This window comes from Diadema antillarum, unplaced genomic scaffold (genome assembly GCF_040938485.1).
Source record: "Diadema antillarum isolate AM-2024a unplaced genomic scaffold, OU_Dant_1.0 scf00000126, whole genome shotgun sequence".
Taxonomy (NCBI): domain Eukaryota; kingdom Metazoa; phylum Echinodermata; class Echinoidea; order Diadematoida; family Diadematidae; genus Diadema; species Diadema antillarum.
The window spans coordinates 1,081,122-1,153,210 of record NW_027271015.1 but is presented as its reverse complement, the minus strand read 5'-3'; the positions used below and the strand labels follow the sequence as shown (position 1 = coordinate 1,153,210).

Below are 72,089 nucleotides of genomic sequence, written 5' to 3'. Positions count from 1 at the left end.
ACTAGACCAAATTGGTTAAAAGTACTGATATCATGATTAAGCTACTCATTTGGATATGCTATCATAGCTTGATAAGCATATATGCCCAACAAACAAAATGACACCACAAAGGATTTGCCACCTCAGGTGGTACCAATATCTGGCCTGGCCCATGGACTACTAGAAGTGTGCTACTGACCTTCTACTTGCGTGTGTTCGGCGTGACCTGCGTGAGAGCTTTGAAACCGATCCGTTTTCTGTTACGAGCGACTTACGGGTACTCCGAAGCACCTGCGTTGGAGTTGTCTGCGAGGTGCTGCCGGTAAGGGTCTCCTACTTGTGTTCTGCGTGTACCTCTGCAGGCAAACCACATAGAGTCACTCGGAATAAGTTTTGAGCATGCCCAAGGCCTTGTCATACCGCATCTGGGGAAGTTTTGCGGGTTGACTCGAGGGGAAACAAATTTGCTACCTAGAGCTCTCCGCAGTTGGTCCGAACCTGATACGCAGTAGTACCTAGCGCGTATCTCGCCCACATAGTCCATGGGCCAGGCCAGATATTGGTACCACCTGAGATGGCAAAACCTTTTTGGTGTCATTTTGTTTGTCGGGCATAGATATGCTTATCAAGCTGTGATAGCATTTCCAAATGAGTAGCTTAGTCATAATAAATGAATTTTTAACCAATTTGGTCTCGTTGTTATATCCCTGTACTTCTGAATAGAGACTAACCGCTATACAAAGAGGGCACTGTCTTCTGTGTGTCCACACTGGTAGACGCGGTGCGCTTATACCGTCTTTATTCAAGACAGCGAAGGGAATATCCAAAGGTTATGACGTCCACAGCGCTTAGTCTTTATTCAAGACGGCGAAGGGAATATCCAAAGCTTATGAAACAGTGTATATCCCTTTATCTAAAAACAACAACAACAACAACAAAGGAATTCCTCGTAAATTTTACCGTATTTTTATATTATTCATTATTTTCCGGTGAAAACGCTAATACCACTCCAATGTCGCTTTATTTCCATCCAACAATGACAGATAATGCAAAAACAATGTACCGGTACACTACAATACATTATGATAAATAATATTGTAAATGAAAAGAATGATTTTTGTTTAAAACTGATGTATTTGTTGAGAGGGTAGCATAAAAACAGCATAGATAATCTCTTTTATTGGGAACTTCAGATATGACAACGGTACATTGTTCTAGATAAAGACTAAGCGCGTGACAGCTGTGGACATCATAACCCTTTGGATATTCCCTTCGCTGCCTTGCATAAAGACTAATCGCACCGCTTTTACAACAGAACACCTGTGAACATAAAGAAAACAGTACTCTTCTTTGTATAGCGGTTAGTTTCGATTCAGAAGTATAGGGATATAGAAACGAGACCAAATTGGTTAAAAATTCATTTATTATGACTAAGCTACTCATTTGGAAGTGCTATCATAGCTTGATAAGCATATCTATGCCCGACAAACAAAATGACACCAAAAAGGTTTTGCCACCTCAGGTGGTACCAATAACCCATTTTTCGGGTCTCGGCCCATGGACTAACAGTTGCCCAGAGGTGCGCACGCAAGTTCGATTTACCCGCAGCCAAGTTTTGAGCATGACCAAAACTTTTTCCGGCTGAGTCGCGGGGATTGTGACAGAGGTCCACGCAGAACGCCAATAGGAGGCCCTTAGTAGCAGCACCTCGCAGGCAGTTCCCACGCAGGTACTTGGTATGGTATGGTAATTTATTTCCGTAAATATAAAAATCAACATTACAAATCATGTGATACAAAAACTCATAAATAATACGGCTGGATAGCCTCACTCAGCGAAGAGGACCATTATGGTCCCGCTGTTCTACAGGAGGGTCCAAGTATGCGGCCAATATAATGACATTCTGTGGGATTTCTGCCATTCCATTAGAGGAATTTCTTCAAAAGTGATATTCAAAAGTAATACAAAATTCCATCTTAATCACCTTGACCAAAGTCATCAACATCTGTTTATAATTGCACCAATGCAGACGTGAAAATACATTTCATCAAAGCCTGCAGTAAAATAAAACCTCATAAACCATAATTCAATAAGCGAACGAAACTCATCCATTTAAAACAACAACAAAATATTCCTAATAAACCTATACCTTTTCACCTCCACCCACTCACCAAACTTATTACCCCACCCAAAAAGAAACAAACAAGACGAAACATAAAAACGAAAGGAACAAAAAGAAAACGTGACAAAATATATAGTGTTAGTATGTTGCTGACGACCGATTGGCCCGGGCGGGATTTAACACGTTTTCATTATTAAACAATTACAGTGCTGTCTCGTTGCAATTATGTTTCAAACCTTTGCGTTCTTTGTCTAACCCACAGTGTGAAATTCACTTAAAGGCGTTAAGTATGTATGATGAATGTAATTCTGTGTTTACAAAATGGAGTCAGTTACAAAGCACTGGACGCTTTCTCTCATGATGTGTGAACAGGTTGCGAAAACTAGAAATTTTTACAAAGAAAGAAAGCAGTCCTCATTTCATAGTAAGAGAAAAAAAACATAAAAAAACGCAAGGCGGAGATCAACCCAATTGTCGCTAGTATTGGTTTTAACAAGACGTACTAAAAACACGTATCATGATGAATTGCACCATGACATTTGATATGTGAACATGAATAAGAAATTGCTTAATTCATTCATTTATATTTCCATCCTCAACAAAACATATGTATATAAATACATATGATATCAAAATCGGTATTATCAAAATATAATAGGTGAACTTTATGGATATACCATTCATAATGTAAAAATAAAACTCCGCAAGAACACTCTGAAATTTTGAACATGCTGGTGATGGGGAGGAATGCAAACTCCTTTCCATCCCGTCAATGAGACTAAACCGATATGGCATTCGAGGGTTTCATGTAAAATGTTATTGAAGTTATTAAATCTAAATAGTAAATTATCGAAAGAGAAATCTCGAATCTCAATATTGCGAATTGACCAAAGCCTAAATCCTGGGCCCCTCAGAGTTTATCGTTGCTATCAATCTGAAGCATGTGACATCCCACCCCTAACAACCCCATAAATTATTATAACGAAGACTTCTTTGAATCTTGACTAATCACACTGATTTACCATTGCCAACGGTTGCCAGCTCCGTAGTTATAGTTAGTTATTCTCGGGTTTCATCATGACTTAAAGATCCCTAAACGTTTATAATTCATTTGAAAAACGAGACCTCCAAATTACCACCTTGCCCTCAGTAGAATGTCTTTTAAAATGTTCAAAAACACGTTTTTGTCATATTTTTTCTACAACCTTAAACAGTTAAATGTGGTACATGTATAATCTAGTTGAACATATTGGAAATAAACACGTAATTTAGATGGACTTCACGCTGCATTGTTTCAAATACTGTACGAGTGTGCAGTCTTCTCAACGGTTTTTCAGACGCTGCAACTTTAATAAGCCTTAATAGGATACATCATTAAAAAGATAAAAACAACACATGTAAACAGCGGATGATATGATACAGACTTTTACCGAGAACGTTGAATTGTCCCATAATTTGGTGTGTGGTTTGAACTTATTTCTTTGTATTTTGATAAAACGATATGATAGGTTTCGTAAGCGATAAGTGAAGTCATGAGCCTAAACATTAATACAAGTGGTTGCAACAAAAAATCAGTAAGTTTTGACACCCTAGGCTCGAAGAAACCAACCTCATATCTTTCGTCCCAGCTGTCTTTAAGCCACTGCGCAGCACTAACAAATCCGAGGTACACTAATGTCGCCAAAGTCCACTTGACTTCATTAATATTAGAAAAGTATTGGCGCCGGACACGGTGTAGAAACGAAGAAATCAACCACGCTACATATATTAAAAAACACTCATACATAAGGCCTATTATACCTCGAACACTCTTATTCATGATTGTCAGTGCAATATACGGTAGGATGTCGAACATCCGATGTAAGAAAGTTCCAAAGAGAGAGACGAGATAGACGACATCATCGACTCCAAGACCTCTGCCAACATGGCCAGCGCAAGAAGATTGGCAACACTGTTGAAAACGTCTTGATGCTCTCGTCAGACGCTGTTGATGTAGACACATGATTATCACTGGTAAATAGAATAGGGTGTGCAGAAGAGTACCCGTGTAGAACTTGGCGTTTGAAGAAAGTATGGTGCCAGGGTAGGCAGCCACGGTGAAGCGAGCGCTAGAGTAGAGTAACGCCACAACAAGGGACACCGCAAGGACTCGGCGCGTAAATGATTTAAGCTGTCTGCCCGTATCACAATTCACGTGATGCAGCGGGGCATGTCTATCACGTGAACCAGACGGTTCATCCTCAACATGTCGTATGGCACCCTGGCTGGTGTTCGTCCCTGAACTGGTAATGCCTCTTCGTGATCGGGGACGATCGAATGACTGGATTTCTGAATTGGATTCGCCAAGGTATGTATCAAGGGTGTGTCGTCTAATCATAGATGACCAGATGGTCCATAGGAATACAGTACCGATTAAAGCGCACTGTGCATACATGGACATCAAAGACGCACCTGTGATAAATGAAACATTATGTAAGATCGCATCTAGTGTCAAAATGTCGATAGATGTTTCTTTTGATGCAACACAATTTGCTATAGAGAAGGAAAGAATAAAACGGGAAACATTCAAAATATTGTGAGTATAAATTATGCTTGTACGATTGTGTACATATATTGAAAATTGTATTTATTTATATGTGTACATGTACATGAATGTACGTATGTATGTATGTATATGTATGTATGTATGCAGATATCAAAATGTGTACACGCATATGCCAATAAGAAGAATTTCCTATATAGACAATAAAATGAATCTGAATCTGAATCTGAATCTGATTCAACATACTTCAATACTCAGCAAGACTTATAGTTCTTTTTTTCTACTTTTTTATAAAGATTCGACAAAGACAACGAAACTTTCCAGCATCAACATTTTACACACTTTAGCAAAAACAGGGATGTTCGCCATTATATATAAAAAAAGAGATTTTAAATGAAACAGTAATTTTCTTCCTGTGAAATATCTCTGACTGGATAGCTAAGCATTTTACTTTAGGAATATCTAGCAAATGTAGACCACAGAATATCCCCTTTAATAAAAAGTAATGTTACTATTCAAATTTCAGCCACGGTAGAATCATTTGATGAGAATGACATGGTTTATTTTGTACGATATTACTTCAGATATGACATACATGTATTTTATGATGGTAGTAAGCGAACCAGTGGGAGAGATGCAAGGACTGGCATTATTAGCTTATGCTATTATTGCTTAAAATGCCTCCTACCTAAACTTGGAAGAATGACACTGTCTCCCGTGCCATTTTGCCAATATGGAAAGGATGCGTTGCCAAAGAGTCCACTAATGGGGAAAAAGAGCTTAAAAGTGGCCAACCACATGAAGCCACCACAAAGAAAGGCAAAACCAGCCGAGAAGAGAGGTGTGTCCACAAAAACGGCATCATGATACCTGGCGATGCTCAACATTGTGGCCGGGAGGACAACCAGGATTAAAACCATCGCAAAAGTGTCCCGACAGACGTTCACGAGAGTTGCGTGCTGATCAAGAATAAAATTGACAATTTTCAGAGGTGCTCCAATGATGCCGATTACACCAAGGATGATCATAGCCTGTGCTAGCGATTTCCGGCGTAAGTACCACAGCTCTCCTGCACAGCTGGTATTATTGTTGTACTGGGATTCAGTTCTCTCAAGTCCTTCCCTTGAAAACCCTTGCTGTGACGTGGAGTTAGAAGACAGCTTGACGGAAGATGGGTGATTAAGCATGTTAAGGGATGGGGTCTGCACCCTTGAAGGTTCGCTGCATTTATCCCATTGTGTCAGCATACCAAGGACCTGAGCACAATGTCGACATTGCTTTGGCCAGAAAATGGTCTGTTTCCTGTGGTATCTCGGCCTTGTGAAAGAAAACCAGAAGAGGACAAGCCCAATGATCAAAGCCACTATGATTTGCGCTATGATGTAAGAAACTTTGTACAGTTCAGTCCAATGTTTTTGCCCCGGCGTCGAAGGGACGACAGACAAAAACACGAGAAAACTGAGAAATAGGCTGAGGCAGATCATGCTGACATAGCTATGGGTGCTCACTCTCACTTCTCTTTCTTCAGCCATTCCTGTTGTATTGTGATGGTGTGATGTTTGCGTGAGTCTATAGTCTTCCCGTCAACCTCGACCGACACGAATACATGTGAGAATCCCCTGGGTACAGCTCACTTATGTACATGAAGTGGTGGTATGTATGATACATGGGCGCAGACTGTGGGGTGGGGGGGGGGGGGAAGGGGGATAGGGAATAGGGAGTGACTTCTTCCCAGTACAGAGAGTTCTTGTTATCATCCTGACAACCTGATATGATCTGTAATCATATTCTTCACAGGATTCGCTATGTGTGCCTTCATGGCACGTGACACGCTATCAGTTGAAACATTACAGTCAAAATACCATTATGATCGTTACGAATGCCTAGTTTAGACGTAGAAGTGGTTCTGTATCTTGACATTTCTTTCTCAAGAATACTGGCTGAAGTGCAAAAGAAAACTTTGAAATTACCCGACGCTTCGCTTCATCTTAATTTTTAACATTTTATTCAATCCAGTTTGCAATTTCTTAAATAGTCCTGAATCCCCCCCCCCCCATCGATCAGCCAATGATCATCGTATGCCACTTGTGTCACCTTCTCTCGATGCATATTACTTTTCTTCTTCTTTTTTAAAGAAGATTGATAACTATATCATGGGCACTTGATACCATCATAAAGATGGGCTGTTAAGTACGCTAGAGAATACATCAATGGAAACCGAAAGGAGTACAGGGAATTATATGTTACATTGTCTGAAGACAGTGTTATGAAAATTCTCTCCCTAGCATTGCAACATCAGTGAAGGAAGGAGTGGATAAACATAAATGGTTATTGTTTCCTGCGTGAGAGACTTGTGCTGTTTTAATCACTTTTCAGTGCAATCGATGAAACTCAATCAGCACGTTTATTGATACTAAGACATGTAGGCGTGATGAGTGCTCTTTTTGGTTGAAATAAACTCCATCAAAGTTGCTATAAACCTTCAAGCGTTTGAATATTCAATTTTGCTTTTACATAGCTCAGCATTGCCACGACTGCTGAAATGTTAATGATAGATGCACTTATAATGTTTATTAATATTTACATCAATATAGACTGCAAAATATAGTCCACAATCCGTTTCAAGTTAACTTTGTAAGGAGTTTTGAGGACGAGGAAAACTAAAGGAATACAGGTCTATTAGCGCAAGCTACATGTATATCGAAAGCGAAGAAAAATAATTTTTGCGGTGGACACTGCTGTGTAGGCCCTACTTTATAATCTGCATCAGGTAGGACCCAATCATTTAATAGCGTGTATACATGTGTACATTAATATGTGTTATTTTCACATCCTGCATTTCCTGCTTTCATCTCTTTATTCGTTTCGAGAGTTCGTAAAGCCATTATCATACTCTTAATTACCTCTGCATAGTAATCGATTATCATAATTAAGTCTTAGCCTCAAGCGACCATAAAAACACGGTATTAGTTGCTCTGCTTTTGTCTTTGTCGTTTCGTCTTTCCCTTGCTCAAAAGTATACAAGATCGTAACAACAACAAATGAGAGATAGTTGTTGGTATGGACATAGTACTATACATATGTGTGTGTTTGTGTGTGTGAGTGTCTGTTTGTTTGTGTATGTGTGTTTGTGTGTGTGTGTGTGTGTGTGTGTCTGTGTGTGTGTTATTAAATGTGTGCTTGTGCTCGGCTCTTGCTGTAGAACGTCACTACAATTTTTGTTCATTTTTGATGCACTTTTTGCCTTTAATGATCATCTCTCTATATTGCTCTCTGAAATTTAGTCTTGCTGTTGTGCCCATAGCTTTCCTGGACTTCTTTGTAGAGCAGTAATGTGTTGAAGGCACAGCTGAGCAGGACAATCCAGCCGTATTTCGATTATCATTTTGTATTCTTGTTCTTGTATTCCTGTTCTACACCGCTCAAAAGTATAAAAGATCGTAACAGGCAACACATAAAACATAGCTAGTGATGGTATGGACATACATGTAATACTTTTACATAATATGTGTGTGTGTGTGTGTATGTATGTGCGTGTGTGTCTGCCTCTGTAAGGCCCTTGCTGTATAGAACGCTCGCCACACACGTTTTTAGATTCACTTTTGGATGTACTTTCTGCTTTTGATGATCATAGCTGTGTGCGGTTTTCTGAAATCTAGTCTTTTTTGTACAATGCTGCTGTGTATATGGTTTTCCTGGACCCCTCGGTAGAACATTTTCTTGAAGGCAGAGCTGAGCAGGGTAACGCAGCGGTATTTCAGTTAATACTGTTTCATTTGGCTTATCGTTTGTGTACTCTTGTTAAGTTGATTTTATGCGAAAAAACCCAAATACAATGCAATACAGTACATCACATTTACATCAAGACCATCTCCGAACTGCGATAGCATCTCTTTTGCAAGCATATGACAGAAAGGACAAGCTACAATGTACCTCCTACTCTTGGAGCTGTGAGACAGCATGTCCTGAGAGTCCACATTCAAGCCAGAATATAGGGATAGGCCAAAAGTGCTCTGCAGGATCCTCAGTTGGATCCCCCGCGGTACGGCTACAGCAAGGAGTCCGATGGCCAGCTGAAACGAACCATAACAGACGCCTTTCCAGCTCTAAATACTACATTAAGATGGTTAGTTTTCAACGAAACACAGACTTTTTCTTCTGCCAGATGTTCTTGCAGAATAAAGAACTTATTCTGCACTGATCTTTGCCGGTGCAGCAGTGAGTGTCAGTATGATGAGGACACTCAAAGCAAGGCTAAAACTGTTGATGACGATGAAGGAGATGTACAAGGACAGGAAGGGTGGTTCCTGAAAGATTAAACCCATTTATGCCATGACGCACATTTTGGTTCTTTACGGACACAGTCTTAGTGGGATATTCATGTTTGATCACTCATAAAACAGTCATCATGTCAGTGAAACAGAAAATGTCATTCAAGTGAGTTGATTGTTGAATTTAGCTGATTCTTTTTTAACCGTTGTATTTCTTTGCTGGTGCGGCAGCGAGTGTCAGAATGATGAGGACATTTAGAGCAAGTATGAAACTGATGATGACGACAATGTATATTATATGTAAAGAAAGTTGCCACAAAAAAAAATGAACCCATTTTTGTCATGATGGGCGTGTTGATTCTTAAGGACACTAAGTGGAACATTTGAGTCTGATTGCTTGAAAACCAGTCCATGAAATAGAAAATTTCACTGAAGCGAGATTATAGTTGAAGATACCTTACGGATTTTTTTTTTTCTTAACCATTTATATCTATCTGCCGGTGCAGCAGTGAGTGTCAAAATAATGAGCGCACTCAGAGCAAGTATGACATGCATGAAACTGATGGTGATAATGATCAAGATGAGATGTAAAGCAAGTTGGCTGCCTCAGAGATTACACCCATTTCTGCCATTATAAGCATGTTGGTTCTTTGGTACACATTCTTTATGGAACGTTCATGTCGGATCACTTGTAAAACAATCGATAAAACAGAAAATATCAGTCGACCGAGTTTATGGGTGAAACTGACAAATCTTCTTTTCAAAAATAGATTTCTTTGCTATTGAAATTCTTCTTCTGCAAGGAATGTTATTTGGCTACTAGTAAAAGATTAAGTCCATGTCTGTTATGAGGAGCATGTTGGTTCATTGTACATGGACACTAACTTATTCGAATGTTAATGTCTGATCGCTCATATAATAATCAAGTGGAAAATGTCTCTCAAGTTGGGTTATTGGTGAATCTAGCTTAACTTTTATTTCTACTATGAGATTCCTTCGCCCTCAAAAATGGTGATTTAGCTGTTAAAATAAGATTTCTAGGTTAGTTAGAAGCCGAGATATTCTAATAATTAAAAGAAAACTTGCTTTACGGCATAAATTTTGCAAAAATCCACGAGGCCGGCCATTTAGGTATACAGGGAAAATGGAAAAAATATTTTTATGATTACTTATAGAATAACGTTTCCAAAAATGTAGTTTTGATACCATCCAAAAAATCCGGCGAAATTACACAATCGTATGCTTCTTGTACAAGTGAAAATTTCCCCTTGCTTCCAAAGGAGAATCCATTTTCTAAGTTTTTACCTTTCATGCTTTGAAAACTTGCTACAATATAATATTACTATTATTTGCCTAGCAGCAAACTGTCCTGTTTATTACTATAGAGAAAGTGAATAATGATATAATAATTTTAAAAAAGACCAATAAGCAGGCAACTCCTGGAGGGATGTTAATGTAGTGGTCGAGATGAGGATTGAGCTTTCAACGAGATACTAAGAAACCACCTACGAATAATGTTACTGCGCATACAATTCTAAAAGAGATTCAGTTTATTCTAAGAAAACTGATTTTCAAATTGATATGTATAAAAAATAACAAAGTAAAACAAAGCGAACCAGATAAAAGGTGGTCCAACCGTTTATTATGATTGATTTCTTTTACTTGGTTTTTGATATCTCAGCCATTTCAAAACAGATTTTCATCAAATAAACTTTGAATCCCTCTTAGAATCACTTACTCTTTCATATTTCATAGGAGGTTTCTCGTTATATGACAAAGAGATGAAAACCTGAATCCCCATCTCAACCAAAACTACACCATCCCTTTAAGTCCCTTGACCAACTTTTGATTTTCGATAGCCACCATTCTGCCAGACCGATGTTATTATAAGACATTATAAAGACAAAAAAAAATCTACTTAAAAATAACAACAAGAAAGATAAAAAGGAACAGAGAATTGGAACTACATTCTCATGACGATCGGAACATATGAATTCGGTAATGCTCGTTTCGATCATGATGCTATTTGTGGGAAAAAAAGATTAAGGTGATGTAGATCACGGTGCATAGTAAATAATGCAAAAGCTGAACAATACGATGTGCTATTATTCTGCTGTTTTTACTCTCTTGTTCGGGGGGGGGGGGGGGGGTGGGAGAGGGAGTAATCAATGTACCTGTGAATATCGCCAAACGATTTTAAATGGCACAACACTTTGTATCGATCGCAAATTGATGGCAGAGAAGTGAAACCTCATCTTTCCATATTCTTGTGGTTATCAGTTCAAAATGACCATTTGTCATATGATCACGAATCATTTCCTATGTCGAGGAGGACTCAGATGTTCTGCACTAATTCCAGTGAGACTTGAAGAACATAGCTCCTCAAAGTTTTAGAGCGTGTATAGCTGCATGCCAAAGTCAGACACTGTAGTGACACAGCTTGTTCACGTTTCAATACGCGTTTTTACACTGGAATGTGTTAAAGCAGGACTTATTTAGAGGGTCTGCACGAAGTCAAAATGACGCCTCTTCAGGAGTCTGTGCGCATCAAGAAATCGCCGTTCAGCAGTTCGTTGTTACTCTGTCTTGGGGTGAGTATCGGATTTAGCTGTGCGATTCTACCTGGTCTCCCGACAAGATCCGATCTGCGTTATAGTGCCACCAGTGGTGATATAACGTACTCCTTCAGCCGATTCTTCCTAGCTTTTTTAATCATCACCATGGAGGTGACAATCGTGTATTTGGTACGCATACGTGAGCGACTCCATGTTGAGCAGAAAGTCTTTTGGCCAACCAAATGTGAACATTGTGCTAGTGTGGTAGGATTAGGGTCACAGTCAACTCTAATAGCAAATTCAGGACGGCTTCTGGCATCTCGAACGAATTTCTCATCCGTCCACTATGGCACTTCTGAATCAGCGCTTCAACTAGCAATTGAAAACAGAAGGGATGCAAATCAGCAAATGAATCATATTCCAAAGATTGACTCACAGAACGGCAATGACCAGCTAGAGGATGAAAAAGCACTGAGTAGTAGGTCTACTTCATCACAAGAACTATCCTTCGAATCTCGACAAACCACGACAGTTGATGGAGTAAAGTTCCCGCCTGATGATCGTGACAACAGTCTTGATACTTGCGGAAATACATCTTTCTCATACTCACATGAACAAGAGTGTCAGTCCATCCAAGCGCATCCGCGGCCAATTAACGTGGTGGTTCATCAGGAAATTCCTCTCTACTCAAAACCACACAAGTCACTTTTGTACGTCCTGTACGTTTTCGTTATTCTGTGCCTGATGAACATTCCCTTGCAGCTTATCGGCGTGGCTTTGTGTATGTCACAAAATACCAACTCTTCGTTCACCGCTTCCCTTGTAGCTCAGTTTTTGGAAGATCTAGGATTTACCACCGTAGTAGTTGTGGCAATGTGGCTGTTTAACGTCTATTACGAAGCTGCGTTTGTAGATGACTGTCTGTTTCCTAACTTTCTTGCCATTTTCTTTTCTGGTACGTGCTGGATAGTGGTTCAAAGAACCTTATTACCACTGTCTGCGTTCATTCAGTCCCCTTATATCGCGGTAAGCTACCCATGCCATCTTAACGGAACTTTTGGTCACTTTCTTGATGTTGATGACGAGGTATTAAATCCGTTTTACGCAGAATGCGGCATCATTGCAGCTGGAATAATATGGAAAATGTGGTCATCCATTCTACCAAAATCGGCTCTTCGAATCGCTGATGATCGGGCTCCTATTGGAAGCCTTCATGGAGTTCAGCCTACACCACTCTTTAGTTCATTAAAAAAGTCCCTATGCAACAGGAGTTTCCAGCCACGTGCTACTTGTAGAGAAAATCTCCCCTTACTTCCACAGGATAATCCACTTTCCAGTGTTTCACCTTTCCTCAAACGCAATCTCGTGATATTTATTGCATTCTCTGTCACGTATATAACATTAAGCGTCATGATTCTCACCGACTGTTTTCTGCAATTGTCTAAAACTGTTGCGGTCTGCATTCAGTGGTGCTGCAGGATGGCATGCTTTGTACCCCTGATAGGCATGTGCCGCTACCACGCTCATATTACAAACAGTGGTGGTGACAGTTTTACAGTGAAGAGCACTGTATCCATACTCCACGGGCTCATTGAAAGTCATGATCGCGTCCTGCTTCTCAGCTGTGGAGGTATCTTTGTGCAAAACATCATTCGCGTGACAGCGGGGTTTGGTCTTATCATCAACGTTCAATCATTAGAAAGAGATGAGGTCTATCTCGCATTTGTCATGCTGGTCTTCGCAAGCTTCGAAGTGTACTCGTTGTGGACGATGACTTCGTTCCTGATGGTCGTTCAGCGGCAACAGAGATCGACTGTGGAGCGGGCCAAGTGGACCCTGTCGTGTCTAATGTACATGTCCGTGATTAACGCTTCTCAGTGGTTAATAGATACAATCCTTATTGAGTCAGGCGAGGAGTTGCAGGCGTACTACGGATACCCAACGGGAAAACTAATAGGGGCGCTTCTGGAACCTGTGGTCTCCCTATACGGCCTCCATGCAGCAATGGTCGCGTACGAGGCATACACATTAGTACGCGCACAGTTTATGTAGATTATGGGTGCCTTCTGCATAGCACTTTTAGGGAAAGGTCGTAGTGTGTTTTGAAGAATTGAAAACTGAAAGTTAAAGAAGCAGTCGTTTTCCCAGCAGATTCATGTCCGCATAATACATTACGGTTAATATGTTTTACAAAATGCGCGCTAAAATCTAAATGTGTGTTTAAGTGTAAATGCATGTAATTGTTGTCTGTATAAAAATGAGAGATGATTTTTATATCTGTCCATATATGTACTGACTACTTCTCTGCATGGAAATTACTGCACCAGCTCAAAATCGTCATAGCTCCTTTTCATGAACAGGACTCGTATTTTTTTTTTTTTTGTTTTACTGTGGGGGCGCTGTGGCATAGTGGACAAGACTCCCGACTCCCGACTCCCGTTCGGAGGGCCCGAGTTCGAATCCCGCCCAGTGCTTACGTCCTTGGACAAGATGTTTTTACCCACAGACTATGTCCCTCTCGACCCAGGTGTGTAAATGGGTACCTGGCAACGCTAGGGTAATAATAATAGCAGGGCCCTCTGGTAGACCAGTGGCAACACTGAAGAGGCTACCCTGGGTAAATAAGTTCTTATCATATTACATTATTATTATTGTCGCATGGAGCTTTTTTATGATTGTACAAATTGTAATTCGTAGGAACGGAAGCGCTGAAATACAACTTGACACATGACTCAGAGACAGTGTGCCCTTTCAATCAGTGTCGCCGCAACTAAACAAAAATAGTTTCGGGTTTTTTTGTTTGTTTGGTTTTTTTTTTTTTTTTTTTTTTTTTTTGCTTTCTGCCTTCCTTGCTAGACAGAAATCTAACATGTTTAAGGACAGGAAGGGGAAATGCATGGACAGATAGATGTTATTTTCTAAGTGTTTAGAATACTAGTATAAAGTCATCACCAAATAAAGGGAAACATAATCTTTTCAATCATACCTCAATCTTACACAAGATTGAAATAATTTTGAAGATGACATTCAACATATCACATATCATATAATTATTTTGCTTTGTTTTTCAACAATGCAATGTAAAATACCTCATATTGTTTGAAATGGATACATTTGGTTTTGTAGTTTGTTTGTTCACATGTTTCCTGAAATTGATATATTGGCTAATCGAACTGTTTTCATTTATTTTCACTTTCAAGTACCTGTAGAGATCACTCCAAATATTTGGAGGCGGAAGCCACTTGAAGCTCCCCCGAGGGGGCTCCAATACAAAGCTGTAAATGTATATCAGAACTGTCGTTATCACTTCATAGTTCATTGTGTAAGAGATATTATTTGAACTCTAAAAAGAGAGAACAATATACTTCCATTAAGAAACTTTAACACAGTGCATCGTATTATACGTACGAGCAATGGTGTGTCATATTACTGAAAAGGATAGAAACTTCACTCTTGACTATACGACATTGTGAAATTCCCGGTCATAGCCCATCCCCTCTTTGTGATGTAGCTGAGAAATTAGGAAATGAGATGCTTAACAGGGAAGAGAAAACACACATGATCCAAATGTCCTTCAAGAGATAATTCTCATAACTATATGGGTAAAGCTGTCTGTGAGAGCGATTTCCCAAAGCATAGGAGGCTTTTGTGAACTAATCGTATACCAGCGAGAAACTGTTTATTTAGAGTAAATTGAAATCATATTACGGAGTCAACATGTCTGGCGAAGGGTCTTGTGGCGTCTCGTCTCCACGCCATTATAATGCTGCGATGTTTGTTTGCTTACTCGCAAGCATCGGTATCAGTCTCTCTTTCCTCCCAGCTTTTACCCTGAATCGGCAGCAGGACAGCTCATCGGATATGAGGTTGTACGTCAGAAAAATATGCACGGTTATCCTTGCACTCACCGTCTCTGCATCATTTGTTTTCCTCTTATGGCATCGGAAGAAATTGCACCGAGAAGGACGTATTCTATGGCCGATGCGCTGCCGGCAATGTGCCCAACTTATTGGTCTGCGACTGGAGAGCAAAACGCCAGTGACACCCCTATACAGGAGTAGATTTACAACGCAACGGAGACCTCGACCATCTCCATCGTCGTCTGCTTTACCAACGTCTCCACAAGGACCTGACCGGATAGACTCAGCCGTTTGTAGTCAATTCGGCAATATCCTGGTGCCTGACACTTCATACGGGTCAACAGGTGAAGAATATTTTACAGATGACAGCTCGCAGGTGAGTGAGAGGTATTTTACTCCGCGTCATTCTTGTTGGCGACATGCTACAATCAACACCGAAAATTCTCCTGCCGCACTAACCGTCTCTAACGCTCATCGTTCTTTGGTCAATTTATTCAACGTGTTTGGCGTTTTGGACATCGTTAGTAGTGTATGCTTTATCATAGCGAGATTTGCATGTGGGGATTCAAGTGTGATTATCATAAGTGATAATCTGATAACTGTCGCTAATGGACTGACGATTTTCCTCGCAATATTGTTCTTTGCTCGCTATCATGATGCCGTATTTGTCGCAACAACAACAAATTGTTTCGTGGTCGCAGTACTTCTGTCCTGGGGACTGTGGATGTCGGGCGTAGCGGAGGTCTCGCCACTGCTTAAAGTCATGAATTCTTCGCACCATCTAGTGTGTCATTTGAATTACACTGTTGACGGATTCCAAGAGTTCGCAAAATCAATGCAGTCAATGTACAAAGAATGCAGCATCACTAGTGCTGCAATTTACTTGCATCTATGGAACGCTCTGATTCCACAGACTGCGTTAAAATTGAGTGACACCGATTTTCAACACGAGGAAATGCTGGGCCAGAGTCTTTCGTTGAAGCTGCGAGCTGTAGGACAAACCTGTAGATCCTATTTTCATCACATGGCATTGTGCTTGCCAAGCCAAATGTTCACTAGGGATGAATCGCTTCAGATACTGGTGGGGCCGTCTTCAGAAATTCTGAAGCATGTATACAAGAGCTGGACGATTCTCTTTTGCACCGGACTCGTCTACTTCATAACAAATATCACTTTTGAAGAAATGCCCATCAAGCATTCTTCAAAGGAATTCAAGACTACAATTCTTTATATCATAGGAATTGCCTATCTTGTCCCTCTCTTCATTCTGCTGGTAAATAAGTCGTACAACTTTCCTAAGACAGTGTTTCGAGGAAGATTTTCCAAAAGAAAATTTAGCGGTCACGAGATCCTTCTTCTGCTCTGCGCCTGCGGAATATTTAGTCAGAACTTTTTTCGTCTTTCTGCAGCTATTGGTGTCCTTACAAGAAAGGATTCGCTATCGAGCGAATATATACTGCTGTCTGTCGCCGCAATCGTTTACTCTCTTGTCGTCACGATTATCATCTGGCTTACAACGGCTTTCCTATTGAACATCCAACGATACTCCCGGGCGAATCTTCGGAGAACCAAGTGGAATCTCTCCTGCCTCATTTACATCATTGTCATGAATGCAACGGAGTGGGTAATCCAAAGTTTTATAATAGACAACTGGGTGATTCACACTTCGTTCTTCGGTAAAACTACAGCGTATGTGATTGGTGCTCTTTTGGAGCCCTTTTCAAGTTTGTACCAGTTGCATACTGCGATGCTAGCCTACGAAATGTACAAAAATATTATGCAGGAAAATAAATGAAATCCTGTTGACATTACTGGTCCTGCAGTTGCAGATACCAGTAAGCTGAACAATGATTTGTATATATATATATATACATATATATATATATATATATATATATATATATAAGCAATATAGTTTTAAGTTATTACACAGAATTTTACCATTTAAAGAAAATTTAGTGAAATGGAGAATTATGTCTGATATGATTTGTAAGAAATCCAACGAAGTTGAATCGATTTGGCATGTCTTGTTACATTGCCCAGATACGAAGTTATATTGGGAAAAAATATCAAATTTTATATGCGCTTATTTTCATATTGATATCACTGTAAATGAACGAATGATATTAACAGGAATAGATGTAAGAGATAAATCTTTGATGTTGTTAAATTTGATATTAGTTTTTGCCCAATACACGATTTTTGGTTTGTATATACTTAGCAATTATACCGCAAAAGCAACGAATGTATACGCATTATTGATTAACTTTAGAACAGAGCTCAATATGAATTTAAAATTTCTAGTAAAAAAAAAAACTTACTTGATTTCACGAAAAGGCAACTTCATGAATTAGAGCAGAAGTTGAATCACATAAATGATATTTGATTAACTGTGGATGAGGAAATTAATATGTTGAGGTAATGTCACACTTATGAAGTATTTTGGATATATTTGAAGTATGAAATTTCCAGAGGAATCGAAATTCATGTGATGATTATGATTTTGACAATTTATTGTTCTATGTTCGTATATTTTGTTCTCTGTATATCTTCTGTGAAGCTTTTTAGATATTTGAAATGGAATAAAGTCCCTCGAAGGAGGATAAAGAAAAGAATATATATATATAGTGTGAAAAGAAGAGCCAGGTGGACGCCATTAATAAGCCATCCGCCATTAATAAGCCCTGATGAAGGTCCGTTTGGGACCGAAAGCTCGGCGGCAATAAACAGACACGTTGACCTAGCTACGTCCACCTGGCTCTTCTTTTCACACTGAATATAAATAATGAAGGCCATACACTGGTACTGTAAATGGTCGATACCCCTTCTCACGCTCTATATATATATATATATATATATATATATATATATATATATATACTAGGTGTTTCAAAAAACATTTTCCACTTTTGATTCTTGATAATTCAAAAACTATATATCAGATAACACTGTCATTGATATGATTGATAGCTGAATAGTGTACAATTTGGTTTAAGGTGGTTTAAATATGAAAGCATAAATAAGTTTCATGAAATCCATGATTAATTTCACAGTTAGGTTCCAGACTTTGCTCTATTTTCAACCCTCTATACAAAATTTCACTTTGCACAGGGGTCAATGGGTGTGTACGGGAGTGTGTGGTTAACACCCTGACAATGGTCCTGAACAATGGCCAGGGTTTGAATGCTTCATTATTCATTCATGAGAAATTCCACTATCACAGCTAGTCTTTATTCAGCATCTGGCAGTATCTGTGTAAAGTCAAACGCCTGTCGATACTGTCGTCGAGTCGCGTCAGTGCTCTCCCTATTTCTGAAAAACAAAATTACAATGAATACTTTCTGTTCTATCGTAAACGTGGTGACAGGAAGTAAAGAAAATCAATTAGAGTAGGGACACTTGTGTATATGGAGCCTTAAATAAATCTACTCTGAAACAAATCGCCCCAATGATAAATGCTGCTGAACTCTTTACCAAAAATGATCTCTTTTTATGGAAAAAGCGAAAAGTTTGTCAGACTATTAATTAGTAGACAGTTGTATTAAAATGAGGAACTTTAGATCAATTTTATGCTTATTTATATCCCAAATTTAGTGATATGTGAAGCAAAATTTGAAAATGATTGACAGCTGGAATGAAATGTGGTGTTTGCAAGCACTTTAAGCGTGCATGAATTCAGACTAGCAGTGCCCAGGGCAATCCACATGAATTATTGATTAAGCATTCGTGTAACAGGAAGCGCCAGACTGACGCCTAGTCAACAGGTGGTTCAGGCATGTCCATTGTTCACGGCCATTGTCAGCACACACTCACATACACATCATTGGTTCCTGTGCGAAGTTCAATTTTTGTGCAGAGGGTTAAAATTTGACCAAAATCTGAAACCTAACTTCAAAATCAATCTTAGATTTAATGAAACTGATTTATGCTTTCACGTGCAAATCACCTTCAACCAAATTGTACACTATCCAACTGTTACTCATATCAATGACTGTTTTATCGAATGAATAGTTTTTGAAATATTTATGATCAAAAGTGGAAAATGTTTTTTGAAACACCTAGTATATATATATATATATATATATATATATCGAACATTTTTGGTAGAACAGTGTCATTAGGTGTGTCTTTAGAATCCCTTTTTCATTTCTGAAAAACCTTGTTCAAACTCTTCACTTTCAACTCTAATAAATTTTGAAAAGATAGTGCTACTGCTTTGAAAGTTGGCATTAATTATGGACAGAATATGTTAATGAGGCATGCTTAATTTCAGTTTAATCTAATAATCCCTTCATTGTTGTTACTCTGGTGGTTTACTTCCTGTTTTTTGTCCCATTCATCGCACAGCCAGCACGGTTTGGTAAAGATTAAGCGCTTGAATAGACATTGTACTTCAGAGCCTCTTTTCTCAGTTCGCACTTTTCCTAAGTTTGTGCTTTCTTTCCAATATTAAGATAGGTTAGGAGAGTCCATCTGATTTGTGTTATACATCATTTTAAAGCTTAAAGTCTGCTCTTTCAGAATATGGTCTTAACTAAAAATTCATGTCTGGCGACTTTGTGTTTGTTTTGAGGTGCACTGTCACATATATACACCTATATAGGTTCATACATAACCGAGTCTTATTCATTATATTATCAGAACAAAGCATATCAACACGATATTTTTATTTTAAGTTAACTACAGGCGGAGATGTGACTTATCTTGTTTGATCTTAGCAAAATATGAATAGAAATTTATCACACGTCAGCTTGTTACTGTCACAAGACAGTGGTTGAACCAGATTATGAGTAATGTCACTCTTGTTCAGAAAACTCTTCCTTTCGTGATTAATGAAAATAAAAACCTGTATCCTTCACGTGACAAAAAAGTCTAAGAGTAGCAAGCGAGGCTCAGGAGGAGGAGGTTTTAGATATATGATGCACAGGTATTTGTATAGCACAACATATGTTTAACCAATGTAAGATTAATTGTAAGGTGATCTCATCATTATGTCATCCAGACCGAATATTGTGTTTCGGAAAAGAAATTATACTTTCTTCTTTTCGGTTTAACCCGTTTGATGCCTAAACCATTCTTTATCTATGTCATTGACAGAAGTACACTGTATTTTAGAAACAAAGGGTAAACGTGAAATTCCTGAACTTAACTCGTGATGTTTGAGATATGTGTTTGGAGCGCATAGCATTGCACTTTCGATTTTAAATAAGTTTCTACAGTGAACTTGAACATCGACTGGTTATTCACAGTAAGAAAATTATGTATTACCACACATTATAGTTACAAACGTTTCTTGATAAATCTCTCCTTGTGTGGATTTGAATTTACCGCATCTACTTTTACTCTCAGTCTTGTCAGTAGTTACTACGCCTGTAGCACAAGCCACTAAAGTAATATGTCGTCTCATTTACGAAGTTGAAATTATATTTGGGTTGTACTGAGTGAAGGAAGCACCAGTTATTATTTGGTATTTTTTTTTCACAGCGCTCAAGGTGAAAATTATTTGGCACAATGGCAGTCGGTGTGTATGAAAACTCTTACTTCAAAAAGTATCATAACTGTTATTGAACAGATGAATCTTTGCCAAGAGTAGTCAGTCTCAGTTGTATCAGTGCACGGTAGTGGTTAATGTTGTCACTGTGTTTTTTTTTTTCTTCTTTGGTTCAGTATTTTAACAATTTGTTTAAGAGTCCTCTTTTTTCTGTAGTCGGATGCACTGTATTAGATATTAAATATTTGTGACCGTGCAACTCAAAACGAACATAAAGTCGCACACAATGATTTTGCGTGAGGACTGAAAATAAGTGAAATGGATCAACCTAGCCGAACTTGACTTTTTCATACTTTCTGAAAGAGCGGGTCTTCTCTTACATTATGCTAAAATTTGGTATCATAAAATGGGCAGGAAAGTGTGTTTTTTTAGCAGTTTATATCAAACATTTTTGGTAGAATAGTGTGATTAGGTGTGTCTTTAGAATCCCTTTTTCATTTCTGAAAAACCTTGTCCACACTCTTCACTTTCAACTCTAATAACTCTTGCAAGGATAGTGCTACTGCTTTGAAAGTTGACATAGAGTATACCCCCACCCACACATAGTGTGTAGGGGGGGGGGGGGGGTATATAGGAATCACCCTGACGTCGGGTGGCCGGTCGGTCGGTCGGTCGGTCGGTCGGTCGGTCGGTCCGTTGCTAAATCTTGTGGGTCGAACTCCTCTCTCATTTTTTGAGCAATTGACCCCAAATTTGGCATGTGTGACCGCTATCAAAGGTAGATGTGCAAGACATCTTTTTCGTTAGTATCGCGTAATGCGTTGCCATGGCAACGGCATATTCTCGTAAAAACTTGTGGATCAAATTACTCTCTCATTTTTTGAGCAATTATCCCCAAATTCAGCATGTGTGACTGCTATGAAAGGGAGAAGTGCAAGACACCTATTTCGTTAGTATTGCATAATGAGTTGCCATGGCAACGGAAGATTTTCATAAAAACTTGCGGATCGAACAACTTTCTTATTTTTTAGCTATTAACGTAAAATTTGGCATGTGTGACCGCTATCACAGGCAGATGTGCAAGAGACCTTTTTCATGAGTATTTCATAATGCGTTGCCATGGCAACGGAAGATTTTCATAAAAATCTTACAAAATGTTGTGGATTGCTCTACTCTCTTAGTTTTGTAGCAATTCAGTTTGAGTTTGGGATATGTGATCAATGTAATGTATATTTGTGCAAAACACAATTGATGTGTTTGGTAATGAATCTGTTGCCATGGCAACATTATTTTTTTTACCAATTATACAAAAATGTGTGGATTAGCCTAACTCCGTCAGTTTTCAAGTATTTGGCTGAAAAAACTGGCACATGTGACCACTATTGTATGTAGATGTGCATACTTACTCTTTCGTCATTGTTGATCAATGTGTTGCCATGGCAACAGCATAGTTTAAATGAAAATCATACAAAAATATTGTGGATTCAGTTAACTCCCTCAGTCTTAGAGCATTTGACTTGAAATTTGGCACACATGACCACTATAGTGTATAGATGTGCAAACTTAATTTTTCGTGAGTCGTTAGCAATGCGTTGCCATGGTAACAGCTTTTGTTTACCAAGAAAACATGCAAAAATATTGTGCATTCAGCTAACTTCCTTTAGTATTCGAGCATTTAGATAGAAATTTGGCACACATGACCACTGTGGTACGTAGATGTGCAAAGGTAATCTTTCGTCAGCGGTGATCAATGCGTTGCCATGGTAACGGCATATTTTGAATGAAAATCATACAAAAATATTGTGGATTCAGTTAACTCCCTCACTCTTTGAGCATTTGGCTTGAAATTTGGCACATGCAACCACTATAGCATATAGATGTGCAAACTTAATCTTTCGTCAGTGGTCAACAATGGGTTGCCATGGTAACAGCAGCTTTTCACTAAAATGCATACAAAAATATTGTGGATTCAGGTAACTACCTCAGTCTTTGAGCATTTAGCTTGAAATTTGGCACATGTGATCACTATAGTACGTAGATGAGCATTCATAGTCTTTGGTCATTGTTGATCAATGTGTTGCCATGGTAACAGTATATTTTGAATGAAAATCATGCAAAAATATTGTGGATTCAGTTATCTCCCTCAGTCTTTGAGCATTTGGCTTGAAATTTGGCACATGTGACCACTATAGCATATAGATGTTCAAACTTAATCTGTCATTATTGTTGAACAATGCGTTGCCGTGGTAACAACATTTTTTCACCAAAAAACGTTTGGATCCGCCAACTCCCTTAGTCTTTGAGCATTTAGCTTGAAATTTGGCACACCTAACCACTATGGTACGTAGATGTGCTAACTTATCCTTTCGTCATTGTTAATCATTGTGTTGCCATGGTAACAGCATAGTTTGAATGAAAATCATATAAAAATATTTTGGATTCAGGTAACTCCCTCAGTCTTTGAGCATTTGGCTTGTTTTTGGCACATGCAACCATTATTGTAGTACAGAGATATGCAAACTTTGTATTTCATCATTGTTGAACAATGTGTTGCCATGGTAACAGTGCATTTTGAATGAAAATCATATAAACATTTCGATTAGATCCTAACTCTTTCTGTTTAGAGCATTTTGGCTTCATATTTGGCACATATTACCTCTACATTACCTAGATGTGCAAAACCTCTTTTGTCAGTGTGGAAAATGTGTTGCCATGGTAACAGTATATTTTGAATGAAAATGATACGCTAATATTGTGAATTCAACTAAGCCCCTCATCCTGTTAGCATTTGGCTTGAAATTTGGCACATGTGACGGCAATGATATATAGTTGTGCAAACTTCATTTTTTCTTAATATCCAACATTGTGTTGCCATGGTTACACAATTTTTAATAAAAACCATAGAAATCGTCAGTTTATTTATCTTGCTCACTCAGTTTTTGAGCACTTGACTTGGGATGTGGGACATTTGACTAACAGTGAGCAATACATTTATTTACTGTTGGACAGTGCATTGCCATGGTATTTTTTTCATTAAAAAGTAAAAAAAAAATCCTGTTTGAGCTAATTTCCTCAGTTGTGGGTGGGGGTATATTAATCACAATGAGTGATAGTTCTAGTTATGGACAGAATGTGTTAATGAGGCACGCTTAATTTCAGTTTAATCTGATAATCCCTTCATTGTTGTTACTTTGGTGGTTTACTTCCTGTTTTTCGTCCCATTCATCGCACAGCCAGCACGGTTTAGTAAAGATTAAACGCTTGAATAGACACTGTACTTTAGAGCCTCTTTTCTCAGTTCACACTTTTCCTGAGTTTGTGATTTCTTTCCAATATTTAGATAGGTTAGGAGAGTCAATTTGATTTGAATTATACATCAATTTAAAGCTTAAAGTCTGCTCTTTCAGAATATGGTCTTAACTAAAAATTCATGTCTGTTGACTTTTTGTTTGTTTTGAGGTGCAGGGTCACATTTTTATATGCTGATGTGAATGTCTGTTGTACATTCTAGTTGTTAATTAAAGTGATGCACTATCGAAAGTCGAATGTCTGAGCAGAACTGCAACTTTTGATGAAGTTTGTAAATTCACTTCGAGAAACAAAGGCCTATGGACACCATCGGTTTTCAGAACCCATAGTGTATCTCATTACCTATGAATCATCCAATATCTCCATTTAACACATTGTAATCATATGTCATGTACATTCTAGAAATCCTGCCACGTAGTAGCATTTCCTTCATTATTTTTTCTTAGAAAGGGATATTTGTTCTTGAGCAATGCACCATCATTTAGAGGTTCTATTTTTTAACAATCAACTATTGTGTTTACTTTTGGTAAAGGAGGGATATTTGCCAATATTTTCTTTTTCAGTTGTAATCTCACTATGAGCGTTTTTAAAATGACTTTGTTTGTATAAACGATCATTTTTACATTGAAAAATATGGTTTGTGAATATTGTTCCTGTGTGTGTGTGTTTTATTCTAAAACGTTGGTGCCCAACTTTCTGCGTACGTTCCATTATCCTAATCATCCTTCACCTTATCCTTCCCCTGATTAATAGATGCTGAGGGGGAAATAAAAGTTGTGATACAGTTTAATCACTGCTCCAATAAGCGGAAAACATTTAGGGGACGATTTCCGAATCGCATTATCTAGCTGCATAAACTGAAAAAAGACATTTGTTAAACTGAACATAATTTGTAGAGTTTGTTCGCAAAAACCGATAAGTCCATTTTTGAAGATTTTGAAGTATGGTCTCCGTCATAAAGTACAAAATAATACCTTTAAAATGATACATTGGTCACTACATATAAAGGTACATTTTTGAAGTTATGGTCAAACGAAACAAAATTTTTCTTATTATTCTCTTTATTTTTCTCTTGACCTTTAATCGCAAATATGTCCATTTGTCAAATATGGACTTATCGATTTTTGCAAACAAACTCTTCATTTGTATCCAATCATCGCAGGAAATAAAATCTGAGTGGCTAATCTACTCTACCACCGCCACATGACAATCTGTGCTCTAAAGCTTTACTTTAAAAAAAAAAGAGGGAGGATACATGCCTTCTTGACGCCTCATTGCTATCTTTAATAGCTGGATATTTCTGGAAATGTTCGCATGTCAAGTATTATACACATTTAGTCAAGAAGATGGACACCAGTTTGAAAGGCAAACAAGAAAAAATTTACAAGACGTTTGTAGAGATTATTATTTTATCACTTTAATTTCAAAAAAGTGCGATCGGATGCACTAAGCAAGAAGTATACAACTATAAGCTATAAAGTACAAAATATATGTGCGAAAATATGTACAATATACAAGAAAAACATTGCTTCGTTTTAATACAGGAATGACATGGAGAAGTAAATAAAGCGATGGAAAAGAGTGATGCACTAAAAAGAAGAGCTTGCAGACGTAGATCACTCGGTTAACAATATGCAAGTAACATTATATGCAAAATTGGTCGACACTTATAATGTGGAATAAAAATATAATTCAGGTGTTGTGATAAAAGGATACAGAAGAAGTACAAATGTAAGATAAAATGTCAGCATTTCGGCACAGACAATGTACATTGAGCCGTGTGCACCAGCAAAATATGATGACAAGAAACTATACACATGCACACATAGTGGGCCACGCAAAGAAGAACTAAGAAGAGAAACAAAGTGCATATATGTAAACAAAAGATGGAATGTCACTGACAAGAACCAGGAATACAATGACATGGTAACACAACGAGAACAAGAAGGAGGAGGAAGCTGAGAAGCTGTAGCTCAGAAGCTACACAAAATGTACATCTTGTATTCCAATTGTGTTTTTTTCTTTGTTTCTAAGTAGAGAAAAAAGAAATGTTCTGTTGTAAGTTCTAGCTCAATCTAATTCACAATTCATCAATTTCATAACATCCCATTCAACATGTTTACGGTAAGGTGTGAGTTTAAAGGAGGACACCAAGTGACTAAGTAACAAGGCATTACTATATCAGACTAGACAAAACAAAAACTGAACTAAAGCAATGAAAAGACCAAAAAAAAAAACAGTACTATTACACATTTTCTTCATTATTTCGTCCACTTCAGCAACCAAGAATGAGGTACATCACGAGCACCACAATGTTCTCATATCTTGTAATAGGTAATGGACTAGTGAGATAAACGCTTCGCTCAAGTCACATGAAGCAAGTATAAGTGTGTGTGTGTGTGTGTGTGTGTGTGTGTGTGTGTGTGTGTGTTTGTGTGTGTGTTTTTTTTTTCCTGCAGGATACGAGTTATCCATAGCATTGACACAGTAAAAGGGACATCGGATATATCGTTGAAGCAATAATCCAGATATTCACGAACAAAAAATAATGACCGATTTGAAATCGCCTCGACCCTGCCTATATAGGACTGCGCTATAGCCCCACTATTACATACTTGCTTCATGTTGGAACTTTATAGAGACAAGATAAAAACAGAGTGTTTTCTTTTTTTTTGGGGGGGGGACGGAGGGGGCAATTCTATGATATTTTTAATTGTATGAAGACAAAAAATGATGCACTGAAATATACGTGTTTGTCATGATACACCCATACAATTTTGTGCATCCCTCGAACTTGGCTTGGCGCGCATAAAAGATTATGCACTGCATATTTACATTTTCCATAAAATATAGCTTATATACATATTTTTATTCGCAAATTGTAGACTGCATTTAATGAAAGTAGGTAATACAAATTAAGATAAACTGTAATGATTATCATTCACAGACTTAGTTAAGAAAAACCTATAGTTTGATCTTTTCCTTAAAGAAATTACCGTGCCCTAACTTAATCTGCTGTCAATAAACCCATAAAGGGCAATTCCAAACCAGCTAGAAATAAAGTTTAAAAACAAGAATAAAGAGTGAAAATTATCTTTTAGTAGTTCTTGCAAAACAGTTTTTACACAATTCATATGCATGTGCAAATAAGAGAGCTGGTGTAAAAAAAAAATTGCTCTAAAAGTTTGATACAATGTTATTCTTGGCTTAATAACTTTAAAGTAATGATCAGTCAGATACGTTGTATATCAGGCAGCTATCAGGATTTGAGATTGGGGAGTAATTGAGCTTTAACAATACCCTTCTCCTATACGAAAACAAAGAAACAAAGAAACCAAACAAAAGAATTTAGGATTTGTTTACAAACTATAAAGAAACTGGAAGGTTAGTAAAATTGGTCATATACCGTAATGATAGTTTTAAGAAAAAAAAAACGAAACCTATTTTCATCAAAATCATATCTCATATCGTGTACAATACCTTGTTTGATTGTTAGTTGGCAAATCGTAACATACCTATCATAAGAGAACATGTAATGCTTAATTTTGAGAAACGTACGTTTCACAAATAATTCATTTGATTTTCAAACGGTTTACAAAAGATATCTGTAATATAGATTTGAATCTCGTATCAGAATAGTAACAAAAGATCAAAACAAGGAGATGGTGAGTAGAAAGCTGAATGTAACAGATTGCTGCACCATTAATGGTGAAAATACCAAGAGAAGAGGGGGACGGGGGTCTGGAGAAAGAAGGTGAAATGATAAAAATAAAACATGTGAATACCAGAGAAGGGAAGGACATGGTACGCCAGGAGTAGAATATAATACAGGCGTATAACAAGTTTTGCAGAAATAGTATAAGGAGAGCGGTATTGATCGCACAAAATACATATTGAGCGCGTCGGTGGTTCATATTTCGCAAAGGTATCTGCCGTATTCAACCCTGACATATCTCTTTCTAACCGTTAATGTCAATAAATTTCACACACATGCACTTACTTATGACATTTTGTACCAATGACATTTTTTTTTTTTGGGGGGGGGGGGGTGGGAGTTGACCTGTTATATTTTCTCAGTCTGACACTGAAAGAGCAAACACTACATATTTCTAATGGGAACGTTGAATGGTCCCGTACGTCTTAGCGGGAATTAAAGCGTTTTCTTTATACCTGGATAACAAGATGTGATATCTTTCATATGCAAGCAGAGCGGTCATGAGTTCAAACATTAATTCTAGTGGAATCAGTAGAATATGAACAAACGCTACCACCTCCCGTTTGAAGAAGTTAACTTCCAGTGGCTCATAGCTATCACCCCAGCTATTCTTGAGCCACCGGGCAGCACTGAAGAACCCAAGGTACACCAAGGTCGCTAGAGTCCACTTGACCTCAGCAATCTTGGAGGAGTCCTGGCGCTGTACCCGATATACGAATGAAGATACCAGCCATGCAATCCATACTGCAAGGACTTTATGCACAAGATAGAGTAAACATCGAACGCTCCCATCTAAGAATAGTAGCGCTATGGCTGCCATGATGCTGAAAAGTTTAGAGATAAAAGTTCCGAAGAGAGAGATGAGGTATAAGAGATTATCACCCCCAAAAGCTGTTCCAGCGCAAGGTCCACAAACCTGCCGCAAACCTCTTGAAGCTCTCGTTAAATGATGCTGATATATAATAAAGATGATGACCGGTGAGTAAAACGTGACATTCATCACAGTTGCGAAGAAGAATTTGGCGTCTCCAGATATCATTTCGTTGGGAAAGATGGCAATAGCGAAGCGAGCACCAGAGTAGATTGTAGCAGCACCTACGGATACTCTCAGGACACGGTGCAAAAATGGCTTGAGCAGTCTGTCTTGTCTGCTGCCTTCGTGCTGCAGCAACTGTCCCCCTTCCTCGCTGTCCCCTGCATGAGACGTTGCGTCTTCGTCATATCGTATGACATTCATCCTATAGCTTGTCCCGGAGTCCCTGGTGACTTGTTGTGACCGGGGAGGATCAAATGGCTGGATCTGTGGGTTGGATTCGCGTAGGTGAAGGGTGTGTTGCCTTATCATAGATGACCAAATGGTCCAAAGGAATACAGTACCGATTATAGCGCATTGTGCATACATCGACATCGCTGATGCTCCTGTAATGGTGATATGATGAGAACGATCATTAATACAATAGTTTAAGTTGCATGATACATTCAACATTGTACCTAGCTACTTCATACATGTTACAGAGATTAAACCTCATCTAAAGACTTTTCAATTTGAGTGTTACAAGTGTCTTATCAGATGAATTAAAAGTTGAATATTATACACACAAGTGACAACAGTCCTATATTACTTGATTTGATTTGATAGATCTCGTTTTGATTTACATATTTCCTGTATAGCATTACTCTACATGATCAATTTTCAGCAATGTCATCACACATAAACAATATGTTCATGTGTAATACTACACAACATTTTTATTTTGTACAATTTCAACAATTTTCAATACTCTACATCTGCAAAATATTTTCATGTGTCTAAATTTCCATACGACACGGTTGTAGTGGTCAACAATAAGCAAAAAGCTTGACTCTTTGGTAACCGAGTATCTAGTGCAATAAAACAAAGGGATGCAGCATGATGTTCGCAGGAAGGAAGGATAAGGAAAAAGATGGGGAGCAGGGGTGGGGGAGGGGTGATGGAAACCTCCCGATACCGGGTCTTATGCTTAAGCATGGGTCAGAATGCGCCTTTATGGACCCCCTTTTTATGGAGGAACAAAGTGTATTTTGATCAAGCTACAGTTTTCCATACAACTTAACAGTACTTAATGTGGGTAAGAAGGAAAGGACTTTACGATCGAATGCGATGATGGGGCTTCGGAAATATTGGTGGACACAGTGGAATTTATGTCTTAATTATGTCGCCATTTCACCTAAGATTAGAATCCATCTTTTACACTAAACATTTAGTAAGAAATCTCTTCAGAATGAAGCTAAATTGGTAAATTACCAATGGCTATCATACAACTTAATGAGAAATACTTGTAGATTGAATAAAATTAGTTTTGATCGTATTATGGAACAATTCAGAACATTCAAAACTGGATAAAACTGGAATTAGCTCGCTGTTTAGACTGTTGTCACTAATCAAAGTGATAAATTTTTATTAGAATAAAGTATGTTTGTATCATCAGCAGAATCTAATTGATTTAGTTCTGTCAAAGATGAAGAAAAGAGTAAGTCGTTTATGAAAAGAAGGAAAAACAAATGAAGGGTCCAAGATTTGATCTTTGAGGGGCGCCAGAAGCTCTGCTAGATGTTTTTCTTTTTTAGGTTTTAATAAATAAACAAACCAAATTAGGACGATACTGTTCCTCTCAAGCCAGAACCATGTAGTTTTAGATACAACAATGTGTCAATGTTTTATAATCAAGGGTATCACCAGCTTGCTTTTGACACTGTCTGAGGGGGCCATAAACACGCTGATGATGGATTATTCCTTGAAAGGAAAATCCGTTTTTCTTTCACCCAGACTTTCACCAAGACGAAGTGATCTTTTTAGAGAGCCATGTATTCATAAGGAAGAATCATCTTCCTTTTTTTTCGTGAAGGAATAAAGGATAGTCACAGGTTTTATGGAATTTCGGCAGTGACCACTTTGTGAACGGTAAGTATTGGATATGTGTGTTACTTATCCGGAAGAATAATCTTCCTACGTATACTTCTATATTACAGAACACCTAACATATTCCGAAGACTTAGTGCTGCACGAAGCAATTAGTAGTTTGCAGATTTGATTAACAATGACTTCATTTGTCTTTGGCAACATTCCTCCACTGATCGGCAACATCGCTAATATACCAATCAGTGTCCAAAGCAGGCCCTACAACCCTTGAACGTATTCTTTTTTCTTATAGCAGATGTAAAAAAGGTGTAACGGATACAATCTCTCCTGCCTTTTATACTGAAGGAGGATATCTTATGAATATTCATGAGCCCGCTTCTCTGACAGGGAGATTTATTTTTGATAACTTTTGAATTGCAATTGCTTATTTACCCTTCTTACCTAAACTCGTCTGAATAAAGTCCCACCGGTCAGTAGTGTATATTTGAGAATATGGACAGGAGCCATTACCAAAAAGGTCACCAATAGGGACACCTATCTTAAAAGTGGCCAACCACATGAAGCCACCACAAAGAAAGGCACATCCAGCCGAGAAGAGAGGTGTGTCGACAAAAACGGCATCGTGATACCTAGCAATGCCCAAAATTGAGACCGGTAGCACACCAAACATTAGTATAATCATAAAAGTGTCCCCGAATATATGCAATAGCGTTACATCCCGATGAAGAATGTACTTGAAAACTTTGAGGGGTCCTAAAACAAAGCTGAGCAAGCCCATTATTATCATAGCCTGGGCTAGAGACTTTCGGCGAAGGTACCACTTTCCAGAACAGCTGGCATTGCACTGGGATTCAGAGGACTCGAGTCTTTTATCATTTTCTTGTTGATTCTCTTGACTTCCATCCCCTTCAATTGCGTCAGTATCCAGTGGTGAAAGAAGATTTTCCCTCGAGGACTCTTGTCGTGACGCGGTATCAGAAGACGACTGGACAGAATGTGAGTGAAGGGATCGGGTCTGCACCTGTGAGGGTTCGCTGCCTCTACATTGTGTCAGAATACCAATTACCTGGGCACAATGTCGACATTGCTTCGGCCAGAAGATGGTCTGTTTCCTGTGGTATCTTGGCCTTGTGAAAGAAAACCAGAAGAGGACAATCGCCATGATCAGAGCCACTATGATCTGCGCCAAGACATGGATAACTTTGCACATTTCCGACCAATCCTTCGCTGCAACTGGAGTCGAAGGGCCAACAGACAAATACGCGAGAAAACTGAGAAATAGGCTGAGGCAGATCATGCTGACATAGCTATGGGTGCTCACTCTCACTTCTCTTTCTTCCGCCATTCCTGTGCTGTTGTGTTCTGATGACATGTCGCTGGGGTAAGACTGTCTTCTCTTCAACCTTTAGACCGATGTGCGACCGATGTGTGTATGTGTATGTGCGGTAACGTTCAGATATCGTGCTATGTGCACCAATGATGCACGGGGGTAGATAGCTGGTGACAGTAGTTAGAAATGCCAAATATGCATCCACACGCGTAGAATGGTGTTCAATTCAAAGTGTTCACGTTGTGGGATTTGCCATAAATTGCCACTCAGATCTTGTGTATAATATTCAACCGAAGTAATGATACAAGATATTGCTGTCGAGCCATTATATAAAAACACAGATAGCATCATGATCGAAACGAGCATAGCGTTACCGATCGCTATGCGGAAATGGTGGCAATTGCCTTTTTCTTTTCATCTCTATTTTATTTCCTTTTTGAGGTAGAAAAACGTTGTCTTTATCATGCGATTAATATCCCGGACACAGTATCGATCTGGCAGAATTATGGCTATTGAAAATCGAAAGTTGATCACGGGACTTAATGCTAATCTCTCTTTATATCCCACTAACATTCCCTCCAGTAGTTGTCTACTCATTATTTTTAGAAATTTATGTCATGTCATTCTCTTTCTCCTTGATGATAAACAGTATAGGAAGGACATTTGCTTCTGAGAAAATAATACCGATTTTATATAGCAAGTTTTCATTGCATCGTGTCTCTGGGAAATCTCAATTGATTATCATCATTAATTATTATTATCGTCACCTCGCAAGTCTCTCATTAGGCAACCTAACCGCATGCATTTATCATATTTTAATACGAACCGTGAAAAAATCCCTGCCTCTCATCAAATATGGCATCTCCAGTCGTCATACACAACATGACTAATCTGCATATCAACTCCCCCACCAAACAACAACAAAAAGTCTGAGGGTAGCATTACCAATAATTTCTGCGGCTTTCTTTGCAGTGGCTCGGGAGGAACAGTTTCTGTCACCGTTAAATTTTGCACATGCTTGGTTCATGTCACGTGCATTGGTTCATAAAGTGGCAACTTTTTGATCGGACACCATTTTGGGTATGTCAGTTGGGGTCAAGGGTTATAAATGTTTCATTCCGTATCTCAGTGAATACATGTCCTATCTCTTCCATATGTTTTACATTGATATAGCTGATTCTGGGTGCATGCACTGGTCGGGGAGGAAGGTCTCGAGCCTCGGTGATTAAGTTTGCCTTTTCCTCCCCTGGCAACCAGCAGCATGCACCTGGAACCACCACAATTTTTATATCATGTATTTACGATTTTCTGTTTGTATTTTATATCAGCTTGTATTGTACATTGTATATTGAATTGCCGAATAAATAATAATAATAATAATAATAGCATGAGTCTAGATAATATCATATTTATCGTACACCAAAGTATACAAACTATCAAAAATATCCACCACGAGCATGACGAAGTGCCACCTACATGGTGCACAAAGGGTGTCCATCAAAATATATTCTAACACCTTAAACTATTAAAGTGGAAACACAGCGGATAGCATTGCTAGAAGCTTTAAGGATCCAAATTCAAGTATGATCAAGGTATTACGAGTTTTGACGAAAAAATACAGGAATATGAAGAATAGTTGGCCTAATAATACATGGTAGAAAACAAAAAAGGAATGTCTAAACGGTGGCAGCCCCAAACGAGTTTGAACATCGAAGGGGCATCTCCAAAACTAAGACAGGTCAACTTTTGTTGATGAATCACTGTCCTCTGTACAAAACGTGAACGAAATCTATTAAGAGAAATGTGGTCATTGAGTGCAGACAAGAGACCCTAAAACGTTAGGCAATGTTAGATATTTTGTGTGTGAACACTGAACAAGCGAGGGCGCTACTACCAAAGGTACCGGCAGATTATACATTTCCATTTCGGATTTGAAGTAAAATCCCTCAAGAAATGCAGCTTCTTGGGCAACGCATATAGGACACTGTTCAAACTATGACCACTAACCCTATGAAAAGTGGACCAATGTGACCAGCATCACTTCCATATCATGAGTTTTGAAGAAAATCGATCTATTAAAAGCAGGAGCCCATAGATGACGCATACTCTGACAGATTAAAGGCATAATTTACCATTTGCATATGAAACAGAAACCCAGCATTAGTGCTTTAAAATAGTTCTTAAATGTGAGATAGGGATGAAAACAACTACTGTAAAGATTTGAATCCGTAAAATCGATGTTACGTATTGTTAGATATAAAAAATGTGAACAATAGTTTCAATAAAAATGTTTCCAGACTAAACCATCTACAGCTACGGTTAATTGAGAAATATACAGATATCTCCTTATATTTTGGGCTTTATCTCGAAAATTTTATACTATTATTTTATATAATATATAGTTTATATGATTTTTATGTAATTTCATAAGACAGACCTACACATATGCATTAAATGTCATATCTTGAAATTTCTTTAAATCACTGTTTCCAAAGGTAAACAGGGCCTTTAACAGTTTGATGTATAATGACTGAACAAGCGAGGGCGCAACCTACCATTACAGGTTACTGTACATTATATGCATGTATGCATAACAGCTGTATATATATATATATATATATATATATATATATATATACATATATGGGTCAGAATGTTGAACCATGTACAATTGAGCCAAAACAAGGCAAAATTTAAAAAGTAGGAAATTCTCCAAATCATTCATCTTATCTGATAGAGTATAACCCAAGCTTTAATATGAACCCAATTATACTAGGATTTTCCCAGAGGAACAAGTTTTTATTCACCGCTGAAGTTTACCATGTCCAGAGCAGCGAACGTCCGTGAGGAATAGTACTGCACATACATTTGAATACCATTTAACATAGTTTCCAAAGATCTGATTCACTTCAAAATCCTAACGAAATATCTTAAGGGACATGTGTACGTGATTGCAGAATATTAAGCTTGTACTCGTAACCTGTACGTAATGGTAGACAACTGATGATTTAACTAAATTCGTCATTTCTGTGAAAATGTTGCTCTTCCGCTAAACACTTTCTCCACTTTACGCGCATTTTACAGAAACTCAATATTTTCACCTCTTATTTCACTATCCTATACTTTAATCCTCACTCCCAAATAATAATATACCTTTTTAAGATGTATCTCATCTGGGCAGTCTCTATAACCCATTATGTATGCAGTCTCTATAACCCATTATGTAACCTACCATTATGTAACATGTATTCCTTGTTTCGCTTATTTTTTTCGTGTGTTTGTCTAGTATTGTATTGTGAGTTCAAAATGTCGATGCGCCGCTCTCTTGCATTCCGTATATCACTTACATTTCTGCCCCTGCTTCTTCTGCACTTCTCTCTGGGTCTTTGCCTCGTACACTTGAATGTACCTTTGTTCTTACCACCAGCGTATGTTGTAATTCCATTTATTTATGATGGATAGTACGTCACAGGTTGTGAATTTTCCTTTTCACTCTCTAAACAATGAAGATTTTTTTGATATGTTTAATCATGGCTCGGTATCTCATGCAATGAATGAATCCGACAGTAAATATGTTTCCACGCAAATTATGATTTTAATTCTCATATTAGAAGTGTAGCTTTTGGTGGAGATAATAATGAACAATATCTTAGTTCTGAATATTTTACAATTAATCAATTCAAAGCTCTAACTGAATTATCTCAAAGTTTTTCCTTGATGCAACTCAATATAAGGAGTTTGAATCGTAATTTCGATAATATTTGCTGTTTTATGAATGACATTCATAAATCATCTTTCTCTGTAATTGGACTGAGTGAAACATGGATCAGTCCGACTTCTATCCCTACGTTCTCTCTTCCCGGTTATGACTTCATAGAAAACAGTCGTCAGCACAAGAAAGGCGGAGGAGTTGCCCTATACGTAAAGAAAGACCTTGATTACATTATTCACAGTGGATTGAACTGCATGAGTGAAGCTGTAGAATCACTCTTTATTGAAGTTAACGTGCCTTGTTCTAGGAATATACTTGTAGTAGTCATTTATCGACCCCCTAATTCTGAGATGCAAGGTTTTTTTTAGTTATTTGCAATCATTACTGCAAAGTCCACTTTTCAACAATAAAGATTGTTATATCATGGGAGATTTTAACATAGATTTATCTAAGTTTCAGACATTAAACTCAGCTCAGAATTTATTAGATATTATGATGTCCTCATCCTTTTTACCCCTTATAACAAAGCCAACTCGAGTAACTGATCACTCAGCAACTCTAATTGACAACATATTTTGCAATATTAACACCTTACCCTTTTCTGGCATTGTTTTATCAGATTTGTCCGACCATTACCCCATATTTACCCATATTCCTTATAATCGCAAACGTAATCTGAATTCCTCTGCAATGTATTTTCGAAAGATTACCCCCGATAATGTAGCTAGGTTGCAAAATGGCCTTAATGAAGTAGATTGGTCTGAGGTATATGATGCTGAGGACCCAAATAATGCTTATAATTTATTCATGAGAAAATTGAATTCACTTTTAGATGAGCATGTTCCTTTAGTTAAGAAAAATAATAGTAATTATAAAAGATCCCCGAGACTTCCGTGGATATCGAAGTCTTTGCTGCGGTCTATTAACCGAAAAAATAATTTGTATTATGCCGATAAAATTAAACACACTGAGGAATCTCGTCATAAATATATTTCATATAAGAATGTTCTCACTCAAATTTTGCGTTGTGCAAAGCGAAAATATTTCAGTGACCAGATATATTATTTTAAACATGATATCCAAAATACTTGGAAAGTTATTGATTCTGCCATTAATAGAAACAAACCAACATCCCGTATTACTACAATCAAACATAATGATCTTATTATTGTTGACCCCAGGTCTATAGCTGATGTTTTCAATCAATATTTTTCACAAATAGGAAATAGTTTTGCTAGAAAGATTCCCAAGTCCCAAAAGTTATTTGTCGATTTTTTACATACGCCCAATTCTAGCTCCTGTTTTTTTGCTCCCACTCACCGGAATGAACTAATTGATATAGTTCAGAATTTAAAGAGTAAAAAAAGTGTTGGTTATGATAATATTGATAATGTTCTTTTAAAACACATTATAAACTGCATTGTGGATCCTTTGGTTCATGTGTTTAATTTGTCTTTAAGTAATGGTGTTGTCCCCGAGGAAATGAAAGTATCTAAGGTTATTCCAATTTTTAAGAAAGGGGATAGGGAAGACATCAGTAATTATAGACCAATATCTTTGTTATCCATTATCTCTAAATTATTAGAAAAGGTTGTACATTTTAGACTCTTGGATTTTCTCAATAAGCACAAGATTATTTCAAATAATCAATTTGGTTTCCGGCAACAACACAACACATCCCATGTAGTTCTCACTTTCCTAGACAAAGTCTCCAAAGCCATTGATAATTATCATCATACTATAGGTGTGTTCCTGGACTTCTCCAAGGCCTTCGATACCATTGACCACAAAATACTCCTTTACAAATTATCTCATTATGGTATTCGTGGCATGGCCTTGGAGTGGTTCAGGAGTTACCTTACCAATCGCAAACAATTTGTTTATATTAATGGTCACAAATCTGCTATGCATGATATCACTTGTGGTGTACCGCAAGGAAGTTTACTTGGACCACTTTTATTTGTGGTTTACATCAATGATATCATAAATTCATCAAGTATTCTTTCCTTTTTATTATTTGCTGATGATACAAATGTGTTCCTTTCTAGCTCTGATCCAGTGTATTTGATCGATACTATGAACATCGAGATAAAAAAGTTACTTTATTGGACTAGAGCTAACAAATTGTCAATTAATCTTCAAAAAACTAAATGTATGCTTTTCAGTAATTCTTTAGAAAAGTTATCTCAGAATATTTATTTAGACAATATAGCCATTGAAGAAGTTTCCTCAATTAAATTTTTAGGTTTGACTCTTGATAATAAGCTCACCTGGAATTTGCATATCGATTCAATTTGCCGCACAATTTCTAGAAATGTGGGTGTTATCAATAAAGTTAAATTCTATTTTCCGACAAATGTTTTGTTAATGTTATATTCATCTTTGATCTTACCCTATCTGAACTATGGCATTCTCGCCTGGGGCAACACTTACTCCTCATATTTAGAAAGAATATTATTATTGCAGAAAAAAGCTCTTCGTATCATTTGTAGAGAATCGTGGAGATGTCATACTAATGATTTGTTTCATCAAAATAATATTTTAAAAATTAAGGATTTATATTGTTTGAATTTAGGTCAGTTTATGTACAAATTAATAAATCACTCCCTTCCTTTGGTGTTTGACTCTATGTTTATCCAAAATAAAACTGTACATTCATACCCCACTAGACAAACCAATGAATTCCATTTACCACTGTCTAGGACAATTTTTGCAAAGTCTATATTCTCCTTCGCTGGACCTAAACTCTGGAATTCCCTTGACAGCAGTATAAAAGAATCTCTAAGTTTCAACACTTTTACTTTAAAATTAAAGAAAATGCTTATTAATTCTTATATTACTGGGGATTTGCATTCTGAAAGCTCCTAACTGATTTCTCTTGCTCCTAACGCCTTTATTTTGTTTACTTTATTTCATAACCATTATGTTATATCATTCATATGAAAACAACTTCCTGTGTCCTGCATCGACCCCCAATACTCTTCTCCTTTGCCCTTCCCTCTGTCTTCCTGTCCCTTTCTATCTCCTTTTTATCCTTTCCACGTGTATGTAAGAGAGCTGCTTTGTTACTGTGTTATATGTGTGTGCGTTTGAGTGCGTACTCGTTTTGTGTTCTGGTTCCCGTGGATTATGTTAAAATGTCTCGTGTATTACTATTATAAAGCGACTCCGAGGGGACTGCATTCTACAAGCTTGGCTTTTTAGCAGTCCCCTCCATTTCCGACCTTTTCTTTGTTATGATTCAGTCACATTTTGTCCTTGTACTTCTTCTACCAAAATATGTTTTTTGTTTCATGTGAACAAATGACATGTATTTAAATTTCATGTGGACATGTAAAAGTTACTTTGTACTGACTTTGTGTATATGCAATGTCATATTATATGGTTTGGCCGGAAATGAAATAAAAAATGAAATGAAATGAAATGAACCCAACAAACATAGCATAGTTTTCATCACGGAGGTTCGCATGTAGCTCACGGACGTTCGGAACAAACAAGATATTGAACAATGCAGCTCTCTTGAGTTGGAAACGCATTCTACTCACAACAAACAGTAATTTCATGTCGAGAACAAACTCCTCAGCAAAATCCTGAATAGATATTACCAATTCTCAATTATATAAGCTTGTTTATGTTCTCATACTGAGGAATCAAAGAAAACAATTTTTCCATCTATCGTAAATGAACGTACAAACGTACGTGTAATCTCAGTGACGTATAGTCCATCCTTGAGAACGAATATATTTATCAAAATTTCGCTATCATGAAGTAAATATTCAGGTCCTAAACTTCAATAAAGTCTACAATGCAAAATTTGCTTTTTATATAACGAACATGGTCACAGCTAAAATTATGACAAAGAATTAATATAGAAAAACAACAGAAATGTGCTCCGTTATAGAAATACGAAGTTTAGCTGGGGAGGGCAAACGAATACATTAGGAACAAATCCCTCTGTGTTTGCTCCTTGTGTTACACACTGTTACCGAGAAAAATTTGTATTATTATATTAGTCAGAAATGATAATAGGTTCGACACTGCGAAGTTTCGTCATAACAAGATACAATAAGTCCATATATCTTGGATGGATGTTTGTGACTTCGATATTATACAATATGGTTTGTTATAACAAACCTTTTGTAGCGCGTCATTTCGGAGGCACGTTATTCATACAGTTTGTCAATACGAAAATTGATAGAGTTCGTATAATTATGAAGCTTTTTTATTCGGTAAATGATAGGAATCTCCGGAGGTTAACCGAAAGGCTTATTAATTGGAACATGAAAACTTATATTCGCTTATCCAAATGTGGAGAAACAAGTTAACAGCTAAAATCCTCCAATTTCAAAACCTCATAATAACTGTTTTCACCTAAACGAATATGAGGCCCATTCTACTTTTAGAAGAACGGACCTAAAAATAATGATCCTTAATATCTATTTTTCGAAGAACATTTCTAATAACAAACCTCCTGAATTAACTACATTTTTTTTTTCATTTTGGAATTACAAACCTTTGGACGTCGGAGTAACGAATCTTTGGAAGAGCGAACGTATCAAAGTGCAACCTTAAACCTATTCTTAATCATTACTTTTTTAACATGTGTTTTCAAAGTAAGCACAAAAGCACAAACAAACTGACGATCTCTCTGTCTCTTAAATGTAAAATGAAAAAAAAATCTTGGAAAAAATTACAAATGAATATTGCTTTTCATTGATGAGTATAAAACAACACCATGTGATGATAAGCGATGGATTTGTGTGTTTTCATCAGACAATAATTGTATACTGCATGATTTTTGTTCGCTGGTGACGGCTTTTCGATGAATAAAAAACATAAACAAACAAACAAAAACTTCTCCAGAGGAATTTGGTATAACAGGAGTGCACTGGCAATTCTTTTCTCTGTGTGTTGGAGCTCGATCCCTTCTCTGTTTCTCAGTTATTTTCATTCAACTGCTTCCACGTCCTTTTGAAACTTTTCCGTTTCTTATTCAACACATGCTCATTACAGACTTCTTCCGTCATTATCCTGAATGTGATTGCGTAGCACTTTTCGGATTTGTTTTGGTTTGTTTTCTTTTGTTTTTGTTTTCTGTTTGGTCGCAGCATGTTCAGGCTATTGAGGGAATGAGAGAAAAATCGTCATGAAGAGAAAAATAAGAATGAATTAAGGCATTTAATGTCATGACAATTACAGCGAACGTCCGTTATGGAGACCAAAACTGGATGTGTTCTGTTTGAGACGGCAGCTACCATACTCAAAAGATAAACACTTAGAGCACCTGTCACTAAAAAGTGGCACTGATCCTCTTTCTCCTACTACGTAATCCATTGACTTATTCAACCAACGAACATCCGTGAAAAAAACGTTTTCCGTTTGTTATTACAGGTAAATTGAGTGCTGAACGCTATTCACTTTCGGGTATGAGCGGCTCGGTGATTTGGTAATATTTTCAACTAACATTAATCTTATGTGCAGTGATATATTTGCAATTGTCAGAAATTTCCTTTCTCGGACAGAACGTCCGTGAGCGAAACTTTCAGAACCTGTAACAGTACAAACTGTCTCCAGAACCTCATTAGAAAGAAATTTAAACGCACAGAAATTATACATTACGCAAAGTTCCATTTTCCCATAACTTTGTTTTAAGTGTTTAGCTGTTTTTGTATAATTAGAGGGAAATCAAGCGTAAAATTGTGAGTAAATTTTCAATTGTTTGTTCATCATGATCACATAACGCCTTAAAAATTCTGAAACTACTGCTCTAAACTCATTGTTTACTTTGTAAAACTTTATTTGTCGCTATTCGAGCCAAAAGTTTTAAAGAATACAGGACACTTTCGGGACAAGTTATCCCTATCGGAGGGATTGCATACGTCACGGACGTTCTCTGGAATTATCACGGACGTTCGTTCTACTACTAGGGTCATGTTCCAGGACGGATAACTAATCGGCAGAGAGTACCTAGCCTTCCTAACTCTTTCAAAAATTTGAAAAGGTATTGTCAATGCAAATTATAAGAAATTTGACATCCTTACAACATATGTATTGCTCAGAGGGGGATCAGGAGGTGAATTTTCAGAGAAAATATCAATTATTTGCTTGGTTTTTGGTGAATTGCATGGTCCAAAAACTGCGGACGAAGCTCAGTCCGCTCCAAAAATGGCATGCAGCTCCTCGGCAAGAGAGCCAAAGGTAAAATGCACCTTCGCCATCAAAGCAAGATGGTGTCCCACTCGAAAACGTTTTAATCATCACGGACGTTCTTTTTTTCTTGGAGGTTCGTCTAAAAATACAAATTCGGTTCCTATTTGACAAAGGATGGACAGAAACTCAAAACAAACATATTATCGTGTTGCTAGATCTTAGTTGATTACGACTCAGAACAATATCGCCAACAACGTTTCATGGGCTACGATCTTTATTAGAAAATAGCGGAAGCACGTCCGTGACGAAAACTGAGTATAATTTTGCATAAAAGAATATTACGTCCCATGTACAGCCAGCAGACGTACACTTTTTGCAGGATATGTTCATTAGGTGGAACACCAAATTTTCGTATGCGTTACAGTTGAGACAACAAAGTAGAATTTGCAGCAGCGATAGAAATAAAAGCATCACGGACGTTCGTCTGTTTAGGACTTTGATATTTTAATTGTTCTCTGCAATTTTGTACGTGCTCATAAAGTTCTTATAATTTTGTGGTACATACTCATGATATGTCAGATCCAGAACATGGTCAGATATTAGATGCCACGTACCATTAAAAATGCACATCATTAGTTTGAAAAACAAAAATTATTGTGAAATTAGCGTTTTTACCGTATTTTTACGCTTTAAGTCCTTGTGAAATGAAAAATATTAGACAAAAGTCAACTAAACCATATATTTCCTGAAAGGAAATTTACCAATCTTTGAGATGACATGAAAAAATCTGGTTTCTTATATCATCCTGGCGTGTTCTAAGGGAAAGAATGTCATAAGGTACGAAAATTGGCAATTGTACATCGTTCAAAATTCTCACCCATATATATATATATACATATATATATATATATACATATATATATGTATATATATATATATATATATATATATATATACATTGAAACAAGAAAGGGAGAACTGACCAGAAACAAACAATAGATAGTGAAAACTTTGAGCAAAGAAAATGGGTTTTCATCGGGGTTCGAACCCGAGACCTCCGGATTACTAAACCGGTGCTCTACCGACTGAGCTATTGAAAGCCCTAGATCGGTGTTCGTCCCAAACCCTTAACTCTCTTTGCTCGTGTGGTCAGAAGCTATAGCGTGTGTATGTGTGCCACACACACACACATTAACCTGACATAAACCCAAAGGATGTAAATCAACTTGGGAATAAATACGAGGGATCGCCGAAGCGATGCAGCTTTTTATTTTTTGTAATATATATTGAAACAAGAAAGGGAAAACTGACCAGAAACAAATAATAGATAGTGAAAACTTTGAGCAAAGAAAATGGGTTTTCATCGGGATTCGAACCCGAGACCTCCGGATTACTAGACCGGTGCTCTACCGACTGAGCTATTGAAAGCCCTAGATCGGTGTTCGTCCCAAACCCTTAATTCTCTTTGCTCGTGTGGTCAGAAGCTATAGCGTGTGTATGTGTGCCACACACACACACACATTAACCTGACATAAACCCAAAGGATGTAAATCAACTTGGGAATGAATACGAGGGATCGCCGAAGCGATGCAGCTTTTTATTTTTTGTAATATATATTGAAACAAGAAAGGGAAAACTGACCAGAAACAAATAATAGATAGTGAAAACTTTGAGCAAAGAAAATGGGTTTTCATCGGGATTCGAACCCGAGACCTCCGGATTACTAGACCGGTGCTCTACCGACTGAGCTATTGGCGCTGGGATTCCCGTGTTCCCAGCATTCAATTTCAGGCTTTTTCGTGTTCAGAGTGTTCCACCATTGAAGAGCTAAGAAGAGCTGACATCTGGAGTTTGGAGTTCATGAAAAAGTTATTGTTTTCCACTGGGAGCACTAATTAAAAAAATGATGCATATGTGGAGCTCAGTTGTATCACAGAACATGCTACCATATTAAATATTTGCAATAAAGCTTACAATATAAGGAGATATCACTATTTTTCTCAAAAAACCCCCACAACACCATAACTGTTCAGTATAGAAAAATTTTTATTATAACCATTGTTCACATTTTGCACATTTAACATTATTCTAACATTGATTATACTGATTAACATTTTTCATTGGTTGTTTCTATCCGAAACTATTTTGAAGTACTAACCCTGGGTTTTTGTTTCATCTGCAAATGGCAAATAATGTCTTCAAAGGTAAGAAGCCTTTGTATCTGAGAGCTAAAAGGATTAAGTAGATTAGATCTAGTAAGGGGCCTAGACCTACTGAAAATACATACAGTTCGAGGGGTCTATCATATATTCTAACAATTAGTGCATGTTCGATTAATATACCAGTACTGTACTACAGAACTCAAAATACTAAATTATCTCTTGTGCAGTTCTATTCCACCGAGGCCGCAATATAAGTAAGTATTTGGCGTTCTATCCAGTGCAGTGATGATAGCATGTTCTGTAGTTGTGCAATACGGGTACAATCAAATATGTTGTGCAGTTGAGACACTATACAAGCACAACTGTTACGTACACGTTTTTAAAACTTATATATATTTTTATCTTAATTCAATATCAGCATCTTGTTCACAATGAAACGAATGTAAACAAACGAAGCAGCTCTATTCTTCTAACTTGTATGCCTCTGTCTCTCTCTCTCTCTCTTTCTCTCTCTCTCTCTCTCTCTATATATATATATAATATATATATATATATATATATAATCATATTTACATTCTTAAATCATAGAATGATGTACTTATGCCATGTCATACAACCTTTTCAAAAGTGATACAAAAATATACACATATCTCATAATAAAGAATTCCATCTTGATCAACTTGACCAAACTCACCAACATCTGTCTAATTGCAACATATGAAAATATGAAAATACTTTTCACCAAAGCCTGCACTAAACACGGTAAACTAATATCTCCTAAACCATAATCTAATTAAGCGTAGGAAACTCATCATATACCTAAAACGTATCACCCTACCCATAATACCTGATTTTGTTACACAAAACAAAATAATCACGTGTCTGTTATTCTTGCTGCATTTACAACAACAACAACAACAACAACAACAACAACAACAACAAAATATCCCTACTTAACCATCCTTACTAACAAACTATTACCCACCCCTAACTTGCCTAAACCTGTCCCTCTTCACCTCCAGTCGCTCACCAACTTATTGCCCCTCTCAAAAAGAAAAAAAAAATGAAAACGAAACAAAGAACAGAAAACCCCGACTAAATATACAGTGTACTAGTAAGTGTGCTGTGACGAACAATTTGACCTGAGCGGGATTTAACACGTTTCCATTATCTACACCATCACAGTGTTGTCTCGTTGCTGTTAAGTTTCAAACCTTTGGGCTTTTTGTTTAACCCACATTATGAAAGGCACTTCAAGGCGTCATTATGTACGTAAAAACTATGATGAATGTAATTCTGTGTTTACAAAATGAAGTTAGTTTAAACGCACTGGATGCTTTCTATCATGATGTGTGAACACATCTGTTTCTTTTTTTACTACAATGTATAATTACTATAAGGTCCTCAATCAATGTACAGTCTTTTCATTGCAAACTGTTCTGTTTACCTTATTCTCTGTTGTCAAAAGAAGTGTAACATACATGTTTTGTCGAAAAATGAGATAAACTTTGAATTGAATTGAATTGAACACGTTGAGAAAAATAGGAATTTTTACAAAGAAAGAAAGCATCTTACCAAATCCGTCCTCATTTTATTGAAAGAGCGTTTGAGTGCCTACTGCCTATTGAAAAACAGGAAGAAAACGCAAATCACCTTCGATTGTAGAGAAAAAAACAAAAACAAAGAAAAAAAACACAAGGCGGAGATCAACTCAATTGTCGCAAGTATTGGTTTTTACAAGACGTGCTAAAAGCACTTATCATGATGAATTGCATCATGACATTTGATATGTGAAAATTAATATCACTGAAGAAATTAATTAAATCAATTCATTAATATTTCTATTCCCAACAAAACACGTAAGTGCTCTTCTTTTTTAACAGAAGACACGAGTGCATATACATTGTTTATATAATATCAAAATCGGTATTACAAAATATAAGTGAAATTAATGGATATACCATTCATAAGGTCAAAAGAAACACCACAACACTCTGAAATCTAGGGAATGCTGGAGATGGGGAGGAAAGTAAAAAAAAAAAAAATGCTTGTAGTAAGGTGCATTCCTCGACAAGCAAAATGTAACATTCTTCTGACTTACTGAAAGTACAATAATTGATTCATGTGAATGACTATTTGTGCTTTCCTAAAATGATTTGAATGTGAATCACAAAATTTGACTTGATTTTATAAATACATTTTATCTGGATCGTAAGCGGATAAAGGCCTACTCAAAAAGCCGAGATCAACATGGACCATCCATCCACCTTTACTTTAATGCCATTTGTGATGGAATATGGGAAATAAGGAAACAAAGGAGTAATTACATAATGTGATTTACATCAATCACCGATGAGTCAGAAAGATGCAGTCTAAATCCAAAAACATTCCGAATACTTTAACCTAAAGCGCAGGCTCATCTCTGAAACACACATACTGGTTAAGTTTGTTCATTTTATTCCAGGGTTGCCAGGTTCGTCCTTGCCATCTCGTCAATGAGACTAAACCGATATGGCATTCGAGGGTTTCATGTAAAATGTTATTGAAGTTATTGAACCTGAATAGTAAATTATCGAAAGAGAAATCTCGAATCTCAAAATTGTGAATTGACCGAAGCCTAAATCCTGGGCCCCTCATAGTTCATTGTTGGTATCAATCTGTAAAGCACGTGACATCCCACCCCTAACAACCCATAATTATGATAATGAAGACTGCTTTGAATCTTGACTCGTCACAGTGATATATCAATGCTAACGGTTGCAGGTTCCGTTGTTATAGTGAATTATTTCAAGGTTTCATCATGACGTAAATACCATTGAAAAATGAGACCTCCAAACCATCACTTTGCACTCAATCGAATGTCATATTAATTGTCAAAAAACACGCTTTAGTCATAATTTCTCTACAACCTCAAATGTGGCATAAACAAGTTAAGCATTTTGGAAATAAACACGTATTTTAAATGGACTTCACACGCATTGTTTCAAATACTCTACCAGTGTGCAATTTCTCCACGGTTTTCAGACGCTTCAACTTTGATAAGCTTTAATAGGATACATCATTATAAATGAAAATAACACATGTAAACAGATGACGACATAATACAGGCTTTTACCGAGAACGTTGAATTGTCCCATAATTTGGTGTGTGGTTTGAACTGATTTCTTTATATTTTGATAAAACGATATGATAGGTTTCGTAAGCACTAATTGAAGTCATGAGCCTAAACATTAATACAAGTGGTTGCAACAAGAAATCAATAACTTTCGGTACCCCAGACTCGAAGAAACCAGCCTCCCAGCTGTCTTTCAACCACTGCGCAGCACTAACAAATCCGAGGTACACCAATGTCGCCAGAGTCCACTTGACCTCATTAATATTCGAAAAGTATTGGCGCCGGACACGGTGTAGAAATGAAGAAATCAACCACGCTACATATATTACAAAACACTCATACATAAGGCCTATCATACTTCGAACACTCTTATTCAGGAATGTCAGTGCAATATACGGTAGGATGTCGAAAATCCGATGTAAGAAAGTTCCAAAGAGAGAGACGAGATAGACGACATCATCGACTCCAAGAGATCTGCCAACATGACCAGCGCAAGAAGATTGGCAACATTATTGAAAACGTCTTGATGCTCTCGTTAGACGCTGTTGATGTAGACACATGATTATCACTGGTAAATAAAATAGGGTATGCAGACGAGTACTCGAGTAGAACTTGGCTTTTGAAGAGAGTATGGTGCCAGGGTAGGCAGCCACGGTGAAGCGAGCGCTAGAGTAGAGTAACGCCACAATGAGGGACACTGCAAGGACTCGGCGCGTATATGATTTAAGCTGTCTGCCCGTATCACAATTCACGTGATGCAGCAGGGCGTGTCTTTCACGTGAACCAGACGGTTCATCCTCATCATGTCGCATGGCACTCTGGCTGGTGTTAGCCCCTGAAATGGTAATGCCTCGTCGTAATCGGGAACGATCAAATGACTGGATTTCTGAATTGGATTCGCCTAGATATGTATGAAGGGTGTGTCGTCTAATCATTGATGACCAGATGGTCCATAGGAATACAGTACCGATTAAAGCGCACTGTGCATACATGGACATCAAAGACGCACCTGTGATAAACGAAACATTGTGTAAGATCGCACCTAGTGTCAAAATGTCGATAGATGTTCCTTTTGATGCAACACAATTTGCTATAGAGAGGGAAAGAATAAAACAGGAAACATTCAACATACTTCAATACTAAGCAACACTATAGCTCGTTTTTTTCTGCTTTTTTATAAAGATTCGACAAAGACAACGAAACTTTTCAGCATCAACATTTGACACACCTTACCAAAAACAGACATGTTCGCCATTATAATAGTAATGAAAAAAAAAAAGAGATTTTAAATGAGACGGTAATTTCCTTCCTGTGAAAAATCTCTGACTGGATAGCTAAGTATTTTACTCTAGCAATATTTAGCAACTATATACCACAGAACATTCCCTTAAAAGTAATGTTACTAAATCACAGCAATGGTAGAATCATTTGATGAGATGGACATGGTTTATTTTGTACGATATTACTTCAGATATGACATACTTTCTAAAGGTTCGTAGGCGAACCAGTGGGAGAGACGCAAAAACTGAAATTATTACCTCATGTTATGACTATTGCTGAACTAAAACTGCCTACCTAAACTTGGAAGAATGACACTGTTTCCAGTGCCATTTTGCCAATATGGAAAGGACGCGTTGCCAAAGAGTCCACTAATGGGGAAAAAGAGCTTAAAAGTGGCCAACCACATGAAGCCACCACAAAGGAAGGCAAAACCAGCCGAGAAGAGAGGTGTGTCGACAAAAACGGCATCGTGATACCTGGCGATGCTAAACATTGTGGCCGGGAGGACAACCAGGATTAAAACCATTGCAAAAGTGACCCGACATACGTTCACGAGAGTTGCGTGCTGATCTAGAATAAAACTGACAAATTTCAGAGGTGCTCCAACGATGCCGATTACACCAAGGATAATCATAGCCTGTGCTAGCGATTTCCGGCGTAAGTACCACAGCTCTCCTGCACAGCTGGTATTATTGTTGTACTGGGATTCAGTTCCCTCGAGTCCTTCCCTTGAAGACCCTTGCTGTGACGTGGATTCAGAAAACAGCTTGACGGAAGATGGGTGATTAAGGGGTGGGGTCTGCACCTTTGAAGATTCACTGCATTTATTCCATTGTGTCAGCATACCAAGGACCTGGGCACAATGTCGACATTGTTTCGGCCAGAAGATGGTTTGTTTCCTGTGGTATCTCGTCCTTGGGAAAGACAACCAGAAGAGGACAAGCCCAATGATCAGAGCCACTATGATCTGCGCTATAATGTAAGAAAATTTGTATAGTTCAGTCCAATGTTTTTGCCCCGGCGTCGAAGGGACGACAGACAAAAACACGAGAAAACTGAGAAATAGGCTGAGGCAGATCATGCTGACATAGCTATGGGTGCTCACTCTCACTTCTCTTTCTTCAGCCATTCCTGTTGTATTGTGATGGTGTGATGTTTGCGTGAGTCTATAGTCTTCCCTTCAACCTCGACCGATACGAGTACATGTAAGCTTCCCCTGGGTACAGCTCACCTATGTACATGAAGTGGTGGTGTGTATGATACATGGGCGCGGATAGCGGGGGGGGGGGGGGGGTGGGGATAGGGAATGGGGAGTGAGTTCTTCCCAGTACAGAGAGTTCTTGTTATTATCCTGACAACTTGATATGATTTGTAATCAAATTCTACATAGGATTCGCTGTCATGTGTGCCTTCATGGCACGTGACACGCTCTCAGTTGAAACATTACAGCCATAATACCATAATGATCGTTACGGATGCTTAGTTTACGAGTAGAAGGGGGTCTGTATCTTGACATTTTTCTCCAGAATACTGGCTGATGTGTTTAAGAAAACTTTGAAATTACCCGACGCTTCGCTTCATCTCGATTGTTAACATTTTATACAATCCAGTTTGCAATTTCTTAAATAGTCCTGAACCCTGCCCCCACCGTCGATCAGCCAGTGATCATCGTATGCCACAAGTGTCACCTTCTCTCGATGCATATTCCTTTCCTTTTTTTTAAAGAAGATTGATGGCTATATCATGTGCACTTGATATCATCATGAAGATGCGCTGTTAAGTACGCTAGAGAATACAACAATGGAAACCGAAAGGAATACAGGGAATTATATGTTACATTGGCAGAAGACTATGTTATGAAAATTCTCTCTCCAGCATTACAACATCAATAAAGGAAGCCGTGGATGAAAATAAGCATGAACATATTCTTTCACGTAGAAAGAAACGACGTTAATGATTCAATTTTTGGTTTTTGTTTTCTCCGTCAGACACTTGTGCTGTTTAATTAATTTTCGGAGCAATCAATCAATCTTGATCAGGAGGGTTTGTTGATATTAAGTCCTGCAAATTCAAGATGATTTTTTTTTTGGTTGAAATAAATTCTATCAACGTTGCAACAAACTTTTCAGCGTCTGATTACTTCATTTTGCTTTTAAATAGTAGAACAATGCCATAACATCTGAAATGTTAATAATAAATGCACTCATAATGACTCGGGAAATTTACATTTATATAGAATGCAAAATAAACTCCACAATCCGTTTCATGTCAGCTTTGTAAGGATTGCTAAGGACGAGGCAAACTAAAAAAAAAAAAAAACAGGTCTATTAGAGTAAGCTACATGTATATCGAAAGCGAAGAAAAATAATTTTTGCCACAACGACTGCGGTGGACACTGCTGTGTAGGCCCTACTTTATGATATGCATCAGGTAATCGTTTGATAGCGTGTATACATGTATATAGGCCTATTAATATGTGTTATTTTCACATCCTGCATTTCCTGCTTTCATCTCTTTATTCGTTTCGAGAGTTCGTAAAGCCATTATCACATTCTTAATCACCTCTGCATAGTAATCGATTATTGTAATTAAATCTTGGCCCACCATAAAAGCACGATATTACTTGCTCTGCTTTTGTCTTTGTCGTTTCGTCTTTCCCTTGGTCAAAAGTATACAAGATCGTAACAGCAACAGATAAGAGATAGTTAGTGTTGCTATGAGCAAAGTTCTTTTACTAAATAATAATAATGTGTGTGTGTGTGTGTGTGAGCGCGTGTGTGTTATTACGTGTCTGCCTGTGCTCGGCCCTTGCTGTAGAACGTCACTACAATTTTTTGTTCATTTTTGATGTACTTTTTGCTTTTAATGCTAATCGCTCTATATTGCTTTCTCAAATTTAGTCTTTTATGTATAATGTTGTTGTGCATTACAGATTTCCTGTACTTCTCGGTAGAGCGGTAATGTCTTGAAGGCACAGCTGAGCAGCTTAGGCACTCCGGCCGTATTTTGACTGATTATCATTTATGAATTGTTATTCCTGTATTATTGTTCTCCGCTGAAAAGTATACAAGATCGTAACAGTCAACACATAAAAGATATTTAGTGATGGTATGGACATGATATCATAACATATGTGTGTGTATGTGTGTGTGTGTGTGTGTGTGCGTGTGTGTCTGCCTCTGTAAGGTCCTTGCTGTATAGAACGGTTGCCACACATTTTTTGCTCACCTTTGGTTGTATTTCTGGTTTTAATGATCATAGCTGCGTACTGTTTTCTGAAATCTAGTCTTTTTTGTACAATGCTGCTGTGTATATGGTTTTCCTGGACCCCTCGGTAGAACATTGTCTTGAAGGCAGAGCTGAGCAGGGTAATGCAGCCGTATTTCAGTTAATACTGTTTTATTTGGCTTATCGTTTGTGTATTCGTGTTAAGTTGATTTTATGCGAAAAACCCAAATACGATGCAATATAATACATGACATTGACATCAAGACCATCTCCGAACTGCGATAGCATCTCTTCTGCAAGCATATGGCAGAAAGGACAAGCTGCAATGTACCTCCTACTCTTGGAGCTGTGAGACAGCATGTCCTGAGAGTCCACATTCAAGCCAGAGTACAGGGATAGACCAGAAGTGCTCTGCAGGATCCTCAGTGGGATCCCCTGCAGTACGGCTACCGCAAGGAGTCCGATGGCCAGCTGAAACGAGCCATGACAGACACACTTCCAGCTCTACTGACTACCATTGAGATGGTTGGTTTTCAACGCAAAACAGACTTTTTCTTCTACCAGATGTTCTTGCCGAAAGAAGAACTTAATCTGCACTGATCTTTGGCGGTGCAGCAGTGAGTGTCAGTATGATGAGGACACTCAAAGCAAGGCTAAAACTGTTGATGACGATGAAGGAGATGTACAAGGACAGGAAGGGTGGTTCCTGAAAGATTAAACCCATTTATGCCATGACGTGCATTTTGTTTCTTTTCGGACACAGTCTTAGTGGGATATTCATGTTTGATCACTCATAAAACAATCATCACGTCAGTGAAACAGAAAATGTCATTCAAGTGAGTTGATTGATGAATTTAGCTGATTGTTTTTAACCATTGTATTTTTTTTTTGCCTGTGCGATAGCGAGTGTCAGAATGATGAGGACATTTAGAGCAAGTATGAAACTGATGATGACGACAATGTATACTATATGTAAAGAAAGTTGCCACAAAAAATGAACCCATTTTTGTCATGAGGGGCAAGCCGATTCTTAAAGACACTAAGTGGAACATTTAAGTCCGATTGCTTGAAAACCAGTCCATAAAATAGAGAATGTCACCCAAGCGAGATATGGTTCAAGCTACCTTACGGATCTTTTTTTTTTCTTAAACATTCTCTGTTGGTGCAGCAGTGAGTGTCAAAATAACGAGCACACTCAGAACAAGTATGAAACTGATGGTGACGATGGTTGAGATGAGATGTAAAGGAAGTTTGCTGCCTGAGAGATTGCACCCATTTCTGCCATGATGAGCATGTTGATTCTTTGGTACACTATCTTAGTGGAACGTTCATGTCGGATCACTTGTAAAACAATCGATAAAACAGAAAATATAAGTCAAGCGAGTTTATGGTTGAATCTGACAAATCTTCTATTAAGAAATAGCTTTCTTTGTCTTTGGAATTTTTCTTCTACAAGGAATGTTGGCTGGTTAAAAGATTAACTCCATGTCTGTCATGAGGAGCATGTTGGTTCATTGTACATGGACACTGACTTATTGGAATGTTAAAGGACAAGTTCACCTTCATAGACATGTGGGTTGAGTGAATGCAGCAATATTAGTAGAACACATCAGTGAGAGTTTGAGCAAAATCGGACAATCCGTTCAAAAGTTATGAATTTTTGAAGTTTCTGCTCAGTCACGGCTGGATGAAAAGACTACTATAGCTTGTGATGGCACATGAGTACAACGATATAACGAAAGAATAAAGAAAATTCAACATATTTCCATTTTTCTCCCATAAACAAAAGAACACTTGACTTCTCTCTTTCAGAAGGCAGGGGGGAATAATATTACCCTTAACATACGTCAATAGCAAGTCGAAGAAATGTGCACTTTATTTAAAAAGTAAAGTTTTGTGAAATTCTCTTTTTATTTTCCTTATATAGTTGTACGCATGTGACATCATACACTGTAGTAGCCTTCTCTTCCAGTAGTGACTGCGCAGATACTTAAAATATTCATAACTTTTGAAATGAATGTCCAATTCTCCTCAAACTTTCACTGATGTGTTCTACTAATATTGCTGCATTCTCTCAATCCTTATGTATATGAAGGTGAACTTGTCCTTTAATGTCTGATCTCTCATAAAACAATCAATAAAGTGAAAATTGTCAGTCAAGTGGAGCTATGGAGGAATCTTATGTTTTTTCTCTACCATCGGATTCTTTCGCCCTCAAAACTGGTAATTTAGCTGTTGAAATCAAGTTTCTATAGGTTATTTAGAAGCCGAGATATTATAATAATTATTAAAAGAAAACTAGTTTTACGGCATAAATTTTGTAAAAATCCAAGAGACCGGCCATTATATTATTGGTATAAGGGAAAAGTGAAACAATGTTTATATAATTGCTTATAGAAAACAACGTTTCCAAAAATGTGCCGTTTTGATACCCTTCAAAAAAAATTAAACATATTACACTGATTGCTTGGATATCCAAAATAAAATAAAACAAAGTAAAACAAGGCGATCCAAATTATAAAAAAAAAGGAGGGGGTCCAACCTTCTATATTAGGATTGATTTGTTTTACTTGGTTCTTGGATATCTCAACCATTTCAAAACCGATTTTCATTAAATGAACTTTGAATCCATCTTAGAATTACTTACTCTTTCATATTTCATAATGTGGGAGGCGTCTCATTATCTCTCAAAAGGATATGAAAACCTGAAACCCCACCTCAACCAAATTACACCATCCCTTTGAGTCCCGTAACCAACTTTTGATTTTCGACAGCCACCATTCTGCCAGACCGATGAAAATCACGGTGCACAGTGAATAATGCAAAATAAGATCAATACGGTGTGCTATTGTTCTGCGCTTTTTTTAATCTCTTCTTTATTTTATTTTTTTTTTTGTCGGGGGTGGGAGAGGTTGTAGTCAATTATGAATATCGCCAAACGATTTTAACTTGCATGGCACTTTGTATCGACCACAAAATGATGACAGAGAAGTGAAACCTTATCTTTCCATATTCTTGTGGTTATCAGTTCAAAATGACGATTTGTCATATGATTACGAATATTTTTCCTACGTTGAGAAGAAATGAGATGTTCTGCAGTAATTGCAGTGAAACTTGAAGAACATAGCTCCTCAAAGTTCAGATGCGTGTAGCTGCATGCCAAAGTCAGACACTGTCGTGCCACAGCTTGTTCACGTTTAAATACGCGTTTTTACCTTTCTCGAAGTGTGGCTACCAGTTAATGTGTACTGGAAAGTGTTAAAGCAGGAATTATTTAAAGGGTCTGCACGAAGTCAAAATGACGCCTCTTCAGGAGTCTGTGCGAATCAAGAAATCCCCGTTCAGCAGTTCGTTGTTACTCTGTCTTGGGGTGAGCATCGGATTTAGCTATGCGATTCTACCTGGTCTCCCGACAAGATCCGATCTGCATCATAGTGCCACCAGTGGTGATATAACGTACTCCTTCAGCCGATTCTTCCTAGCCTTTTTAATCTTCACCATGGAGGTGACAATTGTGTATTTGGTCCGCATACGAGAGCGTCTCCATGTTGAGCAGAAAGTCTTTTGGCCAACCAAATGTGAACATTGTGCGAGTGTGGTAGCATTACGGTCACAGTCAACTCTGATGGGAAATTCAGGACGGTTTCCGGCATCTTCAAACAGAAGGGATGCAAATCAGCAAATGAATCAACTTCCAAAGATTGACTCACAGAACCGAAATGACCAGCTAGAGGATGAAGAAGCACTGAGTAGTAGGCCTACTTCATCACAAGAACTAATCTCCGAATCTCGACAAATCACGACAGTTGACGGGGTAAAGTTGCCGCTTGATGATCGTGACAATAGTCTTAATACTTGCGGAAATGCGTCTTTATCATACTCACATGAACAAGAGTCTCAGTCCATCCAAGCGCATCCACGGCCAATGAACGTTGTGGTTCATCAGGAAATTCCTCTCTACTCAAAACCACACAAGTCACTTTTGCACGTCCTGTATGTTTTCGTTATTCTGTGCCTGATGAATATTCCCTTGCAGCTTATCGGCGTGATTTTGTGTATGTCAGAAAATACCAACTCTTCGCTCACCGCTTCCCTTGTAGCTCAACTTTTGGAAGATGTAGGTTATACCACCATAGTAGTTGTGGCAATGTGGCTGTTTAACGTCTATTACGAAGCTGCGTTTGTAGATGATTGCCTGTTTCCTAACTTTCTTGCCATTTTCTTTTCTGGTACGTGCTGGATAGTGGTTCAAAAGACCTTATTACCACTGTCTGCGTTCATTCAGTCACCTTATATCGCAGTAGGCTACCCGTGCCGTCTAAACGGAACGTTTGGGCAGTTTCTGATTGTTGATGATGAGGTATTAAATCCTTTTTACGCAGAATGCGGAATCATTGCAGCTGGAATCGTATGGCAGATGTGGTCATCCATTCTACCAAAATCGGCTCTTCAAATAGCTGATGATCGGGCTCACATTGGATGTGTTTATGGAGTTCAACCTACACCACTCCTTAGTTCTTTGAAAAAGTGCCTATGCAACAGGACTAACCAGGCATGTGCTACTTGTACGGAAAATCTCCCCTTACTTCCAAAGGATAATCCACTTTCCAGTGTTTCATCTTTCCTCAAACGCAATCTCGCGATATTAATTGCATTCTCTGTCATGTATATAACATTAAGCGTAATGATTCTCACTGACTATTTTCCGCAATTGTCTAAAACTGTTGCGGTCTGCATTCAGTGGTGCTGCAGGATGGCATGCTATGTTCCTCTGATTGCTTTGTGCCACTACCACGCTCACATTACAAATAGTGGTGGTGACAGTTTTACAGTGAAGAGCACTGTATCCGTACTCCACGGGCTCATTGAAAGTCATGATCGCATCCTCCTTCTCAGCTGTGGAGGTATCTTTGTGCAAAACACCATTCGCGTGACAGCGGGGTTCGGTCTTATCATAAACATTCAATCATTAGAAAGAGATGAGGTCTATCTCGCATTTTTCATGCTGGTCTTCGCAAGCTTCGAAGTGTACTCGTTGTGGACGATGACTTCGTTCCTGATGGTCGTTCAGCGGCAACAGAGATCGACTGTGGAGCGGGCCAAGTGGACCCTATCGTGTCTAATGTACATGTCCGTGATTAACGCCTCTCAGTGGTTAATAGATACAATCCTTATTGAGTCAGGCGAGGAGTTGCAGGCATACTACGGATACCCAACGGGAGAACTTATAGGGGCGCTTCTAGAACCTGTGGTCTCCCTATACGGCCTCCATGCAGCAATGGTCGCATACGAGGCATACACATTAGTACGCGCACAGTTAATGTAGATACTGAGTGCCTTCTGTATAGCACTTTTAGGGAAAGTTGGTAGCTTGTTTAAAGAACTAAAAATGAAAGTTAAAGAAGCAGTAGTTTTCCCAGCAGATTCAAGTCCACATAATATAATGACGTTTAATGTGTTTTACAAATTGCACGCTTAAATCTAAGTGTTCGTTTAAGTGTAAATGCAATGAAATCGATATCTGTATATTCAAAAATGAGAGATGATTTTATATGAATTTCCATATTATGTACTGAATTCTTCTCTACATGGAAATTACTGCACCAGCTCGTAATTTTCCTAGCTCCTTTTCATGAATAGGACTCGCATTTTTCGTTTTTGCTGTTTTACTGTGGCATGGAGCTTTTTTATGATTGTACAAATTGTAATTCGTAGGAACGGAAAAGCTGAAATACTACTTGACCTTTGACTCAGAGACAGTGTGCCCTTTTAATCAGTGTTGCTGCAACTAAACAAAAATAGTTTCGTTTCGTTTCGTTTTGTTTTGATTTTTGCTTTCTGCCTCCCTTAATAGACAAACATCTAACTTGTTTAAAGGCAGAAAAGGGGGATGCAAGGACACTTTAAATACAAAGACAGATAGATTTTCAAAGGGTTTAGAATGATTATAAAGTCATCACCAAACAGAGGGATACAGAATCTTTTCAATCATACCTCATTCTTACGCATAATTGAAATAATAATTGAGATGATATTCAAAATATTACATAATATCATTTAAGTATTTTGCTTTGTTTTCAGCAATGGTATGTAAGTTATCTCATATTGATTGAAATGGGTACATTTTTTTCTTTTTTGCGGTTTGTTTGTTCACACGTTTGGTAGAATTGACTTTATCTACTCTAAGTAATTGTCACATATTGGCTAATCGAACCGTCTTCATTTATTTTCACTTTCAAGTATCTGTAGAAATCACTCAAAATATTTCGAGGCAAAAGCCACTTGAAGCCCCGACGAGAGGCTCCAACACAAAGCTGTAAATGCATATTAGAACTGTCGTTATCACTTTATAGTTCATTGTGCAACTGTTGTGTAAGAGATACAAGTGTATTATTTGAACTCTGAAAAGAGACAATAATGAAATATACTTCCACTAAGCAACTTCAACACAATGCACCATATTATAGGTACGAGCAATGGTGTGTCATATTACTGAAAAGGATAGAAACTTCACTCTTGACAATACGACAATGTGAAATTCTCAGTCATAGCCCATTTCCTCTTTGTGATGTAGCTGAGAAATCAGGAAATGAGATGTTCAACAGAGAAGAGAAAACACACATGATCCAAATGTCCTTCTAGAGAAGATTCTCATGACTTATGTGGGTAAAGTTGTCAGTAAGAGCGACTTCCCAAAGCATAGGCGACTTTTGTGAACTAATCGTATACCACCGAGAAACTGTTTATTTGGAGTAAATTGAAATCATATTACGGAGTCAATATGCCTGGTGATAGGTCTTGTGGCGTTTCGTCTCCACACCACTATAATGCTACGATGTTTGTTTGCTTACTCGCAAGCATTGGTATCTGTCTCTCTTTCCTCCCAGCTTTTACCCTCAATCGGCAGCAGGACAGCTAATCGGATATCAGGTTGTACGTCAGAAAAATATGCACAGTTATCCTTGCACTCACCGTCTCTGCATCATTTGTTTTTCTCTTATGGCATCGGAAGAAATTGCACCGAGAAGGACGTATTCTATGGCCGATGCGCTGCGGGCAATGTGCCCGACTTATTGGTCTTCGACTGGAAGGCAGAACGCCAATGACAGACCCATACAGGAGTAGATTTACATCGCAACGGAGACCTCGACCATCTCCATCGTCGTCTGCTTTACCACTGTCTCCGCATGGACCTGACCAAATAGACCCAGCCTTCTGTAGTCAATTCGGCAATATGCTTGTGCCTGACATTTCATACGGGTCAAAAGGTGAAGAACATTTTACAGATAACAGCTCGCAGGTGAGGGAGAGGTATTTTACTCCGCGTCATTCTTGTTGGCGACATGATACGATCAACACCGACAATTCTCCTGCCGCACTAACCGTCTTCAACGCTCATCGTTCTTTGGTCAATTTATTCACCGTGTTTGGCGTTTTGGACATCGTTAGTAGTGTATGCTTTATCATAGCGAGATTTGCATGCGGGGATTCAAGTGTGATTATCATAAGTGATAATCTGATAACTGTCGCTAATGGACTAACGATTTTCCTGGCAATATTGTTCTTTACTCGCTATCATGATGCCGTATTTGTTGCAACAACAACTAATTGTTTCGTGGTCGCAGTACTTCTGTCCTGGGGACTGAGGATGTCGGGCGTAGCGGAGGTCTCGCCACTGCTTAAAGTCATGAACTCTTCGCACCATCTAGTGTGTCATTTGAATTACACTGTTGACGGATTCCAAGAGTTTGCAAAATCAATGCAGTCAATGTACAAAGAATGCAGCATCACTAGTGCTGCAATTTACTTGCATCTATGGAACGCTCTGATTCCACAGACTGCGTTGAAATTGAGTGACACCGATTTTCAACACGAGGAAATGCAGGGCCAGAGTCTTTCGTTGAAGCTGCGATCTGTAGGACAAACCTGTAGATCCTATTTTCATCACATGACATTGAGCTGGTCAAGTCAACAGTTCACTAGGGATGAATCGCAGCAGATAGTGGTGGGGTCGTCTTCAGAAATTCTGAAGCATGTATACAGGAGTTGGACAATTCTCTTTTGCACCGGACTCGTCTACTTTATAATAAATGTCACTTTTGAAGAAATGCCCATCAAGTATTCAGAGGAATTCAAGACTACAATTCTTTATATTATAGGAATAGCCTGTCTTGTCCCTCTCTTTTTTCTGCTGGTAAATAAGTCGTACAACTTTCCTAAGACAGCGTTTCGAGGAAGATTTTCCAAAAGAAAATTTAGAGGTCACGAGATCCTTCTTCTGCTCTGCACCTGCGGAATATTTAGTCAGAATTTTGTTCGTCTTTCTGCAGCTGTTGGTGTCCTTACAAGAAAGGACTCGCTATCGAGCGAATATATACTGCTGTCTGTTGCCGCAATCGTCTATTCTTTTGCCGTCACGATTATCATCTGGCTTACAACGGCTTTCCTGCTGAACATCCAACGATACTCCAGGGCGAATCTTCGGAGAACCAAGTGGAATCTTTCCTGCCTCATTTACATCATTGTCATGAATGCAACGGAGTGGGTAATCCAAAGTTTCATAATAGACAATTACCTGATTCACACTTCGTTCTTCGGTAAAACTACGGCATATGTGATTGGTTGTCTTTTGGAGCCCTTTTCAAGTCTGTACCAATTGCATACTGCGATGTTAGCTTACGAAATGTATAAAGATATTATGCGGGAAGATAAATGGAATCCTATTGACATCACTGGTTCTGCAGTTGCAGATACCAATAAGTTGAACAACCTTATGTATATGTTTATATATATATATATATATATATACATGTATTATTGTTATTATTATTATTATCATTATCTTTATCATTGTACACTATGAATTATTCTGTTATTGACAGAAGTATTTTAAAAACAAACGGTAAACGTGAGATTCATGAACTTAATTCCTGATGTTTGAGAAATGTGTTTGGAGCGCATAGCAGTCTCCCCATTCGATTCTAAATAAGTTTCTAGAGTGTACTTGCGCATGGACTGGTTATTCACTGTAAGAAAATAATGCATTACCAAACGTTTTAGTTACAAACGTTTCTTGATAAACCTTCCCTTGTATGGATTTGAATATACCGCATCTACACTTTTACTGTCAATCCTGTCAGCAATTACTACACCTGTAGCACAAGCCACTAAAGTAATATATCGTCTCATCTTCGAAGTTGAAATTAGATTTGCGTTGTACTTAGTGAAGGAGGCACCAGTTATTATTTTTTTCACAACGTTCAATGTGAAAATTAATTGTGACAATGGTAATCGGTGCATATGAAAACTTTTACTTCAAAAAGTATCGTAACAGTAATTGAAAAGACGAATCTTTACCAAGAGTAGTCTGTCTAAGCTGTATCAGTGGTAGTAGTTGATATTGTCACTGTTTTTTTCTTTCGTTCAGTACTTTGACATTTTGCTAAGGGTCTTCTTTTTTCTGTAGTCAGATGCCCTGTATTAGATATTAAGTATGCTTTTATATGCTGATGTGAATGTCTGTTGTAAGTGTTGTACATTGTATAGTTACAGTGGAGAGTGATGCACTATCGGAAGTCCATTGTCTGAGCAGAACTGCAACTTTTGATGAAGTTATTAAATTCACTTCGAGAAATAACGGCCTTTGGACACCATTAGTTTACAGAACACAAAAGATATCTCATTAACTATAAATCATCCAATACACTGTATCTCCATTTAACACATTGTAATCACATGTCATGTGCATGGTAGCAATTCTACGTAAAAGTATTTCTTTGATTATTTTTTTCTTAGAAAAATATATTTGATCTTGAGCAGTACACCACCATTTAGAGATTCTGTTTTGTAACAATCAAGTACTGTATTTACTTTTGGTGAAAAAGGTATGTTCGCCTATATCTTTTTCAGATGTAATGTCATTATGAACGTTTTTAAAATGATTTTGTTTGTAACGAAAATGTTTACATGGACAAGTATGGTTTGTGAATATGGTTTCTATGTGTTTGTATGTGTGTGTGTTTTTTCTAAAACGTTTGTGACCAACTTTTCCTGTACGTTCAATTATCCTCATCATCATTCACTTTATCCTTTACCTGCTTTATAGATGTTAAGATGAAAATAAAAGTTGTGAAAAGGTTCAATCACTGCTCCAATAACCGGAGAACATCTAGGGGACTATTTCCGAACGGCATTATCTATCTGCATAAACTGGAAGAGACATTTGTTACACGGAACATAATTTGTATGCAGTCATCGTAAGAAATAAATTATGAGTGCCTAACCTACTCTGCCACCGTCACATGACAATCTGCGCTCTAAAGCTTTACTTAAAAAAAAGAGACGATATATGTCTTCTTGACGCCTCCTTGCTATCTTTATTAGCTGGATGTGTCTGGATATGTTCACATGTCAAGTATTATACACATCCAGTCAAGAAGATGGACACCATTTTGAAAGGCAAACACAAAATAATGTACATGATGTTTACTTTGTCTATAGCGTCTAGCATTAATTTTTACTGAGCAACAGAATGTTAACCAAATTTATGTCGCTTAGGAAAGACGAGAGACTGATAGATTTTCTGAAAATGAGATTCATGTAACTAGATGCAGCATACATGTATATTAACCCAGCATGTGTAAAAATACACTTAATTCGAGTGAATAAATGAAATCAGATAGAATTTATTGTAGAAGGCTGTGAAAGTCTTCAGTGGAGCTATAATTATCGACATGTATATTTTCTTCTGGTGTTCCTTCATTGCTGTATTATGTATCAATTCGAATAAATTCCACTGAATGCGGATAAATGTAGACATATCTGAATAGTATACAAACATAATTTAAAGATTAAACATTTAATGAATTGAGATTTTCTTTCGCATCCTTGACTAAATGACGTTAGAGAAAGTAGTTTATCGTTCTCAAATAAGAATGTTGTGAGCTTGCGCGTTGTTGTTTGTTTTAACCGATTATCAGTACCAGTATACAGTAATCATGTTGTAACGTATATATAGAGAATGTTCATCAACTTCCAAATATGTTTTGTAGAATCACTGAAGTAGTTAAGACACTGACATGTATGCTTTGTTTGTTTCAATATACGGATATACCAGTGTTTCAATTAAATAGCATGCACACCCGTGTGACAGCCTGTATTTCTATTCTGTTACAGTATTTTACTCAGTCATTGTGTCTATACAGGTTTATTACTTTGTTACGTTCGGGCTAACGGACTACACTGTACAGTCACTCCAAACATTTCCTTTAAAGGTAGGGGATACCTTTTACAGACCTCCCAAAATGTAGCAAAACACTAAATATGAACCTCAGGGGACTTGCTTAGGCCACTGCTTAGAAATTTGGAAGTCAACAGTTATCTAAAATTTGAATAATTCACAAAACTCAACTACTCAGTAGTTCTGTGTGTCAGCCACACTTAAGCCTTTTTGTTGCAGTCTTCTGTATTTGTTATCTATAAACACAAATCTAAAAGTACAAGAGCTGGTGTAATAACATATAGAGTGTGTTGCAAGAATGTATATAGAAATGAGGCTTGGGTTGATGAACTTTCTTCACAAAATATACATGATGAACACACATGCAGTGCGTGGGTCTGCAAAGCTAGCCTAGTAATGTACTGGAATTTACGGTGAGCCCCGAAAAAAATTCAATTCAAAATCTAACGGTCAAAAAAAATGTACTGAATGTTACCTTCCACTTTCAATACTTTATGGGAGTTTCTAAAATGATACTCTCTTCAACATACCACTGTATTTATACAACTCTTCATTTAAGGCATGCAAATGGGATTCCCTACCTTTAATGATAACGATTGTACCCATTCTGTACTCACGATAGTCCAATTGGCGAATGTAGTAGTAAAGAATGATTTGTAAATCGTGTGTTTATATTTAGTTTTTTGTTTGCTTTTGTTGTGCTTAAAAATTGGATCCTACAAAAATAAAAAATAAAAAATTTACCCCAGGCAATACTGACTTCAAATCAGACCGGATTACTGAATAGTGTATGAACAATCAAACATTCTTATAAGAATACAGCATTATGTAAAAATGATGTCTCCAATGTCTCCACGAGGGAGCACAGAATGGAAGTCTCAATGTGGGAGCTGATAATGAATGTCTCCACAAGGGAGCTTTTAAAAATGTTGATTATTAAGATAATAATTGTTTGTTTGCTTTTTGGACTGTTTGCTTTGACTTTAATGTATGTGCATTGTATGCAGGGCTTCTTGAAAATTACATCTGCTGTGGCTGTTTATCAGCAAAACAAAACGCAATGTCCCTGTCAAAATGAATTGTCATAATCATGTATTATATTTTATGGTGATTTGGGTATCATATAACAAATGATTTTTCAGAACCAAGAAATTATCTATCCCTGATGGATTTTGATATTCATCATGTGAAAATAGAAAATATAATCTTGAATAATCATTGTGATATTTTACAAACGCACTAATGTAATACTACAACCTTTATTGATAATACTTTTACTATTAAATATTGTTTAGGAAAAAATATGCTTTTTTGTTTACACATTTCAATAAAGACGTGTATAACCATAGCTGCCTGGATATTCTTTTCATAATTATTTATTTTTTCCCTTCAAAATAAATGAATCATCATAATATGTATTCAACAAAGCCAAAATATTGCAAATATTTTTTTATTCATCCACATTAAGAACCCTACTCCAATCCGCAGACGCTAATTAAGCTTTACACAAAATTTAATCTGAACATTTGAAAATATTCTTATTCCTACATATTTTAGGACCTACTTACTGATCGATCAAAAATATCAGATTATTCTGAATGAATGGGAAAGCTATCACTGATTCTAATATTATTATACCAGTTTCCCGCTTGCAAAAGGTGGTAAGAATTATATATATATATATATATATATATATATATATATATACAAAGTAAAGGAAGTGATTAGTATGTCTTATCGGTTTTGTGATAAATGGAAGAGAATGAGAGGATATAAAATGTAAAAATTCACGAATTGGATAGTTGTCACGATACAAACATTTCTTTTTCTTTAAAGTTCCGGGATTGATGAAATATTATGAACAAAATCAAAACAATCGGTGTTGGAAAAAAGAAAGAAGTTTAAATAAAACACATATTTATATCATTGCTTTCTTTATTAGTAGGAACGATAATTTAAAATACATTGAAAATCGATTCTAAGGAACTTACTACCATGTTTAACTCAGATAATTAAACAGTTACATTAGTATTTCTTTCAGAGATAGGAAGGGCAACCCCATTTTCTTGCTATTTTCTCTAAAATTTGGAGTGAGACAAAACACGAGTATTCTTTAAAGGGGACGACTAGTATTAAACTAATCAGTAACGGAATCAGTGGAAATGCTGAGGGATGATTGTTCCAATCCTTGTAGGATTCATTAAAGAGTACATTATATATCAATTGTCGTGTGAAAATTTATTGCTTCAGAATGGCCTCATATTCAAGTAATGTACAGTTTTAATGTTTCCAGGTTAGCATGTATAGTTAGCATGTTTCCATGTTAGCCTGTGCAGTGACGGGGAGTGGCCCGTTATAAACGATCGCCCCGTCACTGTACAGGCATGCTAACCTGGAAACATTATAAAAAACATTTGAAAATGCCAATTCAAATGTCGTTGACTGTTGTCAGGGAGGTAATCGGTAAGCAAAAGAAGGCAGGCTATTAATGTTTTTCATAAATCCTACAGTGGTAGCAAATTTTTCTAGGGACCTTTAGTTTTGTTAGTACTGGTATCCTTCAACAAATGAAATTGTCACAAAACAGATTTTGCTGAATACCAAATAATGTGACATGGCAATTCATTATTTCATAAATCGAAATAGCATAGTTAAATCTCTGACTTGAAGATTCCTTAATATTAAACAACTAAATAGGTCATGATAGAATAACATTTTTTTTTCTTCTTTTTATCACATGCTCATATCCCACTTTTCTTTGGTACCATTAAACTCGCCTGGTCTTATATTCTATCCGTTCTCCGTATCTTTTTCAAAAACACTGATTACTCGTGGCCTACAGCCAAACAAGCTTGGCTTTAGGTAGGTCCCGTCATACTTCCTTTGTTTAACCCCATTTCGATTTTGACCAGTTATCATTTCAATTGATGTGTAATTACCATGTATATTGTTTGTTTTTGCATATTGTTTACAAGGTAAAAGAACTTGTAACATTATTTCTGATGTAATATTCATGTATAAGATGTACGAAAATAAATGAAGTGAAGTGAATTGAACATTGTTGTTAGCATATGCACTTCCCTGACATATTTGAAATAATGATCTGACTCCCAACTGACATATTTCCGAACGCGAAAAGTTATTCCAGTGAACAAATAAAACGACTCTTCTCTTGTTTCAAACTGATAAGTTATAGAAAGACCTATCTATAAGAGAGTGTTTTCTTCATTGCAATACTGCCGTCTTCAGAAAACAAATTTAAAGATCCCTATCTTCAGTTCTGAATGTCCTTTGGCACCAAAATTTGGTACGCAAGAGCGTTTTGACATATTGTATTTGATAACAGATTAAGTGTCTGACAAAAATCGAATGGCCGTCATTTTGAATTCCAATCTGGCCGCCTCGACGAAATGTTCAAAATCCCTATATCGATTTCCAAGTGGTGAGTTACGCTGGAATTAGGTATTTTAACCTACTGAGTTTTAAAAAAAAGGACTAATGTGATGTGTTTGACAAACGCATGAGCTACACTGGAATAAGGTATTTTAACCTACTGAGTGTTAAGGACTAAATGTGATGTGTCTGACAAACGCAATGCCCGCTATTTTGAATCCCAATATGGCTGCGAAGACCAACATCACGACTAACACCCACCGGTTATGCCAAAAGGTACAGCAAAAATGAAGCATAATGCACCTTTCACTGACGTCACAATGTAAATACAGCAGCGCGCAGTCAATCAGGTAGCCTAACGTACAAACCCGAGATAGAGATTTTCAGCACTCCAACATGACAACTATAATATTATAATAGGAAAATTCAAATTGGCTGCCATGCAGCTTGGTGAGACATATCAAATAAGTCTGTTGAAGTCATCATATTACCATGCTTTTATGTATCAGATTTCAATGGCTTATGTCATTGTGAACTGAAGATAGGGATCTTTGACGGCGACCATATTGGAATTCAAAATGGCGGGCGACCACGTAGCCAGATCTCTTGGATCCGGTAATTTTTTTTTAAATACCCCGTATGCAAAATTTCATATTTTCCACCGGAAGTGAGCATCTTTTCCAAATATCTGCCCCAATAAAACGCCTGATAAAGTAATACAGAATCCAGTATAAGGTGCTTGGACCTAATAACTATGTTCACGGTTTATCCAGAATACCTAATTCAACTATCAATGCTGCTAGTGTTTTCCAAGGAAGAAGCTGAATCTATCGTTGAAACCCTGGACCTAATAACTACATTGTATGTTCATGTTTTATCCAGAATATCTAATTCAACTATCAATGCTGCTAATGTTTTCCAAGCAAAAAGCTGAATCTATCTTTGAAACCCCCGTCCTTTTTCGTAATTTCTTTTCCTGCCTCACAACGACTAGATATTATGTACACATGCAATTTCATTTCATGACTTTTCTTTTCTGGGATTTCGGACATGTTGTAATTGCGTTTGAAAGAGATAAAGAAAACGGTTCAGGTGGCAGATTACAAAAGAATGCCAGGTACAGTTAGAGAATTCGCTCTTGTATAAGCAATGCCTGTCCCATTAATCAATGTGATCTCCGTAATCATGATAATTATACTTCCATTATCAAAATCATCTGATATGATACCGTTTTCGGTCGATAATGCAGATCCTGACCAAACACTGGATATCGAAATTCATCTGCGATGGTACACAAATGTAACCGGACGAATTCCGTTCGAAGGACAGCCGTATCGATCTCCATTCTCTTGTAACCATGTTTAAGTCCTTCAGTAATAGCGGGTTAAAGAAGAGTTGCAATATAGGAAAGAGCGGGTCTCCTTTGAACACACCTTTAATGAAGAGTTATTCTTGATGTCCGAATTATTCCGAAAGCCCGAATGTGCCGTACAATTCAGAGACATGGCAGCCACTCCCAATACAAGATCTAACATTTTGAATTACGTAGATTCGTCTGTCATTCGTGATTATTTGAATCGGTGTTACTTTCCCCTATGCATATGTAAATCATATTTCCGCGCGTCAGGGTCGCGGAGAAACATTGGGGAGTTTTCCCAAGCACGACGCGGCCGGGATTTTAGCGTGTCGTGTGCAAAATTGGCTTCTGGGCATGATCAAATCCGAAAAACATCCCGTTCTGGGGAAATCGAGTACGGTATTCAGCCAAAGTAGCGTTCGGTCCCGATGGTGGGCAGCGAGTGAGCCAGCCAGCCAGCCAACCAATCAGCGATCTTGTCCCCACGCCTCCGTCCTGTACAGGAAAGCGAAACTGCTTTTATGGGGACGGGAGTCTGAGTACGGGGATTTCACAGCTGATTGCTTCCGCGTATTCTCCCTCGGTCTTCCCGTTGTGTAGCGAAACCACCCTATTGTCAAGAGTATGGCGAAAAATAAGTTCGGCCATATTTATACTCACCATTAATTTCCAATCTGACATACAGACGATACGCTAATTCCAGTTTGTGTGTGCATGCGTGTCTGTAGGTGGGTGTCTGCATGCATATCGTTATTTATGCTTGTTTTGTAAACGCGATAAGTGTTTCCCATTAGATATGACGGCGTTTTAACAGATTAATGCAAATCATTCTTCTCTGGGGCTGAATTTTTACGTTCATGTTCATGCTCTACATGAGCTCGCACTACTACTATAGTTCATATAGATTTAGCATGCATAGCGGCAATTTCACTCTATACACACGAAAGTTATGCAATGCATAAAATGATTTTTTTTTTTTTTTTTACATACTTACATTTTTCTTAGGATGCCATTAAAAGTTCCAATCCTCGTGAGCCAGTTTAGATTTCCAAATGATCAAACCAGTGGTTTGGGCTTACGGCGCGCAATGAATAAACGAATAGCTTATGATGTCCGGAAACCAGGAATATGCCTCCATGCTTACTTGGCTTGCAGTACGGATAGTCCATGGGCCAAGACCCGAAAAATGGGTTGTTGGTACCACCTGAGGTGGCACAACCTTTTTGGTATCAGTTTGTTTGTCGGGCATAGATATGCTTATCAAGCTATGATAGCATTTCCAAATGAGTAGCTTAGTCATAATAAATGATTTTTTAACCATTTGGTCTCGTTTTTATATCCCTATACTTCTGAATCGAAACTAACCGCTATACAAAGAAGAGCACTGTCTTCCGTATGTCCACAGGTGTTTTGTTGTAAACACGGTGCGCTTAGTCTTTATTCAAGGCTGCGAAGGGAATATCCAAAGGGTTATGATGTCCACAGCTGTCACGCAGTGCGCTTAGTCTTTATCTAGACCAATGTACCGTTATCATATCTAAAGTTCCTCATAAAAGGGATTATCTATACTGTTTTTATACACCCTATCTACAAATACATCAGTTTTAAGCAAAAATCACTCCGTTCATTTACAATATTATTCATTATAATGTATCGTAGTGTACCGGTACATGTTTTTTTTTTTTGCATTATCTTATATTGTTGGATGGAAATAAAGCGACATTGGCGTGGTATCAACGTTTTCACCGTAGCGTTTTCGCCGGAAAATGAAAAATAATGGAAAAATTCGGTAAAAGTCACGAGGAATTGTTTTTTTGTCGTTGTTGTTCTTAGAGGATATATACTCTATCATACGCTTTGGATATTCCCTTCGCCGTCTAGAAAAAAGACTAAGCGCTGTGGACATCATAACCTTTGGATGTTCCCTTCGCTGCCTTGAATAAAGACTAAGCGCACCGCGTTTACAACAGAACACCTGTGAACATACCATAGAGCTGCATTTTACAGCTCTATGGAACATACAGAAGACAGTGCTCTTCTTTGTATAGCGGTTAGTTTCGATTCAGAAGTATAGGGATATAACAACGAGACCAAATGGGTTAAAAGTTCATTTATTATGACTAAGCTACTCATTTGGAAATGCTATCATAGCTTGATAAGCATATCTATGCCCGACAAACAAAATGACACCAAAAAGGTTTTGCCACCTCAGATGGTACCAATATCTGGCCTGGCCCATGGACTAGGAGTAGAGTTATTAGTACAACACTCTAAAAAGACCCGAATCAGAACTGACCCGGAACTGGGTCCGTTGGGGTCATACACCGTTCCGGGTCAGAAATGACTTGGAATTTGGTCATGAAGACTCCGAATGGGGTCATCCTGACCCGATTCATGACTCTGAATGGGGCATATCTGATCACATTCCTTGTCATTTCTGACCCGGAACGGTGTATGACCCCAACGGACCCAGTTCCGGGTCAGTTCTGACTCGGATGTTTTAAGAGTGAATAAACGTTAGTATTTGCTCAGAATGAAAGAATGGACTTTGTTATTTGGCGTTAAAAGTTCCAGTACACTTTTTTTTTTGGCAACGTTCCACAAGTTCTTTCGATACATGTTCTCTTACTTCTTCGCAGTCGATTGGTGACACTTCGTTTTCACAATAAATTCTAGAGTAGCTTTCAGCTATTAGCGCTCAATACTCCTCCTCTACTTCCCTCTCTGCTATTCTTTCTCGCCAAATATTTCTTACGAAAGGCCTTTTCATGACAGTTATTATTTTTTTTTTGGTTTGTCATCCTGCCTAATTTTGTTTGTTCCTGATTTGTCAACGGATTAAATTGAGCCCCTCTATTTCTAAGCTAACTCTGGTAGATGGAGCAGCATATTACAACCCCTGACTGACTACAGTAAAAAGTGCATGAAAACTTCATTATCTGGTTCTCTCTATCTATCTATATCCTTGTTTAAACTGTGTATTCGGTTACATGCATTAGGTCTATCTTCCAAACGAGAGTGACATGATAGGTTACGACTATACGACTTCTAATTGTCGTTCTATTGTACGAGTATCGTTTTTACCCGGATCTCTTACGATCAATAACGCCAGCACATCTTATGTCGATGCATTGTGATAAAGTTTCGCGTGGACAATAGCAATCATAATGAAACCGTGACATTCCCTCTCTATATTATAGCAATAGCAACAACGAAGGTTTTGACATGTGATCACCGCTTGTGTGTAGTCAGTTTGATGATCAATCTTCAAACCCACTCATATCTTGATGTAGTTTCATCTTTTGTTTTTTTTTATGTCGTGTATCGTGTATATCATTTTCCATGCTAGAATTGACTCAGGCAACGTTAATTTAATTAGGTGCACATCACGAGCTCCATCCTCTCGAGTCATACACATACAGCTCACGAGTCACATCGCCCACGAGTCGGACAGCCTACGAGCTAGACATCAACTAAAATTAGTCCACGAGTTATGCGGTCCACGAACAAGCCACCAGGCTAGGATAAGGCTTCCGCTGCCTCGAATGTAAACTAAGTGTGCCCAACTGAGTGATGGCGTTTGCAACTGTGATCTACGGCGAGAGCTGCGTCAGCAGAGGCGGTCTGGGCCCCCCTGGATGTGATAGTTGTTGTATCGCGATTAGTCTCAATTCTGACACAAAGGGGATATACGTCCAGGCAGCGTTGGTTAAAGACTATTAAACAAGGCCCATGAGATTGACACTAGGTAAAAAAGGCCGACCAGCTCGACATTACATTTGTACATCTCGAACTTGTTGGCCTCTTTCGCCAATAGTGTCGATCTTGTAGGCCTTACTTGCGTTGTGTTTATCGTCTTTTTTTGTTCTCAGTGTTTATGCTGGACTGTGACTCGTGGGTGTCAAGCTCATAATGACCCCGTTGTATTTTGTATCATGTTTATAATATCATGGCATTTCTGAGTTTGAAAACAATGAACATTTGCAGAACAGAATTGCTTCACTCTTATGACATTAACAATGGCGATTGTCATAGTGACGGCAGTTTAGTATCGCTATTCAAGCGCTGGTTGTGCCATGGGGATCTTGGACCCCATACAATGCTATGGGGTTTTCCATAACAAATTGTACTCAAAGCACTCAAAGGTTTAAGTGCATTATACCGACATTTCCATGTATTGGATAATGTGTATTTCGGATGCAAACAATACGATATCTAAACTTGCTCTTTGTTTATATCTTTGTAACCAGTTCCAAATCATTATAAGCAAAGTCACAGAGCAAGGAGAATCTATAGCTTACTACGATTTGTTATCACGTGTTCATGGGCTGTGATTGACAACATGGCCAGTGCATTTTGAATTTCTCTATTAGTTAAGA

At 37.7% G+C, this 72,089-nt stretch overlaps 2 protein-coding genes across 3 annotated transcripts; both read right to left on the bottom strand.

Moving 5' to 3' along the window:
* Positions 1 to 28,234: 28,234 nt before the first annotated feature.
* Positions 28,235 to 67,690, bottom strand: LOC139720292 (uncharacterized). The gene is made up of 2 exons (XM_071631654.1): positions 67,582 to 67,690; positions 28,235 to 29,263 (listed from the first exon to the last, which is right to left on the bottom strand). Exon 2 carries the CDS (start codon positions 29,250 to 29,252, stop codon positions 28,239 to 28,241), a length of 1,014 nt encoding a protein of 337 aa, XP_071487755.1. The 5' UTR covers positions 29,253 to 29,263; positions 67,582 to 67,690; the 3' UTR covers positions 28,235 to 28,238.
* Positions 47,650 to 49,672, bottom strand: LOC139720291 (uncharacterized). Of its 2 annotated transcripts, none has more exons than XM_071631652.1 (2): positions 48,788 to 49,672; positions 47,650 to 48,302 (listed from the first exon to the last, which is right to left on the bottom strand). In XM_071631652.1, exons 1-2 carry the CDS (start codon positions 49,620 to 49,622, stop codon positions 47,722 to 47,724), a joined length of 1,416 nt encoding a protein of 471 aa, XP_071487753.1. In that variant the 5' UTR covers positions 49,623 to 49,672; the 3' UTR covers positions 47,650 to 47,721. The 2 variants fall into 2 exon arrangements, with proteins under 2 accessions (XP_071487753.1, XP_071487754.1); XM_071631653.1 differs by having other exon boundaries at positions 47,650 to 48,221.
* Positions 67,691 to 72,089: the final 4,399 nt, after the last annotated feature.

Coding starts and splice junctions, on each gene's coding strand:
- LOC139720292 (XM_071631654.1), bottom strand. CDS start 29,252: ATGTCGATGTATGCACAATGCGCTATAATCGGTACTGTATTCCTTTGG.
- LOC139720291 (XM_071631652.1), bottom strand. CDS start 49,622: ATGGCTGAAGAAAGAGAAGTGAGAGTGAGCACCCATAGCTATGTCAGC. Junction 48,303..48,787: donor TGTCATTCTTCCAAGTTTAG/GTAGGCAGTTTT, acceptor CCCTCTCTATAG/CAAATTGTGTTGCATCAAAA.